At 38.2% G+C, this 72089-nt stretch overlaps 3 protein-coding genes across 4 annotated transcripts in view; 1 reads left to right on the forward strand and 2 right to left on the reverse strand.

The window, feature by feature from the left end:
* Positions 1 to 1100: 1100 nt before the first annotated feature.
* On the reverse strand, positions 1101 to 36230 carry ddah1 (dimethylarginine dimethylaminohydrolase 1). Its single transcript, XM_039651419.2, has 6 exons — positions 35803 to 36230; positions 8352 to 8451; positions 6953 to 7026; positions 4940 to 5059; positions 2498 to 2641; positions 1101 to 1453 (listed from the first exon to the last, which is right to left on the reverse strand). The coding sequence occupies exons 1-6, from the start codon at positions 36088 to 36090 to the stop codon at positions 1340 to 1342; spliced, it is 840 nt and encodes a 279-aa protein (XP_039507353.1). The 5' UTR covers positions 36091 to 36230; the 3' UTR covers positions 1101 to 1339.
* Positions 36231 to 45869: 9639 nt separating this feature from the next.
* On the forward strand, positions 45870 to 49144 carry ccn1 (cellular communication network factor 1). The gene is made up of 5 exons (XM_039651418.2): positions 45870 to 46028; positions 46492 to 46702; positions 46827 to 47168; positions 47638 to 47825; positions 48257 to 49144. Exons 1-5 carry the CDS (start codon positions 45981 to 45983, stop codon positions 48557 to 48559), a joined length of 1092 nt encoding a protein of 363 aa, XP_039507352.1. The 5' UTR covers positions 45870 to 45980; the 3' UTR covers positions 48560 to 49144.
* Positions 49145 to 55720: 6576 nt separating this feature from the next.
* Positions 55721 to 72089, reverse strand: part of znhit6 (zinc finger HIT-type containing 6) — a 28266-nt gene continuing 11897 nt past the window's right edge. Inside the window, exons 6-10 of one of the 2 annotated variants that reach the window (XM_039652755.2) lie at positions 68107 to 68172; positions 66817 to 66897; positions 63456 to 63536; positions 57982 to 58106; positions 55721 to 56382 (exon numbers count right to left, since the gene is read on the reverse strand). In XM_039652755.2, coding sequence (XP_039508689.2) covers positions 55865 to 56382; positions 57982 to 58106; positions 63456 to 63536; positions 66817 to 66897; positions 68107 to 68172 — 871 coding nt within the window. In that variant the 3' untranslated portion in view covers positions 55721 to 55864. Of the gene's footprint in view, positions 56398 to 57981; positions 58107 to 63455; positions 63537 to 66816; positions 66898 to 68106; positions 68173 to 72089 lie in introns of both variants that reach the window. The other variant, XM_039652754.2, reaches the window with a different exon arrangement.

Genomic DNA, 72089 nt, shown 5'->3' on the forward strand with positions numbered 1-72089 from the left:
CTGAAATTGGAGGATATTTAACGTTAATTTAATTCAAAATTACATTAAAGATGATTGAGAATATTGCAAATGTGTGTAAACTAAGCTATCAGGCTAATTGCTTATTGCTAGAAGCAGGCTAAGCTACAGACATAAATGGTCGTTATAATGTAGTCGAATCTATTTATCAAACAGGATTTTGGAGGAATTTAAATCAGGCGCTAAAAAGAGTACCTTAAAAGCAATTTTAACCTATTGCTTGGGGTCCGAAAAGAGACCCAATTTTGAGGGGGACCCAATTTGTCATTACACAGAAATTCAAACTCTAGAGTCAAGTACACATGAAACCTCATACATGAGCTAAATCAGACTAAACGCGAACAAAAATATGTTTTGCAAATGTTATAAACGTTTCACAAAGCGTTTAAAAAGGAATTCTTTCTTGCTAACGAATCGTTGCGCAAACATTCCGGTTTTATCATCCTTCAAACGGTACTTTCAAATGTTTTCTTAACGTTATGAAACAAATAGAAACATTTTTTAAAAAACGTTAGGCGAACATTCAAATAAATGTTTTTGTGCTAACATTTAGAGAACGTTATTAAAGACCAGATAACTTTGAACGAACGTTTTATTTGTTCATAACGTTGAGGAAACATTGCCAGAACACGTTGCCTGTTTACGTCTTGAAAACTAGTCTAATTCACGCAATTTCCATCCCGAATTGTTGATTAGAATTAGCGCCCCAAATCATAGTGCATGCTAGCTCCTTCCCCCTATATTACCCATAAGCCATTGCAGCGGAGCATGTTTACAGCTGAAGGAATGCAGCGAGGAAAAAACAATACTGTCTCCCACAATGCAATGCTTTTCTCTTGGGCCTCTATTTCTGTTCTTCAATGCCTCACTAAATGTCCTTGACAATGGCTTGCATCACATGTGCAGATTGTAAACGAACGCGCTGAGAATACAGTTCAAATGCTCATAAAACTATTTCTGACTCCATGTGTTGTCGTCTGTGGCGCTCGACGCACGTTACAGCAACACACACTTTCATTTTAGGCAGTTTACAGCTACACTTTGGGGTCTGAGGTTTCGATCAGAGGATTTTTTTCCAAAACTTTAGTAGTTTTAACTCACTGACCCGCGAGAGAGTTGCAAGGTAGAAAATATAAATGTAAAAATTGAACAGACAGGTCCTGAAAGTATGTTTTTATATGTTTTTATATTCCCTGTTGTTCAAAAAGCTGATATAAACCTAGATAACTCCAGTGAGTGTGTGTGTGTCTGTGTGGTTGTATGTAGTTGTGTGTGTGAGTGTGTGTGTGGCTGTATGTAGCTGTGTGTGCGTGTGTGTGTGTCAGGCGCTATTCTTGCACACGAGCACCGAGCAGCAGGTCAAAGCGCCGTCAACCTTCACTTTCTCATGATTGGACACTGGGATGAGCATGTGATCCTTCAGCTTCTCAAACACCTGCAGCGGGAAACACACACACACACACACATTATTACAGAATTAATTTTTTTCTGAGCACATCATGAAATCATATTTTATTTATATAATATATCATATATCATATATAATATATAAATATATCAGTTTCAAAATATAGAATTTATATACATATATTTGAAAAATAAATAAATATAAATTATAAATATTATTTCACAAATATTTATATACAAATATGATCTATGTAAATAATTTTTATATGAAATATTATACAGAAAATAGAATAAAATAAAAAAGGTTAAATTAAAATAGAAATTCAGATGATAAATATTCCAAACACATATAAATATAAATGTTAAATAAATTACTGAATAATATGTTATTTTATACACAAATATTATTAATATAAATAATACATTATATATTATAAGCAACAGAAAATAGAATTCAATAAACAGATTATTATATAAATATAAATATATATAATAGTATAATTTCACAAAAAATATTATTTATATAATATATTTATATGAAACATTACATTTAATAGAAAATATAATATAAATAAATAATAAATAAAAAAAAAGACAGTGAACTATTGATTTTCTAACTGTAAAATTGATTCAATTTGGTAATATTCAACACAATATTTAATTATCTGTTCATCTAATTAACCTATTTTTGCATTTTATTGGAAGTATAGATATTTGTAATATTCCTTAATAAACCCATTGGGATAGAAGTTAAAGTGCATTAAAACAGGAACGCGGTTGGTGTTGTAATTGTGTTCTGTGTGTGTGTGTGTGTGTGTTAAACTCCAAACGAGTGAGCAGAAACATTACAGCATCTCTAAGAGCCTCATAAAGAGATGTGTCATGTTATGGAGTGTTTCCAGAAGCTCAGGCCAGTTTTCCTACGAGTCTTCCAGCGATCGAGAGTCACCGACATCAGACGACCGACACAAGAGTTCAGTCACGCTCACAGAGGTCAGAGGTCGCTCAGATATTCTCCACAGATTCAAATCAATCATTTAGAAATGTAATATTTATTGTGTGTGTGTGTGACCTTGACGCTCTCAGGAAACTCCTCCGGTGTGCAGTGCAGAAGAACGTCTCCTTTCCCAGGAAGGTTCATATAGATGCAGTTCGCAGCCAGATCATCAGGAACCGTCAGTTTATCATATTTATGATCACTCATCTGCTGCATTATCTACAGAGAGATGATAGATAGATAGATAGATAGATAGATAGATAGATAGATAGATAGATAGATAGATAGATAGATAGATAGATAGATAGACAGACAGACAGATTAAACATACTGCATTAAACTTGATAAAATAAAATGATGGTCATCCAAAGGACTTCTCTACTAATACAGAAAAAATATCTAAAGCACTGAAAGTAAAGAGCAATATTATTAGAATATAGTAGAATATAATTTAATGTATTCAGAGATATAAATAATATAATAAACAAATGCCCATTTACCATGTGCACATCATGACATTCTGCCTTTTTTAAATCTCTGAATTATATTTTTAATATGAAAGAAAACAGATTAAAATAATCAAATGTTAAACTAAAAATGCAGAAACTTTCCTCATCTCAAGAGTTTGAGGTCAACGACATCACTGTGGGTTCGAGAGCGGAGGCTGTGATTGGTCGGTTTGTGTTCGCAGCGCTAAATCCTGCTGTTGGAATATTTCCTACATATAATAACTGATAGAACACACACACACACACACACACACTAGTGTTCATAAAACTGATGTCTGTTGAAAACCACACACTCACACTCACATTTCTCCGTCTAATTCGTCTGTAATTTTTAATAAGCGACTCTTTTAACGAGTTAATTAAATCTGAGCGTAATTACAGCGAGGGTGACGCGACACACACTGAAGCGTTTACAGCGAACTATTGTAATGTGTGTAAATGACGGCCCTAAAAGCTCTATATTTAGAGACAATGAAGCCGAACCGCAGAGAAAATCACCAGAGTTACCCAAAATAGCTGAACAGAGAGAGAAAGTGTGTGTGTGTGTGTGTGTGTGTGAGAGAGAGAGAGAAAGTGTGTGTGCATGAGTGAGTGTGTGTGTGCTCGAGCTGACGGGACTCCACCACTAGAGGGCGATGTTAAACTGAGTGTGTGATGAGTGAGGGAAGAAGATCGACATTAACACACACACACACACACACACACACACACACACACACACACACACACACACAGTGTTGGTTATTTCTGTCATCTACAGAACGGAGTAAGAGTCGTATGCTAGTGTTCAATTCAAACTCAGTCTTACACACTATCCATACTAGATGAATCGGTGATCATTAGCATGCCAGAGTCTGTCCCTTATCTGATGAAGTGTGTATCTGTACACACACTGCACAATCCCCATATCACATCAATATTTTAGATCCATGTGTGTATTCACATTCTCTACAGGTTTAGTGCACTTCAAATCTTGCATACTTGCTTCCAACACACTACACACACCATTGACACACCAAGTGTGTGAATCAGATGTAGATCAACATGTAGTCTCATACACCATCCTCTCTACACTCGTTTCTGAAGTATGCATCTCCTTTAAAAATATATAAATATATATATATTTGAGACCCAATTACCATCTCTTCATTTATCTCATTCACATATTCTACGGGTCATTCATGACGCTTGTTTTCTAACACATTTACACACAAAGTTGTAAATATACAATAGTCGGAATATGAGCGCTGTCACTTTAAGAGCAACACACACAGTCTCGCGCTCCAATGATTTACACTCATACTGAAAGCAATCGATACGAGGAATCGAAATATTTATTATATTACAAGTAGGGTTGGGTATCGTTTGAATTTGAACGATTCTGATTCCGATTCCTTGTTTCGATTCCGGTTCCTAACGATTCTCGATTGCGATTCTTTTAAGAGGCGGGTTCAAAAAAGTTTAGCTAACCTTGCTAACCAACGGCCTTTCTGAAGGAAATACTCCTTCTGTAAAAATACTCCTTTTGTCACAAATTTTGCCGAGATTTCGTTATTTTTAGAAAAGTGAAGCCACACTTTGGATCGCCGACGTAAGCTACTCATGTTCGACTCGCGCGGTTATGCCAACACTTCCGGTAGACGCTTCTTCGTTGGTGTTGTTCAGCGGTTTCTTCTTCCGCTCGGCGGACTGTGAATATCGAAACTAGGAATCGAAATTTTTACTTTTGAACGATTCCGGGAAAAACTAAGCGTTAGTCTCGGTTCCAATCGATACTCGATTCTCGATACCCAACCCTAATTACAAGTGTCCGATGCCAGAATTGGATTGGATTTTAGATTCTCAACTCTATTCAATGTTCAGTATGTTGTCAATTATTTAATTCTAATTTTGATAAGTGTGTTTTTAAGTCGAACTATTTTAATTCAATGTTTTGACGAAGCGTTTACAGTCATCCTCGCGTGAAAAGCGTGGTCTCGGGCACGTTCAGGTGTGTGTGTGTGTGTACCTTCAGGGCCTTCTGCGCGGCTTCGCTGGAGCCGATGGCGATGAGGTCTGGGCCGGCCATACTGCAGAAGCTCTTCAGGTGGAGATGGCCCTGCACTGGGACCGTGGACACGGCGTAGTCCTGCAACACACACACACACACACGTCAGCACTGGAGCACTCCGGCTCTGACTGGAGAAACATTTGCACATAAGCTCTGTTGGTAAACACAGTGGAAAAATGGACAAAGCCACTCCGGGAGGAGGAGAACATGCGGGATTGTCCAGGAGAGAACGAGGGAATGTTTCTGCCGAACGGATGAAGTATTCATAACTCTGCTGGACTGTGAGCATCTCTGTTTTCACTTTAGCCAGACGGGTGAGTGTGCAGAGACTTCTGGGTAAGAGTTTCCATAAACCATCAGCCTGAGAACGGCGAGGAGCTGCGGCATCGTCACGTCAAAAGCGTCAGCGACATTAGAAGAGAATGTTCTGTTCTTACAACCAACTTTTGATTTTCATTCAGAAAATAGAGTTTAACCGTTGACATGATTCATCGTTTGCAGAGAACAAAACATCCTCCACCCTAAACACTGAGAGTCTGAGATAGATAGATAGATAGATAGATAGATAGATAGATAGATAGATAGATAGATAGATAGATAGATAGATAGATAGATAGATAGATAGATAGATACATAGATAGATGGATATATAGATATATAGATAGATAGATTAAACATACTGCATTAAGATGGATGGATGAGTGGATGGATGAGTGGATGGATGGAGGGATGGATGGAGGGATGGATGGATGGGTGGGTGGATGGATGAAGGGATGGATGGATGGGTGGATGGATGGAGGGATGGATGGATGGATGGAGGGGTGGATGGATGGACTGATGAGTGGATGGATGGATGGATGGATGGATGGATGGATGGATGGATGGATGGATGGAGGGGTGGATGGGTGGACTGATGAGTGGATGGATGGATGGATGGATGGATGGATGGAGGGATGGATGGTGGGGTGGATGGGTGGATGGGTGGAGGGATGGATGGAGGGGTGGATGGATGGACTGATGAGTGGATGGATGGATGGATGGATGGATGGATGGATGGATGGATGGATGGATGGAGGGGTGGATGGTGGGGTGGATGGGTGGATGGGTGGAGGGATGGATGGAGGGGTGGATGGATGGACTGATGAGTGGATGGATGGATGGATGGATGGAGGGGTGGATGGGTGGGTGGATGGATGGACTGATGAGTGGATGGATGGATGGTGGGGTGGATGGGTGGAGGGATGGATGGATGGGTGGATGGATGGACTGATGAGTGGATGGATGGATGGATGGTGGGGTGGATGGGTGGAGGGATGGATGGATGGGTGGATGGATGGACTGATGAGTGGATGGATGGGTGGATGGATGGATGGATGAGTGGATGGATGGATGGGTGGATGGATGGACTGATGAGTGGATGGATGGATGGATGGATGGATGGATGGATGGACTAATGAGTGGATGGATGGGTGGATGGATGGATGGATGGTGGGGTGGATGGGTGGAGGGATGGATGGACTGATGAGTGGATGGATGGGTGGATGGATGGAGGGGTAGATGGATGGATGGATGGATGGGTGGATGGATGGATGGATGAGTGGATGGATGGATGGGTGGATGGATGGACTGATGAGTGGATGGATGGATGGATGGATGGATGGATGGTGGGGTGGATGGGTGGAGGGATGGATGGACTGATGAGTGGATGGATGGGTGGATGGACTGATGAGTGGATGGATGGGTGGATGGATGGATGGATGGTGGGGTGGATGGGTGGAGGGATGGATGGACTGATGAGTGGATGGATGGGTGGATGGATGGAGGGGTAGATGGATGGATGGATGGATGGGTGGATGGATGGATGGATGAGTGGATGGATGGATGGGTGGATGGATGGACTGATGAGTGGATGGATGGATGGATGGATGGATAGAAAGATGTATGGATGAGTGGATGGATGGATGGATTCACCTTGAATGCGTCGGCCAGGATCTCCGCTCCTCTCTGATTGGTCCTCTTGGATAATCCCACGAAGAACTCTTTCCCTGAACAGCAGAACACACACGTTTACTCCAGAAGATCTGCTCCAGATATCAACACTAACACTAGAAACCAGAAACGGGTCCAGAGAGAGTGACTCTACACCAGCGCCGCTGAACTGATCCGCACAAGGGCTTTATTACTCGTTTCCAGTCCAAATATGTAGAAATTCTTAAATCGAGATGCATTTACTAGATGAGTAAAATCACATAACATGTCCTGTTTTCTGAACGAAATTAATCAAAATTAAGTGAGTTGATTAAAACAGAATTCAAACAGAAACAACATTATTTTATGCTTATAATACCTACTCGTTATACATAATTATTTAATGAGCGTCACTTTACTCTGTGGATGTGATTCATACAAAATAAACAAACAGATTCATAATTATTTATCGTGATCCGTGACCCGAGTAACGTGACACTCGACTCCAGAACAGAAGCAACTGGACGTTTTGCACAGGACATTTTTGAGCCTCATGACGCCAGAAGGAAATGTTTCGGTCCGGGAACAAATCCAGACTCAATTAGGTGTGCGACTGCAGTTTTCCATTCACCGACAGATAAAGCGGAGCAACATCCATCACTTCAGCGTCTCGGTGAACTACAGACCCCATATCGCCCGGCTGGGAGAAACACACTTCTAGCCAGAATAACACTGAATGCGGTTACATGTTGTTTTGCCAATATAACTGGAGATGTGGGATATTCCAGTCAACAGTGATTACAAGGTGTTTGCTTACATTTTTTCCACTCATTTCATTTCTTTATCTAATTGATCAAGTCAATTATTTTATTCAATTTTCACTGACAGCCCAAATTTTGCCTTGTTTTAGCCTAGATCTGGGCTGTTTGCACAGTTATTAGACGTCTTTTAAAGGGATAGTTCAGCCAAAAATGAAATCTCGGACTAGCCCTCATGTTGTTCAACCCCATAAGACTTTCATTCATCTTCAGAACACAAATTAGATATTTGTGATTAAATCTCGCTTGATAAACTTAGCGTTGAGCCGCTGTCGTCACTCGGACTTTTTTAACGATGTCTTTAATAACTTTCTGTACCGGCCAGTTTCAATTACAATCAAAGCCAATGGAGGAGTGATCCAGCTCTCAGATTTAATCACAAATATCTTAATTTATGTTACGAAGATGAATGAAAGTCTTACAATATGAGGGCGAGTCATTACTGACAGAGTTTACAGTTTTGGGTGAACTATCCCTTTAAATGCAAAATTGCTTGCTGGGAATGTACATTTGCTCAGCGATCATCTGGGATTGGTTGTTTATCAGCACACACATGAATTTATGTTAAATTAAAAAAAAATTACCTGTGAACAGGACATCTCCTCCGTCCAGTGTGGCCGATTCATCGGTCATCTCAACGATATTCAGGCCGAGCTTCGTCAACGCATCTTTCATGGCCACCGTCTGAAACAGAAAGACATTTATAATTATCATTGAGCTGACACTTTCAAAAACACTAACAAACATTGAGCCCCATCTCAGAATAGCCCAGCAACTGCATAGCAACCACTCGAAATTTCAAAGTAACTGCACCGAAACTCCCTAGCAACCGAATAGCACATCCTAGCAACTGTATAGCAACAAAGTATTTCCCATTCAGAAAACCTTAAAGGGATACTTCACTTTTTTTTTGGAAATAGGCTCATTTTACAACTCCCCCAGGGTTAAACAGTCGAGTTTTACCGTTTTCGAATCCATTCAGCCGATTTTCTGATATTTAGAAGAATATCAGTAACCAGACAGTTTCTGGTCTCATTGACTTCCATAGTAGGAAAAAAATATATACTATGGATGTCAATGAGACCAGAAACTGTCTGGTTACTGATATTCTTCTAAATATCAGAAAATCGGCTGAATGGATTCGAAAACGGTAAAACTCGACTGTTTAACCGTGTGGGAGTTGTAAAATGAGCCTATTTCCAAAACAAGTGGAGTATCCCTTTAACACCCATATAGCAACACCCAAGAACAGCCTATCAACTGTATAGCAAGAAAAGTATATACAACTCAGAACACTTAGCAACAAACTAGAAACCATCTGGAACATCCTAGCAACTGTGTAAAAAAGGATTTACAACTCAGTAGCAACCATATAGCAACACCCTGGCAACTGCCTAGAATACTCTTTCAACTATATAGCAACCCCTTAGAAACTACCCAGAACACACTAGCCACTGTATACAGTAACAACTGTATAGCAAGAAAGTTAAGGTGTTCAGAATACCTTAGCAACCACATAAGTAACATCCTGGCAACTGCCCAGAACACTTATAGTAGAAACTATGCAGAACAGACTAGCCACTGTATAGCAACAAAGTATATACCGCTCAAAACACCTTAGCAACCATATAGCAACACCCTGGCAACTGCACAGGACACTCTTTCCCCTATATATATATATATATACTGTATATCAACGCCATATGACATCACCACTGAACCATATTCAAGTTTTTTTTTTAAGCCAATCAGACCGTAAGTGTGAGCCAAGAGCCTTCGGCAATCTGACACTTAATGGTAAAACATCATGATGCAATAATTAAATGTGTTTATAGTCACCTACGCCCCTGAAACACTGAGGATAAACGCAGAGAGAGAGGGGGAGAGAGGGGGTCTCTGAATAACAACACGCTCCCGATCCCGTCCAATATCCAGGGTCAGAATTAACCAGGATTTGAGCGGGAAAACGCCATTTAAAGTAACACAATTGTTCCAGGTGGGCAAACGAGATCATATTTTTCTTATAAAATGCATCAATTCTCCAAAGACACGTGTCATCAACACAATTCGGTTAAGAATATGAACAACAACAAAATGAGATTTACAGTCAAACCCTAATTTATTCAGATATTTTTCAACATTTCTCATATTATCTTTTTTTTTGTGCTATAAAATGGTCTGGTTTTGTCCTTCTGTTGGACTCTGACACATGAATTATGTTGAATATCTGTTAAATTTAACTACACAATTAGATAATAGCAGTTTAGCTGTGAGGGCAGTCTGTGTGTGTGTGTGTGTGTGTGTGTGTGTGTGTTAGATTTTTCAAATAAGTTTTGACTGACAGCTCTCCGGTCCTCATGTTGAGTGAAATGTGAGGAAAAGTAACACGTCTAATTACTTTACATAAAAAGTAACTAATTTACACTATTAGTTACATTTTTAGGGAGAAACAATGTTGTAAAACATTACTCTTAAACTGAAATGAACGTGAAATAAGAATCTGAGTTGCTTCCCTTATCTAATAGTAAAAAAAAAAGGATTTCTTCAACATAAACCATCATAGTGGTGTAATAATCTTTCCTCATAAAAGTAAAAACTGCAGCTGTAAATCCGAGTCAGTCGGACCGTAACGACACCGTTATTTCGGACAGTGCCAGAACCCGTCGATGACATCATCAGAAGGGGCCAGGGGTGATGATGTCATGCTGAAGGAAACATGTAAAACCTTTTATGAGGAGAAAAGATGGAGAGGAAGTGACACCCGTCAGCGGACAGTGTGTGTGTGTGTGTGTGTGTGGTTTACAGGCTGTTTAAGCAGCTCTCAAGGGTCTGTTTTTCTAAAGGATGAATCAGTGTTTCCACGGCGATATCTAGCGATGAGGTCACCAGTTCGCTTCCCCTCATCGCTGTCGCCAAGCATGAGGTCATCCAGGTATGTCGCCACGGCAACCATAACCCCGCTTTAACCTCATTAAATGATGAACACACACATCAAACACAGCGCAAATGTACAATAACAAGATTTTTTGGTTTTGTTGCGTCACTATAAGTGTGTTTTGGTCCAACATAAATGCGTGTAACTCCTTTTATTGATGATTTTCAACACGAGAGAGAAAAAAAGACAGATGTTAACAGATTCCAGGATGAGCTGTATTTCTCCCTCTCTGAATCCTCTCTCTGTATACAGATGTAAGAATAATAATAATAATAATCATAAATAAATAAATATGAATGTATACAAAAGGCTGCTTTAAACAAATCCCTGTTCTAATGATCCTTTGTTATTTTCCCAAACACACATCATCGCCATGGCAACATCCCCTCACATTTGAGAGAATTTGTAAAGAAAACAAAAGGGTCAGAGGTCACAGGTCACACTGTGTTTGTCTTCACATGTCAACACGACACGCTTTAAATGTGGAAATTAACGTGAACTAACAGTGGAAAATACTTCTAAAGCATGTTTTAATCTTAGTTAATGTTTACTAATTGCACTAATTAATGTTGAATAATTCTCATCGCTCCGCAGAATTATAGCTGCAATAATTAAAAATATAATATTAATCAGTAAACTGTCTGATTATTTGCCAACATTATTACTGTGATTGAATGTAAAACATCACTAACTTATTTCTTAATTGATTTGTTTTGAGCCGGGTCAGAAATAAACGAGGGATTGGGTCAAAAAATTTGAGATTGACCACAGATTAAGATGGAAATGTAATTTTCAGGTCTCAAAAAGTGAATAAATGGATTATAAATACAGCGTAAATATAAATTAGTGCCATATGTAGTACATTAATTGTGTGTGACGAGCGGCACTCTGTCGTTTACTCTGTCCCGACACACTCGATCGGTCCCGCATGGACCAGCGCCGGCCCTCGACTCCACCGGGATGAGATCCGACACATTCCTGCCATTCCAGACGCTGGGATCTCGGGCTCTAATGTGCGGAGAACAGGCTCTCAGCGGATCCGGTGTCTCGAGGACAAGCCGACAGAACCGGCGAGAACATCAGGTCCCGAACACTGGGACTCTCAGATACGCTTTATCAGATCAACTGGATCTGACGTCACACACACACACACACAGCTCAGGACTATAGAGAAAATATCACACTAATAAATCTATATAATAAATAAATAAATAAATAATTTAAATGAAAAGAATGAAATAATTATTTATTAAACAAATTAAATGAAAAGTCAAAAATAAACTCCATAAACTCCAAAAATCTATAAACATCAAAAGAAGTAAAAAGCAGACTCTGAAGAAAGAATCATAATATAATCAAATTAAAATCAAATAAAAAATATATAAAAATATTAAGATAAAATCAAACAGATTAAGCAAAAAATATATATAAAATACAAAATATTAAAAATAAAAAAATATTTTATTAAAATTATATTAAAAAAATAATAGTAAAAATAAGAAAATTTCACACCAAAGTTGGTAAAAAAGAATAAAATGAACAAAATAAAGATTTTTTTTTAAAATGCTAATGCTACTGTGTAAAATACAAAATAAAACAATGTATAATGCGCAAATTATATATAAAAATTATATAAAAATAATAAGATAAAAACACCCAACCAAAAGATGATCAAAAAGAATTTAAAAAATAAAGAAAAAAAAAACACACATATAAAATAGTAAAAGTTTTGTAATAATAAAATGAATCCAGTAAAACACCCTCACACAGCCTGACACACACACACACACACAGCTTCTGTAAAGTGAGGAATGCAAGAGTGAAACGGATCCAGTGTTCCTGAACTCATCCCTGGAGCTCCAGAAAAACACGGAGCTGGAGTTCTCCAGGGAGTTCTGAAAGCAAACGGACCCCCCAGGCTGAATCCCTCATTCCCAGCCAGAGTCGGGATCAGTTCTCCCGGATCGGTGTCCGCAGGGAAGCTTTGTTCGCCTTCACCGGCTCAGAGGAATGAGCTTCATTACACACCCTCGCATTCCTGCGGTAAAGAGACACTCGCATGTGCTACTATCTCTCCTCCTTTACCGGAATCAGCAGCACAAAGAGACAAAAGCCTGGACAGACACATGAACCGTGAAAGCCCGAGATCACACAATATAAGGTGTTTTAGAGACTCTCACAGGACACTTACTGCGCTTTACATGTCAATGAGCTGAAGATGTGTGTGTGTGTGTGTGTGTGTGTGTGTGTGTGTGTGTGTGTGTAACTACAGCACAAGCGCTTTAACTGCCAACAACGTCTAAATCTCAGAAACAGGACGGGAGACTGTGTGCTGAACGCTTTACAGGTGTCAATCAAAGTCTATAGATTTTCCCGCCAAATTAGCTCAGGAATCAAATTCAAATGTAATCAGCGGAATCAAACAAGGTTCTGTTGCCATAGATACAGACAGAGCTGTTACATTCCGTTTCCCAGAGTTCCAAACAATGTGTAAACCGCTAAACTGCTGTAACACAACTGAGAAATCCACACACACACACACACACTCACTCTCTCTCACACACACACAGACTCACAGAAATATATTCCGATCAGGAATTCATAACCCCAGAATAACACAAAGCTCCGTCCTGATTGGCCGCCGGCACTGATGAGATTATAAGACCTTGTAGAAACACACACACATATGAAACAACAACATTGTTCCCAGACACTCACACACACCAGCGCGACCCACGGCGAGTGTGTGTGTGTGTGTGAGTGAGCGATTAGCCATAAATATGAACAAGGTCTCGCAGGAATGCATTTTCAACCACGGAGACTCAACAAACACACCGCTGGACAGGGGTTCGATCCAGCTCACGTCCTGTGTGTGTGTGTGTGTGTGTGTGTGTGTGTGTGATGGTTTGGGTCATTCAATCGCACCTCACCATCTCACTGACGCAGACAGAGGAAATGAAGCGCTTTAAACACACACACACACACACACACCTGATAAATAAACGCAGGGATCCAGGACTTCTGCCTGACGACACACTGATGAACGGAGCGTTTCGAGGCTGGGAGTCGGGGTCAAAGGTCATGAAAACAGGCAAAATGTCAATTCCGTCCTCGTTTACTCATTCCGTACCGGCACTCGTCCATACAGGAGCTTAAAGGGTCCAGAAATACAACGGTTTAGGGTTCCCATTATTCTATCGATTGACATGTTCTCCGAGTTTCTCTAATAACGTAATCAATAATTTTACATCAAAAAACATCTTAATTTACGGAATTTCTCCACAGAACTTATAAACTGTGAGCTACGAGGTCGTGAACCCAGAGTATTTGCTTGTGTTGAATCCGTCGGCTCACACTAGTTCAACTTAGTTTTTACACAACCGTGATTAACTGCAGGATTCACGGTGAAAAACTACATTACCCATAATGCTGTAGCGCATTAAAAATGCATCTATCCATCATCAAAGTGACTATATCCATTGATTGGATGATTGGATGGATGCAGTTTTATGATGAACGTAAATCCCCACCAACATCCGATTTTTGAACTTATCGTATCGAGATGAAAAATGTAAGTTTTAGTCGCATAATATTAGCTCATGGAAACGCAGTCATTTTGCGATAGTTTTTAATCGACATCTAGAAAAAAAATCGCTAAAGTTTTCCAGTAACACCTCATTGCAGTACACGAGATCCAGGGGGCGGAGACGAATCCAGATCTGAGGGGTGGAGCTGGGTAGGTTTAGGGGTGGGGTTAGGGATTAGGGGGTGGAGTTGAGTAGGTATAGGGGTGGGGTTAGGGATCAGGGGGTGGGGCTGGGTAGGTTTAGGGGTGGGGTTAGGGATTAGGGGGTGGAGTTGAGTAGGTGTAGGGGTGGGGTTAGGGATCAGGGGGAGGAGCTGGGTAGGTTTAGGGGTGGGGTTAGGGATCAGGGGGTGGAGCTGGTAGGTTTAGGGGTGGGGTTAGGGATCAGGGGGTGGGGCTGAGTAGGTTTAGGGGTGGGGTTAGGGATGAGGGGGTGGAGCTGAGTAGGTATAGGGGTGGGGTTAGGGATTAGGGGGTGGAGTTGTGTAGGTGTAGGGGTGGGTTTAGGGATTAGGGGGTGGAGTTGAGTAGGTGTAGGGGTGGGGTTAGGGATCAGGGGGTGGAGCTGAGTAGGTTTAGGGGTGGGGTTGGGGATCAGGGGGTGGAGCTGAGTAGGTTTAGGGGTGGGGTTAGGGATTAGCGGGTGGAGCTGAGTAGGTTTAGGGATCAGGGGGTGGAGCTGAGTAGGTTTAGGGGTGGGGTTAGGGATCAGGGGGTGGAGCTGAGTAGGTTTAGGGGTGGGGTTAGGGATCAGGGGGTGGAGCTGGGTAGGTTTAGGGGTGGGGTTAGGGATCAGGGGGTGGAGCTGAGTAGGTTTAGGTATATGTAAGGTGGGAGGAGTTAGATCCTCCTCGAGGATTTCATGTTCTGCTTCGAGGACCATCTCAAGTTTTGTGCAAATCTGTGATGGAAACGCGGATTGAAGCTCAGTTTCTCCAGTCACAAATCTGAGAAATGTTCATAATCGACAGCAAACGAACCGTCTGAGACAGACGAAACATGACAACTCGTCTCGTCCGTGTCTCGGGTTTCAGGAACACAACACTCATTGTGTGTGTGGAGCGGAACCGGCCCGGGAACCGATGTTTTCCGAAGAATGTTCTGGCTCCCGTCCTGGAGGGGAGCCTCCAACCAAATATGAAAAGCCTGTGTGAAGAAAAATGAACAGACCAAAGAAAACGTGGAATGTGTGTGTGTGTGTGTGTGTGAGAGATATGAGAAAGGAAAAATTGCCATGAAGTTTCCCATAAACACTAAAAAGGGGTTTCCCAGAAACACGTTTTCTTTTCCACTCGATTTTTGGGATGCTCTTTGATGAACACAGCCGGCAGAGCTCTCCACTCCTGCTCATATCGAGTCTTACACTCCGTCTTAAGTCTAATTTTAGAGTCGACCTGTCGGACACGAGCCTTATATGCTCAGTGTTTCCTCCAGATGTGTTTGATCTCGCGATTCTGTGTGCATTAGTTGAATCGTTCTGTGGAATCGGTTCATTTAAACGACTCAGTTGAACTGATTCTCGAAGGCTCTGATCAAGCATAATACAGTATATGACTCATTTCAGAATGAGAGTAACAGTGAGGATGATCATAATAACAGGGTTAGTGTGTGTGTGTGTGTGTGTACATATACATTACATTTCCATTTCACAGGACAGTAATAATATTACAACTCTAATATCTCCATATAATTATGATTTACTTTATTACTATTATTATTAATAATAATACAGTTTGAAATGTTGGTATACAGGATAATTTTTTTAATGTGGAGCTGCAAAAAAAAAAAACATTCTGGACAAACCACACACACACACACACACACACACGCCCACACAGACACGTGCACGCACACATGCATGCACGTATGCACTCACACACACACAAACAAAAACACAAACATGCGCGCACACACACACGTGCACACACACACGCAGACATGTGCACACACACACACACGGATGTGTGTGTTCCACATGTTTCATCAGGAGCTGCTCCACATGAGGCTTTTCCTGCAGATCCAGACACACTCCGTCATGGAAACACTGATTCCAGACACTGATGGGAAAAGCTCTGGCATCCCTCTGCTAATGTCCCGTTCACACACACACACACACACACACACACCTCTGTTAGGACGTTCACCTTCGACCCAAGCCAGCCATGTGGAACGGGACGGAGGAGAAAACAGATGACGAGACCAAGAGAGTGTGTGTGTGTGTGTGTGTGTGTGTCCAGCGTCAGCTTCACACACACTCAGAGACAGAGACTTCAACCAGCAACACACTCGTTCAGGAGAGATGATCAAACACAAACTGCAAAAATACTCACACAATAACAGATGGAATGAAACCAATGGAATGATTTCTGCACGACACACATTACAAATAAAGCATTGCATAAAAATTCAAGCAATGCCATTGTTTTGATTTAATGTTGTTATAAAAAATTTTTTTAATATAAATTATAATAATTAATAAAGTATTTAAAACACAAAGTGATATGGAGGAAAAATTACTACAAATTAATTAATTAAAAACATTTTTAAATATTTAAATAAATGACTAAATACATAATTAAACAATTATTATATATTAACTATACAGACAATGTGTATAAATACTGTAAAAATACTGTATTTGCTATAATCAGTTTATTTAAAAAGTAAAAATAAATATATATGGAATACATTTGTCATAACAGCAAATTAACCATAACATACAAACTATTTAAAAAAAAAAGGAAAAAATGAAAGCATGCATGCATTTCAATAAAAATAATTTATATATATATATATATATATATATATATATATATAATTAAAAACCAATTATACTTTAAAACGTTTCTTAAAAAATTTTAAAAATTCTTTTAAAATTAAAATATTTAATTAAGACCATATACTGTATATATGTGCCAAGGTTTCTATTCAATATGTTGATAAACTTTGTTTACTTTTAATAAATGAGTGTTGACTGCTGGGATGTTGGTCATGTGACACGTCGACATCACTACAAAGACTGACCACTCAATGACTAATTTTAAACATTATTTACAACTGGACACACACACACACACACACACCTGGATCACATCACATACCTCAGATACTTGATATTCTTCAGATAATAACACACAGACACTGAGTTTCCTTTATCAGTTCCATGTGCTGCACATTCCCTCGCTTACTAACCTCACTCACACACACACACACACACACACACACACTCACATACACACACACACAAATAAATAAACTAAAAATAACTTTATTAATTCAACTTTTTTATATAATATTTTCAAGTTTAGTTTGAAGCTGAAAATTTCATTTTAATTTTAGTATGCTCAAAAAATGAATGAATATATAAACTACAAATGTAATATAAACCTAAAACTAGTTTAGAATAGGGCTAACCCTAAAATTATAAAATATTAAATTAAAAAAAAAACATTATCAAAATAAAATATAGTAAATTTATTTAATTTAAAACTTTCGGATATTCTGGCAGCAGAAGTGCTACAACCAAAACAAAATTAAACTTAATACAAACTATATACCCTTTAAAAAAAAACTTTTAAAATGACAAAAACAAACATTACAAAACCTAACCTTTGCTTAAACACACATTTGTTTCACTGTGATAATAACCCACATGTCTCTACAGGATATATTTTAAACCTGTCTGAGAAATATGCTGATGAATGAGGTCAGAGTGGATCCTTCACACACACGCACAGTCGCTTAATGCCTGAGTCGCGACATGAATAACATCACACACATTCCCGAATAACCTGTGTTCACGATGGTCACATGACCCTACAAGGACAACAGGCGGTTAATGAGTAGAGATGCCAGCGGACAGCTGACGACTGGTGTGTGTGTGTGTGTGTGTGTGTGTGTGTGTGTGTGTGTGTGACGACATCAGATGGTTCCCGAGCATCAGATCCTCATATAAGAGTGATTTCTGAAGGATCATGTGACTTTGAAGACTGGAGTAATGATGGTGAAATGATCACAGGAATAAATTACACTTTATATATTCACATAGAGAACATCATACTGTTACATTTATATGTATCATTTATTTTGTCTTTGGTGATCAGCTAGTTTACAGGCATTCAAATATATTATATTAAAACTGAACTGTACTAAATAAATGACAAGTGTCATTACAAGTAATGATTATTAACTACTATTAAATACAAAATAATTGTACATAATATAATAACAATTATTATTATTAAAATTAAATGCTAAAATAATGATACACTATAAAATCACCATTTTTTTACACAATAATAATAGTTTATTCATTTAAAATTATAAAATAATCCTACACAGAAAATAATAACAATTTATTAATAATTAAATTACAAAATGTTTATCGCAAAATAGTAATAATTTATATAAATGAAATTATAAAATAATTCTACATAGAAAAGAATAATTTATTAACGATTAAATTACGAAATGTATGTGTAATCATTTATTCAAATGAAATTAAAAAACAATTCTACATTGTAAAATAATAATAACAATTTAATTTATTAATAATTAAATTAGCAATTTTGCACAGTGAAAATAGTAGTAATTTATTAAAATGAAATGATTAAATGATTCCACATTGTGAAATAATAATAATTTAAGTTATTAATATTTATGTGACCAATTTTACACAGTAATACTAATTTACTAAAATGAAAACAAAATAATTAGACATAATAATTAAATGTATTTTAAATATTAAAATTTTTACATTTTAATTTATTAATAATTAAAATGCCAATATTAATAATCTATTTAAATAAAATAATAAAATAATTCTACACTATAAAATAAGGGTCCATTTATTAACGTGAGCAATAAATAAAATGTCTACAGCATTTATTAATCTCAGTTCATTTTAATTTCAACATTTTCTAATACATTAATAGATCGGTTGCATCTGTTAATATTATTTAATGCAGTTGCACAATCATGAACCAACAATGAACAGCTGTGTGTTGTGTTAACTAACATAAACAACGATTAATAAACACTGTAAGACATTATTGCTCATGGTTAGTTAATGATGAACTAACAGAACGGGAGTGTAAAGTGTCACTGAAACACTAATATTGAATGTGAGAACGAAGTGAGTTTCAGACGCTTATGCAACAAGATCTGCATCTGTGAGGCGAAGATCCAGTGTGTGTGTGTGTGTGTGTGTGTGTGTGTGTGTGTGTATCTCCTTCAAACACAGACGTGTCCTCACAGTAACGGCATGCAGAGGTGCATCATGGGACAGGTCAGCACAGGTGCATGCTGGGACACTGGAAGGAGACGCAGACGTGCGTAAAGAAGAGAAGAATCAGTGTGTGTTTTTCCAGCGGGAATGTTTCTGTCATTATCATTCCTGAAGCGGCTGGTGTTTGAGGTAGCGGTGTGAGCGTACACACACACACACACACACACTTGTGATGGAGAAAACAGCTGGAACCACAGAAGATCGAACAACTCGTACAATAACGGCTTCACAAACAACACACTTCTCTCGTTCTCCTTATCAGTGGATCTTTACATATAAAATAATACAATAAATAACAACAGAACTATATTAATAATAATGATTAGATTTAAATTAAAATAAATCATGATTTTTTACATAAAACAATGAAAATAATAATAATGTATGATTAAAATGCTAAATGATGAATAATAATAATAAAGATATGATTTTATAAATCAAGTTTACATCATAACAAATATTAATTTATAATTACATTATAAAACAATCAAATATTAATCTATAATTAAAACTAAAATTACATATTTTTATACTATAAAACAATAAAAATATAAATAACAATGTATGATTAAAATTCTAAATGATTAATAATAATAATAAAGATAATATTTTTTAAACAATTTTACATTATAAAAAATAATCATTTATAATTATTATAAAACAATAAAATATAAATAATAACTTATAATTAAAAATAAAATAAAATAATTTCTAGATTATAAAACAAAACAATAAATAAATTGCATTACTATTATTATTATTATTATTAAGAATTATGATACGATTTTATAAATTATTTGTACACCATAACAAATATTCAGATATAATTCAAATTCAATCAAAATAATGTTCACATTATAAAACAATAAAATAGTAATAATAACTCATGATTAAAATAACATTTAAATAATTTTGCATTCTTAATAATAATAGTAATAATAATAATTCATTGTTTAAAATAAATGAGAGAATAAGTGGTGAAAATAAGACAAATAAGTGTAAATAGGTTTCAAAATAATAATATTTTTATTAAGTTAAATAATAAAATAAAATATAAAAAATTTATTAAATCATTTAAAACATAAAATAATAATAAACAGTTATTACCGAATTATAAATTATTATTAAATTATTGTCATATATTATTATTACAATGTATGGTTAAAATAATTTAATGGTAAAACAATAATAATATATTATAATTAATATGAATAATTAAAACAATCCAATCAGTTCTGTGATGTCTATAGGGGGCGCTGGTATTGGTGGAAATCTCCTGATCAGGAAGTGAGAGGGCGACACACACACACACACACACACACACTAAAGTGAAATATGATAAACACGTTTAAAATAAGCATCCAACATATGACACACACACACACTTCACCTTTAAGAGCGTAGCGTGCGAGTTACAGGTGATGTCATCGACCCCGTCCACAAAGGTCACCGGAGACACGGTGACGTCTGCTGATGATCTGAGGACTCGCGCGCACGCACACGCACACACACACACACACACACACACACACACACACACACACACACACACACACACACACACACACACACACACACACACACACACACACACACACACACATGCCAGAGGGAACATGTGTGTTCTGTTTATGGACGCTGATGAACCGGTGATGTCATGCACAGGCCATGTGCTGCAGTCATAACTCAGAGCCGCTTAACAGACTCTCTCACACACTCACACACACACACACGTTTGTTTCACTATATTTTATAACAGGTTCATGATATTCGCTTAACGAACACAAGCGCAACCATTACAGAAACACAATCCAATAAAATATGTTTTGAATTTGATTTAGAAGCCTTTTAAACTAGTGAGGACCACACACACACACACAAACACTCTCTCTCTCTCACACACACACACACACTCACACACACACTCTCACACACACACACACACACACCTCACTCACTCTCACGCACACTCTCTCTCTCTCTGTCACACACACACCGAACTCTCTCTTACACACACACCACACTCTCACACACACTCACTCTCTCTCTTACACGCATTCTCACTCTCACTCATTCTCACACACTCTCTCACACACTCACAAATTCTCACTCTCACACACACACACACACACACACCTAGCAACTCTCTCACACTCACACACACACTCTCTCTCTTACACACACACTCTCTCACATTCTCACACTTTCAACAAAAACACTCTCACACACACACTCACGCACACACTTACACTCACTCACTCACACACACATGATTTGGTTATCCGAGTGCAGTGGGGATGTAACTGAGGGAGGCACGTGTCGTGGGTTTGGATGTAACGGAGTGTGTGTCCATCAGCGGAGGAGAAAAATAACATGTATTCACAGTATGAGGGAGAAACACACACGTGTTGTGTCAATCAAACTACTCTTTTCCTGCACTGAAGCCTAATCCAGCCTTCTGTGTGTGTGTGTGTGTGTGTGTGTGTGTGCGTGTGTGTGCGTGAGGCCACGTGAGTGTGTGCGGTGAGATTTACCTCATATCATACATCAACCACAGAGTGTGTGAATCATACACTGACCTTCGCTGCTAACTAACTACACAACGTCTAGTCCAGTACACACACACACACACACACACACTTTTAGTATAAACACTGAAACACAAGGTTAGACAACTGAGAGGACGCTTGTGCAAGTGTGAATCCTCAGGTGTGTGTGTGTGCTCTGTGCAGTTGTTATAGTGCACGTGTGTGTGTGTGTGTGTGTATAATCATATGTAATAGTGTGTTTTCCTCTTTAAAAGTAGTGTTACATCAACAAATAATTCAATTGACATTTATTTGCACAGCACTTTTCTCAATGCACATCGTTTCAAAGCAGCTTTATAGAAAGACATGTAGGTAAGCACTGCAGTGCATGCTGGGAGCTGACACACATCTGCAACAACGGCTATGATTAAGCTTATGTAAACACTGACTGACATGATTCGGTGATTATAATCAAGATTATAAATGTAATATGTGTTTTAAAATTAAGTGAATAGCGATAGAGTTGCAGAAAAACAACCACATCAGCAAATAATCAAAATTATAAACGTCTTAATCGGAGTTATTCCTTTATTATCGCCAAACTAGTGATGTTCAGTAAAGTATGGGGTTGTTTAGACTCTGAAATAATATTGACTTACCGTTTGCTTTTATGTAGATTTAAATTAATGTTTTAATATCTGTGAGTGTGAGCGAAAAACTCTGCAGACTGGATCAGATGTAGCTGACTTTCACACTGAAAGAGTTTCTCACACTCACAACTGAGAAATTCTTCATGTGTTGGTGTGAGACGGAAGGACTTGGCCTTGGTGAGAGCACACACACGCACACACACACACACACACACAGAAGTCACAACATGCAAACTTTGACCCGACATCTCTGAACATTCAAACACTCACTCCCTACAAAAACCCTAGTGTGCATCAGACCACACACACACACACACACACACACACACACACACACACACACACACACACACACAGCTGAGCACACACACATATACATATACAAACACACATACACACACACGAAGCTAAGCGCGCAAACACACAGCTGAGCACACACTCACACACAGATGGCAGAACTACTGTACTGTCTACTTCAAATCTAGAGCAACATCTCAGAGATTTAAGCTAAATTACATGAAATTTTAAAATCACTTTAAATAAAAGTAATCATAAAAATCATAATGTATTCAAAATCATCTAAAACAGTTGTATTTCTGGTAGATTATAAAATGAGTAAAAGATTACAATACAAGCATTTGCAATATGTCAACCCTTTAAACAGTTTAAATATAGCCCGATTCCACAGGACGACTTGGCAACCGGGGCTCATTAGCATTTTAATGATTCTCGTTACACCATTCTTACTAACAATCCCTTCCTTCAGCTGAGAGACAATGTAATGCAGTGATGTGTGTCCAAATTAACTGGTGTTCAAATGAGTGTGTTCGTGAGTTACAGTGCAAAAACTGAACACTGTTGTTTCACTAATCATTACATTTTCTAATGTGCTGGACGATAAAACATGTGGAAAAAATCCCAAAGGGACCAAAGCTATATCTAAAGAACAGAGGATCACGGAGACCAGAGTGTGAAATTACTCCAAAAAACACAACAGAAACCACCTAGCAACACCCTAGAAACCAACTAACAACATCTTAGAAACTACCAAGCAACACCCTAGAAACCAACTAAAAAGATCTTAGAAACTACCAAGCAACACCCTAGAAACCAACTAACAAGATCTTAGAAACTACCTAGCAACACCCTAGAAACCAAATAACAAGATCTTAGAAACTACATAGCAACACCATAGAAACCAACTAACAAGATCTTAGAAACTACCTAGCAAAACCTTAGAAACCAACTAACAAGATCTTAGAAACTACCTAGCAACACCATAGAAACCAACTAACAACATCTTAGAAACTACCAAGCAACACCCTAGAAACAAACTAACAAGATCTTAGAAACTAGCTACCAACATCCTAGAAACCAACTAACAAGATTTTAGAAACTACCTAGCAACACCATAGAAACCAACTAACAAGATCTTAGAAACTACATAGCAACACCATAGAAACCAACTAACAAGATCTTAGAAACTACCTAGCAAAACCTTAGAAACCAACTAACAAGATCTTAGAAACTACCTAGCAACACCATAGAAACCAACTAACAACATCTTAGAAACTACCAAGCAACACCCTAGAAACCAACTAACAAGATCTTAGAAACTACATAGCAACACCATAGAAACCAACTAACAAGATCTTAGAAACTACCTAGCAAAACCTTAGAAACCAACTAACAAGATCTTAGAAACTACCTAGCAACACCATAGAAACCAACTAACAACATCTTAGAAACTACCAAGCAACACCCTAGAAACAAACTAACAAGATCTTAGAAACTAGCTACCAACATCCTAGAAACCAACTAACAAGATCTTAGAAACTACCTAGCAACACCATAGAAACCAACTAACAAGATCTTAGAAACTACCTAGCAACACCCTAGAAACCACTAACAAGTTCTTAGAAACTACCTAGCAACACCCTAGAAACCAACTAACCAGATCTTAGAAACTACCTAGCAACACCCTAGAAACCAACTAACAAGATCTTAGAAACTACCTAGCAACACCCTAGAAACAAATTAACAAGTTCTTAGAAACTACCTAGCAACACCCTAGAAACCACTAACAAGTTCTTAGAAACTACCTAGCAACACCCTAAAAACCACTAACAAAATCTTAGAAACTACCTAGCAACACCCTAGAAACCAACTAACAAGATCTTAGAAACTACCTAGCAACACCCTAGAAACCAACTAACAAGATCTTAGAAACTACCTAGCAACACCCAAGAAACCAACTAACAAGATCTTAGAAACTACCTAGCAACACCCTAGAAACAAACTAACAAGATCTTAGAAACTACCTAGCAACACCCTAGAAACCAACTAACAAGATCTTAGAAACTACATAGCAACACCATAGAAACCAACTAACAACATCTTAGAAACTACCAAGCAACACCCTAGAAACAAACTAACAAGATCTTAGAAACTAGCTACCAACATCCTAGAAACCAACTAACAAGATCTTAGAAACTACCTAGCAACACCCTAGAAACAAATTAACAAGTTCTTAGAAACTACCTAGCAACACCCTAGAAACAAATTAACAAGTTCTTAGAAACTACCTAGCAACACCCTAGAAACAAATTAACAAGTTCTTAGAAACTACCTAGCAACACCCTAGAAACCAACTAACAAGATCTTAGAAACTACATAGCAACACCATAGAAACCAACTAACAACATCTTAGAAACTACCTAGCAACACCCTAGAAACAAATTAACAAGTTCTTAGAAACTACCTAGCAACACCCTAGAAACAAATTAACAAGTTCTTAGAAACTACCTAGCAACACCCTAGAAACCAACTAACAAGATCTTAGAAACTACATAGCAACACCATAGAAACCAACTAACAACATCTTAGAAACTACCTAGCAACACCCTAGAAACCAACTAACAAGATCTTAGAAACTACCTAGCAACACCCTAGAAACAAATTAACAAGTTCTTAGAAACTACCTAGCAACACCCTAGAAACAAATTAACAAGTTCTTAGAAACTACCTAGCAACACCCTAGAAAAAAATTAACAAGTTCTTAGAAACTACCTAGCAACACCCTAGAAACCAACTAACAAGATCTTAGAAACTACCTGGCAACACCCTAGAAACCAACTAACAAGATCTTAGAAACTACATAGCAACACCATAGAAACCAACTAACAAGCAACTAGTTACATCCAGTCCAGAGTCCTCAGTGTTCCCCTTTGACCTCACATTTGGGTACATTAATATATATGAAATATCTGTTGTACATTTGTTTACGTCATTAGACTCTATTTAATATTATTTAATATGAATATATTTATTATTATTCAAGAGAATTGTGTGTGTGTGTGTGAAGGATTAATAACATGCTTGTCATAAGTTCAGCATGAGCTAGACAAAGAAGTGTGTCATTTTAATCCACGTATGTTTGAGATGTAATTCCCCAAGAGGCGAGTGAGGGCGTCTGTTCATTAATGGAGGAAATCAAACTCTTTCCTTCAGTGCCGAACGTTCCCACAAACCAGGAAAACACAGGAATGTCGCAGGAGGAACGGGAACGCTAGGAATGTCAGACTGACCCGGGAACGGCCAACCTGGATGACACGGGCAGTTTCACACACACACACACACACACACACACAGAAGTGGTACAGACGGAAACTGGGTCACTTCTGAACCAGACAAACAGAAGGAGAGAGAGTGTGTGTGTGTGAGAGAGAGCGAGAGCTTCTGTGTGTGTGTGAGCACTGTCTAGTCTAAACACAGAGAGGCAGTGTGTGGTTCACATTAACGTTCTCAGACACTTGTGTAGGACACATGACACTTCCAGAGATCCTGTTGTCGCTCGCTCACTCTCTCTCTCACACACACACACCTGTGCCGCTGTCCTGCGTGTGTTTATCATGCTACTGTGAGGAAGGCCGTTTCTTATTGAACCAAGATATTGCTGATGTGTTTCTTCACACACTAACACACATGTTTATTCATATATTAGTAGATGTTGTGAGGTATACGCTGTTCCTGTCTATGAAACACTTCTGACTGCGTAACAATGACAATAAAGTTCAATCGAATCTAATCTAATCACATCTTTATTGTGCCTCTTTCCACAGAAACACACACCTCGAGTTCTGCAGAACTGCAACCTATAAACCGATGCCGGAAAACATTTCAGGAGCATCACTCATCACGTTACGGAGAAGCACCCGCGGTTTAAAGGAGTAGTTCACTTTTAAAAAGCTTTTGCTGATAATTTACTCGCCCCCATGTCATCCGAGATGTCCACGTCTTTCTTTCTTCAGTCGAAAAGAAATAAAGGTTTTTGATGAAAACATTCCAGGATTTTCTAGATATAATGGACTTCAATGGGGTCCAAACGGTTCAAGGTCCTTCAGTGCAAACTGTTCAAAGGGCTTTAAACGACTCGAGCGAAACGATCGCTCATTTAATAAATAAATAAATAACAAAGTTTAAGTTTTTTTCGTGTCATTTGGTTCATTCAATGAACAAAATGAATGAGTTGACTCGAAAAAAGATTTGTTCATTTTGATGAACGAGTTCGAACACGAACGTGCGTCAGAACAGAGCAAGGCGAGCATTTGAGCTTATAAAACTTAAACTTTGCTATTTATTTATTAAACGAGCGATCGTTTCGCTTGATAAGAGCCTTATTCATCATCTGGTGTCGTTTAAAGCCCTTTGAACAGTTTGCACTGAAACTGTCTTTTGGACCTTGAGCAGTTTGGTTCCCATTGAAGTCCATTATATGGAGAAAATCCTGGAATGTTTTCATCAAAAACCTTAATTTCTTTTCGACTGAAGAAAGAAAGACATGGACATCTTGGTGAGCAAATTATCAGCCCTCTGGACCACCAATCAGAGCTCAAAGATTTAGAAAAATAACATTAGAACTGATGACTTTATTTTAAAAGTTTTTACTTTTTAAGTTTGTAAATACTTTTTTTTTTTTTTACAATAGTTCAGGGTAAGACATTACAACACGTTTCATTTTATTAAAACACAACGCAACAAATGACAATGTAAACTCTGAATAGCCTAGATGAACAACAGTGATGATGGTACACTGTGAAGAACAAAACATGCTACATTCATTCATAATTCTGTTTACATGAATGAAAGTTATCACTAGAGAGAGAGAGTTATCACTTTATTTGCCACAACCAAGACTTCTAAAGTATTTGTAACACGCATAAATGTTTCACATTGTTGGCAAATGTTTCAACTACGCAACAAGATATTTTTCCACATCTGAAGTTTTCTAAATAAATCCACACATTTGATCCGAGTTCCTCCCATTGTGCTTTTCCACATCGAAACTTCATTAAACTTTCAAATCAGAAACTTCACGCCAACTTAGAATAAAAACGCAGTCACAACGGCATCTCTCGCGGCAGAACAAGAACAAACACGGCTTTCATTAAACGAAACGTCAGAAGGCCGAACAACTTCTTTTTTCCATTTGATTGGTCAGAATCCAGAGTTGATCTGAAGGCCTTGACCTTCAACTTCATTCAGATGCACATTCTGTTCTAAAGACAATTTAGATCTGAACGTTTATTGAGCAGAACAGCAAGGTCGAGAAGATTACATTCATTATATAATCTCAAGACATCAAAACAGATGAATATTAATAATATTCATGCCCCAGTGTATTGTGATTGGTCTACTCTGCTCTGATTGGTCAGATGACCCAGTCTGTTGCCGATTGCTTCTCGACATGAACGAACAACACGAACCAAACTCTCCCAGTCTCAGATACAATATTATACAATACAGAGGGCGGAGCTAAGAGACGCTGTTCAGCCAATCAAGACAAGAGGCGGGGATTACGCAAATTTATCATAAAGCTACGAAAATTAAGCAGAAAGCAAGTCTGTAATTACTGACGACTAGAGCCAGACCGATATATCGGCAGACCGATATTATCGGCCGATATTAGGCATTTTTCAAACTATCGGTATCGGCAGTTATAATGGCCGATAAATGAATATTTCAAAAATAAAATAAAAACGGACGAAACACGCTTGAACCATGTCATGAGTGTTGGAGTTGTATAGTTTGTCCACCAGAGGGCGCTCTACACCGTTCCTGTTGGCAACACTCGTTGAGTTGGTCACGATACATACATTGCTTGAATAACAATTAAAAGATCATCCCCATCAGTTCCCTGAACTCAAATAAGCAGGACAAAATTTGTGACAATCATGTCCAGTTTCAAATAAATAAATAAAATATCGGCCGATATATCGGATTTTAAAACCCAAAAATATTTGTATCGGTATCGGCCGACTGACGACATACTGACGACTTCTTTCTTTTAGGAGACAAAAACTCAATTTATCCACTTTGATCTTTGAAACTTCATTCACAGACACAAACACGATAGGGAATATACCAAAATGCATATTAGGGGCACTTTAAATGCAATTCTAAAGAAATAGTCAAACTTTTCTGCATCAGACGATTGCATTGCAAATTAATTTTCAACATTGTCATTTAAGACTTGGACAAAAGTACTTCCTCATACAAAAGCAAATCTACTAATGTGTGGCTGAGTGAATGAACTCAACAAATTAATTCTATTGTATATTGTAAATCTAAAATAAGGTTACAATAATAAATATATAATCATATTTAGAAGATATATTCATTAATATTTCAGTAGCGTGGGCCACTTCAAAGTTAAGTGCAATTTATCGATCCATCCGTCACTAAACATCAGTCACGCAACAGTGAACAACAAGTGTGTGTGTGTGTGTGTTTAGACCAATCAATACCCATGAAAGCTTTTACACACACGCTCTGTAGCAGATGCTGAATTATATTTGGCTGCGACTGCGATATGAAGCATGTTATGACCCACTGCTTATGCATTTTTGCAAACGCATTTTTTTCCACAAGATGAAGATTAACAAAGCAAGGTTAATATCTAACCAGTAACACACACTCCAAAGGCCAAAGACCAGCAGTGTGTTACGAGCTTTTGTGCTGGCAAGAGTTTTATATCTGAAACCCTTTCTTTCATTGGCAGAATCAGGGCAACGGCGACAGCTTTATGAACGCCAGACTGTGTGTTTCGCTTAGCTACGGCATGTGGACGCTAAAAAATGTTCTTAAAGCAACGGCTCCAAGATTTAAGATAAGCTAAACTGCTCCTGAGAGAACGAGCCCGTCCACACAACCCTCGGCAAAAGGTGCCCTCAAACGCCAGGACATAAATACCGCGATCCAAGTGCCTTTCACAGCGACACAATGCGTGCCTCAGGAGATGTTGAGCGTTGAGCGCACTGGGTTTATTCACAGACGCCACAGGCCATGATCTATCATGGGAGCTGACAGTAAAATAGCTCAAACCGCTTATTACGTAATTTGCCGTTTTCTATGAATCGAGCATTTAAAATGGCATCAGTTTGAGTTTGACCTAAATTCCTCAGTGATGCAACAATCCCTGGATTTTTCCAAACGTTACTGCTAAACAAGTCAGGGTTCACCTGGGGTGAACAGCCAATAAGCACACATACAGTAGATGCCCATGCTAAAGCTTTTTAAAGTGGAATCAAACTCGCCTTGATCCTTTGGCATATCAAAGGTCTTTGTAGCATTAAAACGTCCTCGTTATAAACAAAGCATTTCATTAACCCTTATGCTGCATTAGGGACATTTTTGGTCTTTTGCAGTTTAATTTCTTTGACCATTTTGGCTGTTTTAATGCAAATGGTATGAAATTTGGCAAAATTGTGACTTTTTGGATACATGTAAAAAATGTGATCCCATTTTGCAAAATATGTATAACACACACTGTGTAGATCAAATAGTAACACTCAGCACCATAAAGACCAAAAATGGCCCATTGAAACCCATTAAAACGTTGTTTAAATCTGAGGCTGTCAGTAATACATGAAACATGATTTTTGAACAAACATCCTTTCATTTTGAAGCAAAAGCATTATATTTGCATTATATAGTGTATTCCACCAGATGACGTCACTACATATTTATTCCCTATGGGTGGAAATGCACCTTATTTTAGGCAATAGGCAATGTTTAATAGGTGGCCATTTTTGGTCTCTAACGCGCTAAGTGGGATTTTTTGCAAAGTGGGACTGTGATAATCCAAATCTAAAGTTTTCTCTTTGCATTTAGTTTATTGAAAATAATTGAATTTTTGTGTTTTTTCCTCTTATACAAATCGATGGTTTCGCAAACAAAACTGGTAATTAAAGGGTTAAAATCCTGAAATTGAATACATTTTTGGTAGTTATGATGAGGACTGATGCTGGTTAAAAGATTTAACTTGGTAAAAGTGGAAAATAATAATAATATATAATATTTTAGGCAATGTTTAATATATGGCCATTTTTGGTCCTTAATGCACTCAACGGTGTTAAAAATCTAATGCAGCACAAGGGTTAATCAAGCTCCAAAAACAGCAGGATCTGACTGGGACATCACACATTTGCATATGCCCGCCTCCAGAGTAGGGATGGGCAACGATTAATCGCGATTAATCGCATCCAAAATAAAAAAGTTTGTGTTTACGTAATATATGTGTGTGTGGTGTGTATAATTATTTTGTATATATAAATACTAACACATGCATGTGTATATTTAAGAAATATTTGCATGTAAATACTTTATTTCTACATAATTAATATTATGTATAAATATAAATATTTGATATATTAAGAACACATTTTTCTTAAATATATACATGCATGTGTTAGTATTTATATATACAAAATAATTATACACACCACACACACATATATCATGTAAACACAAACTTTTATTTTGGATGCGATTAATCGCGATTAATCGTTGCCCATCCCTACTCCAGAGCGACCAATAGTTGACCAATAGAGAGCATAAGTCCCGCCCCTCCGCTTCCGGCTCATGGGAGCTTATTTCGTAAAAAATATGAATGGTAGTCAATGGCGAGAGACAACTTATCTTTTTATTCCGTCTGAACTGCGCCCTCGATTACACATATGATGTTCGTCAATTTAAAAGATAATTCTGAAAGTCAAAAACGTCGCAGTTTGTCATAAAACAGAAGAGTATAATTTAGTTTTATGTGAAAATCGCTCTGTGAACTACATCTCCCAGGAAGCGAAACAACGAGTGAGATCCGCTGCTCGTGTGTGTGTGCATTCTGGTACAAAACACTCGTAACGTTACGATTATAACGTAAGACTATAGAAACAACGACAGACATTAGCCTCAGTAAAGTTCGCTTCATTCACTGAGAGAAAATGTGCACCTTTGGGGTTTGTAGTCTTTGTAATTAAGTATTTTGTAATTACGGTTTTACATCAAACTGCGACTTTCTTTACTTTAAAACGTATCTTTTAATTTGACAAACATCATAATTCAGGGCACAATTCAAACCAGATCAAAATATTTGTTGTCTCTCGCCATTAACTACCATTCGATATTTTTCCGAAAAAAGTTCCCATGGTGGTCGACCAGAAGGGGAGGGGCTTAGGCTCTCTACAGTTACAGCTCATCACACCATAGGCTCCGCCCACTGGTCTCTTAAATAAAAGCATGGATGAGCTCTAACTAAAGCCCCTTTCACACAGCGCGTTGATCCCGATGCCGGATTGGGGATCTATAACAAAATGTGAACAAAAAAAAAATGTATAACAAAAAGTGCAAGTTTATGATCAAATCAGAGAAAGAAATGCACAATCGTGGATTCTCCAGAGAGAAGTCGCAGCTCTGAAACATGTCACATCAATGTCACGTGACTTTACGGGATTGTCACGGGATGTGTGTGAACACACTCTCTGATTCCGGAAAATCACTGGCAGTGTGAATGAACCAAAGTCAAACGAACCCGGTTCAAATGGAAAAGAAATTAAAGTTTTTGATGAAAACATTCCAGGATTTTCTCCATATAATGGACTTTAATGGGAACCAAACGGTTCAAGGTCCAAAAGACAGTTTCAGTGCAAACTGTTCAAAGGGCTTTAAACGACACTAGACGATGAATAAGGGTCTTATCAAGCGAAACGATCGCTCATTTAATAAATAAATAACAAAGTTTAAGTTTTATAAGCTCAAATGCTCGCCTTGCTCTGTTCCGTGATGCGAGTTCGTGACTCTCCTGTTCATCAAAACGAACAAATCTTTTTCCGAGTCATTTGGTTCACTCAACGAATCAAAAACCTTAATTTCTTTTCGACTGAAGAAAGAAAGACGTGGACATCTTGGATGACAGCATGGGGGTCAGTAAATTATCAGCAAAAGTGTTTTGAAAAGTGAACTTGCTTCCCTAAACTAACTAACGGCAGCAGTAACGAGTCTAACGACAGACAGACTTCTGCAAATGCTTTAATGACGGCTGGGAGATCTGCCCGAGCAGCTCTCAGAGACTCTCCTCCGAGAAGAAGCCCAGCCGGAGGATCTCAGACACACTTCCCAGAGAATCCCAGCCGGAGCAATACAACAGTCTTTAGTTTAGAGAATATGGGTATGGAAAAATAACATGATGTGACATCATTTACCTGGTTCTTCATATGCAAACTCTTCTGGTACCAGGAAAGAGTAAACTCTTGTGTTAATGATTACTTCATTGTTAATCACAAGGTTCTAACGAGTCATCGGTCTAGTTTCATTTCCCATGTTATTTATACACTCAACAGGAGTTTGGCTACAGGCCTACAACAGTGCAAAGCACAGAACAGATCATGTTAGGACATGGTGATTCAAAGTGTTATGTTAAATAAGGTTAGAGTTTTATACGGTTTTTTAATCTCACACTATGCAGTGACGTCATCAGCCAATCATAACAGTGGGCGTTTACTGAAGCCTTAAAGGGGCCGCGCATTAAAAACTGACCATTTCAGACAGAGTTGAAAAACAAATTATCGTTTTTCAGCATATTATTCGGGTTTTTTTCTTGTGCAACTTTAGTCACATTATTAGTGAACCTAACGGAACATTTTGAAAAGCATGTTTGCTGCAGGACGAGGCACACGATGATCTTTTAAACTTATTATTAGAGGTTTGTAATGGGATTCTTGACTTTGCAAACATCATTAATGAACATTTAGGCAATCAGTCAAGTGGAGCAGTCTTAAAGCTCAATCTCACCCCCTTACTAGCAAACACACAAGACTAATTAAGCAAAACCATTAGGGTGACGTCTCAAACACAGACGTTTAGTCTTTCAGCAGGAAGGATGTCTAAATGGGTTCAAATTACAGTGAATATTTCGTAAATATGGTAAATATACAACGTATATGTGCAAAGCTGTTTTCCAAAAAAGAGTAATAAATGTAAAAATGACGTAACAATACATCTACATTTGATTCATACTCAACCAAATTCATTTTTGATGCTAATCAATCTTAGGGATGGGCAATGATTAATCGCGATTAATCGCATCCAAAATAAAAGTTTGTGTTTACATAATAGATGTGTGTGTAGTGTGTATAATTAATATGCATATATAAATACCCACACATGCATGTATATATTTAAGAAATATGTGCATGTATATATATATATTCACAATTAATATTACATATAAATATAAATATTTGATATATTAATAACACATTTTTCTTAAATATATACATGCATGTGTGGGTTTTTATACACACTACACACACATATATTATGTAAACACAAACTTTTATTTTGGATGCGATTAATCGTTGCCCATCCCTAGTCCTCATACAGTGGAAATTTGTGGAAAGACACATCAATGTTTTACTGGCCGAACGTAACTACAGCGGACTTTCATGAATTACCAAGCAAATAATCTCACCGTTTTATTTAAAAAGTGCATAATTTACATTAAAGCATCTTCAATAATCAGAAGAATTACCCAAGGGATCTCAAAAATGCCTTTGATGGCTAAACAACCCCATTCCCGACTGACATATAGATCAATCTAAACTATATTTCCTACAATCCCTCACTTAAAGAGCAAAAACTAAACAGCAACTTCAATACAGAAGAAATGACAAAACTAAACCAATGACATTCTCCCTCAGTGACCCAACGGCCTCAACACAATCATGCTGAGTCCATTAGCATTAAAACTACGTCATATTGATGAGATGCAAAGTCGAAAGTAAACACTAAGTCATATTGGTGATTAAAAGTCAAAAATATGGCATACTAAGTCATAATTATTAGATGAACAGTCTTTCATATTATAACTTAAAAAGGCAATTGACAAAAAGTCATAATTATGACATAAAAAGTAATAAGTTTGACTTCTAAACCAATAACATTCTCACTCAGTTGATGAAAAAAATAGCCATAAACAAAATTCCTGGATTCACCTCAAAGAAGATGAAATTATCCGTTTCAAATGCATTAGAAACTACCTAGCAACCCAAACATCACATTAGCAACTACCTAGCAACCCCTAACAACAAAGTGAAAACTACCTATACCTTAATTGCATTCAATTCATTCAACGGTTTTCATATTACAAACTAATCTCAAATCTATATTTAACAGCAAAACTGGTTTCATTTTTGCAAACAAAAAAACATCCAGTAGCTTTAACTAAAGGAAACTAAATGCATTTTAACAAATGAATGATACAACTGTAGAATGGATTGCACTATTGAAAAGTGGGATACACATGCATGCAACAGATGAAACTCGCTGCGTTTAGTGATGCTGACGAATGAAATCTTTCAATGCCAATCAATAGTTCGCTTGATGAGGACAACACTGATTCAGTATGTTTGGTTTTCGCCGGTCCATCTCAGCATAAGCTGCTCGTGCTTTTATGCCAGTAAAGTTGCACAACTTGCATGAACAGTTTTCACAAAAACTTCTGTCAACTCAATATCTGCTTACTAAAGGAGAACGCTCAGAATGACCCTTGACCTCAAGCCTAAGGAAAACTGAAACTTGACACATCGCAGTTGAAAATGCACAACAAAACAACATGAAAACAACGCACGCGCATTCTCAAACCCCTCTCGGTCGCGCGCCTGAATCAAGTGCATGAACCCCATGTTCCAGATATCGTGTTCTCTGATCCGTACCTCGTTCCTCCTGCTCTCGGCCCCGGGTCTCGTGATGAGCGCCGTGTCTCCGCACACCACCGCCGCGTCCTCCACGAACACGCAGTCCGGCAACGCCTCGTCCGCGGGCAGCTCCAGCACCTCCAGCCCGAGCCGCTGCTTCAGGACCGACACGTACAGCTCGTGCTCCTGCTGGGCTCTCGGCAGGTCCAGCTCGCCCAGACTCTCGGTGCGGAGCGCTTCTGTGGCCAGAGACCGCGGGACCGCGCGGACCACGGCGTGCGTAAAGCGCCCGAACGTGGACATCATCACAGACTCGCCGGGCTCAAGTTTCCGGATGCGAGATGCGCGTGTGTGTTGTTGTTTTTTTTTTAGGTGTTGTTGTTGTTGCCTGTTGTGGTTCACACACAAACACACACACTGCTCGAGGTCTGAAAGGGCGAGTACAAACAGCGCGCTGATGACGTCACCGACGCTCCCGAAGGGCCGCGAACCAATAAAAACTATAGGCTGAAAGACTCTAGTATTGTTGTATTATGTTGTGACAATGATCATTGTTTTAAATGTTTTTTTTTTCCCTCTCGTTTCTTTTCTTCGAGCATTTAATAAATAAATAAAAATTAATTAATCATAAAAAAACAACAACAACTAGAATGCATAATATGGGCGGAGGGGTGAACAGAACAAGTCTAGGCTAGATGCGATTCCGCCTTAAAAACAGATTTTAAAGTTCACGCCTGAACGAAACATTTCTAATGATTCACGTCATCCAAAATGTTCATGTGTTTCTTTCTTCAGTCGAAAAAAGAATCATTCCAGGATTGTAGTGCCTTCAATGGGGTCCAACGGTCGAAGGTCTAAATTATATTATTAAATAAGTTCATTTACATTTCTTCATTTAGCTGACGCTTTTCTCCAAAACAACTTACAGTTGTAATATATTGTCAGAGGTTGCACGTCTCTGGAGCAACTAGGGGTTAAGTGTCTTGCTCAGGGACACATTGGTGTCTCACAGTGGATTCAAACCCGGGTCTTATTCACTACGCCACCACCACCCCCAATGTGTATTTAGTGACCTTAGAAAGGACTCAACTTTATGGATGCGTGATATGTGTTGTTGTTGTTGACTTGTGGTTCTCCACACGCACACACACAGAGCGCTGATGACGTCATTTTTTTGAGGAAAATATATTTTTTTTCTCCATATAATGACTTCAATGGTCCATAGTCAATTCTGACTTTATTTCTCGCAATTCTGACTTTATTTCTCGCAATTCTGACTTTATTTCTCACAATTCTGACTATATTTTGCGCAATTCTGACTTCATTTCTCGCAATTCTGAATTTATTTCCTCGCAATTCTGACTTTATTTCTCGCAATTCTGACGTTATTTCTCGCAATTCTGACTTTGTTTTGCACAATTCTGACTTTATTTCTCGCAATTCTGACTTTATTTCTCAAAATTCTAACTTTATTTCTCACAATTCTGACTTTATTTCTCACAATTCTGACTTTATTTTGCGCAATTCTGACTTTATTTCTCACAATTCTGACTTTATTTCTCGAAATTCTAACTATTTGCACAATTCTGACTTTATTTCTCGCAATTCTGACTTTATTTCTCGAAATTCTAACTTTATTTCTCGCAATTCTGACTTTATTTCTCGAAATTCTAACTTTATTTCTTCGCAATTCTGACTTTATTTCTCGCAATTCTGACGTTATTTCTCGCAATTCTGACTTTATTTCTTCGCAATTCTGACTTTATTTCTCACAATTCTGACTTTATTTCTCGCAATTCTGACTTTATTTCTTCGCAATTCTGACTTTATTTCTCACAATTCTGACTTTATTTCTCGCAATTCTGACTTTATTTCTCGAAATTCTAACTTTATTTCTCACAATTCTGACTTTATTTCCTCGCAATTCTGACTTTATTTCTCACAATTCTGACTTTATATCAAGCAATTCTGACTTTATATCTCACAATTCTGACTTTATATCTCACAATTCTGACTTTATTTCTTCGCAATTCTGACTTTATTTCCTCACAATTCTGACTATTTGCGCAATTCTGACTTTATTTTTCGCAATTCTGACTTTATTTCTCGAAATTCTAACTTTATTTCTCGCAATTCTGACTTTATTTCTCGAAATTCTAACTTTATATCTCGCAATTCTGACTTTATTTCTCGCAATTCTGACTTTATTTCTCGCAATTATGACTTTATTTCTCACAATTCTGAGTTTATTTCTCGCAATTCTGACTTTATTTCTCACAATTCTGACTATATTTCCTCGCAATTCTGACTTTATTTCGCGCAATTCTGACTTTATTGTTACTGTGTGAAATTACTGTGTGAATTTTTAATTTTTATTTCCAGAGTTTTAGTGTCAGTACTGCAATAGACTCCTACTGTATATAATGTTGAATATAATGTAATGCACTGGGGGAATATTTGGCTCCTGATATCTGATATTAAAAAAAGTGTCCTACATTATTTTAAATACATTCAGTCAGAGAGCAAGCATATTTGTCTAAATAATCCTGTATTTTCAGCTTCAGAATCATGAATATTGTTATTATGATGTCACTATTGTCCTGTGCTTCGGGTTTCAGCACCAAGTCCAGTGTGATATCGAATTATCTGGACGTACTATATTCGCCATGATGTCATTATCATGTGTGTGAGTGTCTGTGTGCATGTGTGTCTGTCTGTTTGTTAGTGTTTGTGTGTGTCTCTTTGTGAGTGTGTGCGAGTGTGTGTGTCTCTTTGTGAGTATGTTTGTGTGTCTCTGAGTGTGTGCGTGTGTATGTGTGAGAGAGAGTGTGTGTGTCTCTGTTAGTATGTGTTTGTGTCTCTTTGTGAGTATATGTGTGTGTGTCTTTGTGTGTGTGTGTGCGTCTGTGTGTGTCTAAGTGTGTGTGCACGGCTGGAATTCCTCTTCTATGGACATTCCTCAGTGTCTCCATCTTTCCGTCAGCTCGGCCGGATCGTTCTCCAGACTTCCTCCTGCATTCCTCAGACCCCGGGAACAAAGTTTGTCTTTTCTTGTTCCAAATCCACTCAATTATCCAGACCGGTCTAAACATTCCCGGAGCCCCACATTCCATCCTCTCATTCCCTTCCCTCTTTCCCTGCGTTTTTCCATTCCTCCGGCTTCCCCTTCGGAGAGGACATATGTGTGTTGTGGAGTTCGCAGCTTGGAGGGCCGTAAAAGATGAATGTACTTTGAGCTTCAAAGGCTTTTTGGAGCTGGTTTTTGGGGCCTAAACACACTCTATAACGGCACTCTCTGCGTGAACATCATATAACATCCGCTTACACACATCTAGAGCTTCTTAGTGTTCCAGAACCTGCTGAGTGTGTGTGTGTGTGTGTGTGTGTGTGCATCTCAAACATCTCAGAAAATTAGCTTTTCCCTCAGTGTTTCTGGCTTGTTTTCCAAACTAACAAAAAATTTACCGAAAAATGAATTAATACATTTTTTACTTCATCAAAATGGTACCAAACGTGGTAACGTTTCTTTCACTTGCTGTGTGAACACACACACAAATCATGGATGTGATTGGAAAAGGTTAGATGGTCCTGAAATAAATCGTCACACTTGTGTTTCTCGCGGTCAGACATGAGTGATGAGTTTCCTCTAGTGGAAGCGTTTGGTACTGCAGCCGAACACACTCATCTACTGAACGCTTACTTTCACTTTTTTAAAACGAGTTTGACAAAATCAAACTTCAGTCTGCGCTCTAAAGTGTTCGAGATTTACCACAGATGAAGGTCTTAAGGTCTATGCTCAAAAAGTGAATAAATGGATTATAAATACTGCGTAAATATAATTTAGTGCCAAAATCCCCTAAAAATACTGAATATGAAATAAAAACATTATCAAACTAAAATTTTTTATGTCATTTTTGAAGAAACCAGAGGGTTAAATCAGGCTCACTAGGTTTCATTACTGTGCTAAAGATTTACCATCTATAGTTTACATTTGAACAACACCGTTATCTACGTTTATTGTTGTTACCATTGTAAAACCAGGGTGAGAAGCTTCATAATCTTCCTGCTATTCAGCGTATTTTCCATTTCAACTCTGCGGCTTTATTAGGAGTTGTGTGATTTCATGATCTCATTCTGTTTCTAAGCAACTTTTCCGAACAAAACTCATTCAGAATCCAGACTGTAAACGGCTCCGATCTCACCGGATCGTCTGTGGAATGTCATCAGGATAAACACTTTCTCCTTACAGTCGGAGGAAGCACATGTCATGGCTAAAGTATGTATCTGATCCAGTGTAAACGGCCAAAGCTCATCATCAGGGGAAAATTCCATTCGGTTAAACACAGATTATTAGTGGCAAGCATCAGTAATACTATTGTTTGTTCTTAAGCATTATCATTAAGCTGGCTGTTTATGCTATACATGAATACTTGAGGACAGGAGAGCTTTTCCTGAACACCCTTTCACCCCACCATATAGCAACACCCTGACAACCATTCAGAGCCCCTTAGCAACCACATAGAAATGGTTCAATAACCACACAGAACACTCTAGCATCACAGCAGTTAGTTTTGTGGGCTTTCAGAACCCGTTAGCAAAACTTAGCAATGGCCTACAAACCAGCCAGACCACCCTAGCAACAACCTAGTAACCAGCCAGAACACCCTAGTATCATAACAGTTAGTTTTCTGGGCTTTTAGGAACCCTTAGCAACCATCTAGCAACGGTCAAGTAGCCACCCAGACTAATCTATTCTTGCAATGGCCTAGTGACCATCCAGACCACCCTACACTCTTAGAAGAAAAGGTTCTATATAAAACCTTAAAAGGTTCTATCAGCGCTACATATTTGGAACCCCTAACAGGTTCTATACACTCTTAAAAAAGGGTTCCTCTGGGTTCTATATAGAACCCTGGGGTTCCATACTTGGCCAATTGAACCTTTTACCAAAAAAATGGTTCTATATAGAACCGTTTTGGAGTTCCATATATGAAGCGGGGGATGGAACCATTTCTGGTTCTAAATAGAAACATTTCTTCTAAGAGTGTAGCAATGACCTAGTAACCACCCAGAACACCCTAGTATCAAAGCAGTTAGTTTTATGGGCTTTTAGAACCCCTTAGCAACCACCTAGCAATGGACAGTATAGCCACCCAGACTACCTTACTCTAGCAACTCTAGCAATTACCCACCCATATCATCCTAGCAACGATCAAGTTACCATCCAGAACACCCTAGTAACATTGTAGCTATTTTGTTGCCTTTCAGAATCCCCTAGCAACCATCTAACAACAGCCTAGTTGACACAACTTTAGCAATGACCAAGTAACCAGCCAGAACACCCTAGCAACGACCCAGTATCAACCCAAAACACTCTTGTATCATAGCAGTTGGTTTTCTAGGCTTTTAGAAGCACTTAGCAACCACCTAGCAACAGCCTAGTAACCACCCAGTACAAAAAAACACCATAATGACATGATCATGTTTTTAACCACGCCTCAATTTATGAATTAATCCTACAGTCCTACAGATGTTAAAGGGACAGGTGACCCAAAACCAGAAAATATGATGAACTGTCCTTTTAAATTAGTGGCTTAGCCACAATAAAAGAAGCCCACATCAGCAAAAAAAAAACAGCCTATACATCAAAGTACTGAAGGACATTCGGATTGTTTTGCCACTGAAACGACAGCGCTGGTCCTGGGAGAGTCGAGTGTGATTTTAGTTGCAGTCCACACACAGGAAATGACATCGCATGGTCTCAGTGAGCTATGAGAGGAAAAGCCACAGAGCAAACAAGGGCCGAAAACCTGGATAACATCTCTCTGATCCGAGACAACTTCCACACCGGAGGTAAAATCAACATAACACGTTACGTAATGTAGAAATGTGGAGGGGTTTGAGTCATGCGTTCGTAATCAATCGCACTTCCAAGAGCCCTGGAAGAAAGTGGAAAATATTATGTTTGCCATTACAACATGGCGGCGGCGGCGGACACAAATGAAAAACGCTCTTGTAATGGTTCCTGGATGTGTAATTCCAGAATAGAAAAATGAGAACACAATGACAGCACTGTTTCCTAAAGCCCCGCGCCCGAACAGATGTCAACCCTTCATGAGCTCACGTTCTCACTGGACACTTCATTTGACCTCAAACACTGAGAGGAAACACAACGCAGTGACAAAATAACAACCCAGATCACTTATACGTATAGTAGCACCAAAAAGTAAGCCCTTAGCAACAGCCTAGCAACAGCCAAGTACTTTCCTAGAACATTCCAGCATCATAACAGTTATTTTCCCAGTCTTTCAGAACCCCTTAGCAACAGCTTAGTCACCACTCAGAACACACAAGCATCATATAGTTAGATTTTCTTTCATAACCTCTTAGCAACCACCTAGCAACAGATAAGTAACCACTCAGAACACGCTAGAATCTTACAGTTATTTTTCTGGGCTTTCATAACCTCTTAGCAACTACCTAGCAACAGCCTAGTAACCACCCAGAATACCCTTGCATCATAGCAGTTCATTTCATTTAGTCTTTCGGAATCCCTTAGCAACCACATAGCAACAGTTTAGTAAGTGCCCGGAACATCCCAGCACCGCCTAGTAACCACTCAGAACACCATAGCAACACCTAGTAACCATCCAAAATACCCTAGCAATGCCTAGTAACCACCCATAACATTCTATCAATGCCTAGTAACCACCAGAACATCATAGAAACACCTAGCAACACCTAGTAACCACCCAGAACATCCTAGCACTGCCTATTAGACATTCAAAACTTACTAGCAATGCCTAGTAACCACCCAGAACATCTTATCAATGCCTAGTAACCTGCTTAAAATACCCAGGCAAAACCTAGTAACTATCTAGAACACCCTAGCAACGCCTAGTAAACCACCCAAAACATCCTAGCAACCACAACAACTAGTAAACACCCAGAACATCCTAGCAACGCCTATTAACCACTCAGAACGCCCTAGCAACACCTAGTAACCACCCAGAACATCCTAGCAACGCCTAGTAACCACTCAGAATGCCCTAGCAATACCTAGTAACCAACCAGAACATCCTAGAAACGCCTAGTAACCCACTCAGAATGCCCTAGCAACACCTAATAACCACCCAGAACATACTAGCAATGCCTAGTAACCACTCAGAACACCATAGCAACAGACAACACCTTGTAACCACCCAGAACATACTAGCAACGCCTAGTAACCACCCAGAACATACTAGCAATGTTTAGTAACCACTCAGAATATACTAGCAACGCATAGTAACCACCTAGATCCATATTGGGAAATGATGACACATATCACCTGACATACAGTGGCCTTAAAAAGTATTTTAACCCCTAAAATCACACAAATAAAAAATAAAAAAATCAGTGAAGCAGCTTACCTTTCATTACCATTTAGCAAGTGGCATATCAAACAAAGAAGTCTGGTTTCAAAGGATAAACAATGGTGATAAAACCGATAGCTTAAACTAATAAACCAAGCGTTTTGGGTTTTTAAAGCCATTGGACTGTATAAAGATCATCTTTAGTCACTGAGAGTCGTTTAAAAGCATTCACGTAATAGTCAATAGTAAAAGCCAATCAGCATTACCATGATGTCATTTTCCAGCATTTACAGCTCAGGTGATTGGCTGAGAAATGGACATGCTCTTCGACACTCTTCCCAGGCCTCATGCGTCAACTGTTGGGCTGGTAACAGTGTTTGAAACATGGCCGGTCATTAAAAAATAAAACATAACACCATGTTTCATTCAAAACAGCTTGACCAGCTTCAGATGCTGTGCTTCTGGTCCAAGACGAACTAAAGCCAATGCAAGTTCTAATAAAAGTGCTATCATGTTCTTAAAACTGGATTTTCCAGCAGAGGTATATATCCACTTGCATGTTTTAAAATGCGATTTTACCCAGTCATGGTAACCAGCAGTGCTGGGGGAAACGCACTACAAGTAATGCAACGTAACTTTACAAGTTATGTAATCAATAACTATTTCAAGTAACTAGTAAAGCAGCGCATTACCTTTGAAATTTACAACAAAATATCTCAGTTAGTTTTCAAAGTAAAGCAAGTTGACAGCTCTCGTCTTCATGTTGAGAAAAACGTGTGTGTGAACATGATGGTTATTGTAGTTCAAGACTATAAATGTGAGCGTGCATTTACTCATCTCACTTGCTCAAAAAATATTCAATATTCCTTAAAATGAATAAAATCAGTCAAATGCAAAATCATGCTACGCAAACAAACAAAACAAATATTTGCATGCATTTAATCTCACTTTATTGACCAATCTCCTTTATATTGACTACTAAAAATGACTTTTTAAATTTGCATTGGATTTAGCACTTCATTGAGCCTGAAGATTAATCATTTCACCTTTGGTGTGTAATTTGCCCAAAAATAGCACTTATTGTTATCAGCCCAGGGGAGAAAAAGTAACGCAAAAGTAATGTAACGTATTACATTTCTGAAAAAGCTACTACATAACGCAATATTGTAGTGCATTCATTTTCAAAGTAGCTTAACCAGAACATACGATTGTGTCAAACACTCATCTTTACTACAATGACACAGGACATCACCATCTAGTGTCGCAATCTGGGAAAAATCCACTAAAACCAGTTTAACCACAGGGATCTCAATCACAACACACACATGCAAGAACACCAGCTACACACACACAGCCCATGAAGACGTTAGAGTAAACCATACCTGAGATATGAGCAGGATCTGATTCCAGGTGCCAAGCGTTCTCCATCAGGACGCCTCGGTGTCCACACACTTGTGCTGTCCGAGAGCCTGTGGATAGAGCTATATTGTGCATTCGCTTGCTCTCACACTTCTAATCTCTTGATTTTCGGTGGAATACTGCCACTTATTTGGAATCTCAGACAAAAACAGTGCACTTTTCTTTTTTTATTTGAACATCTTATGTGGAAAACTGGATGCACTTTTTCTTTCACTTTGTGATGGACAGACTGCATGCATATTAAATTATCCGGAGGAATTTCCTCCACGGAGAGCATATGCAGGGACCCTTTAAGCTGTCAGGAATGCTTTGTGGTTGGATAACTCCAGCAGAAATGTTAATAATGCAAGCTACTGCCCAGACCAAATATGGTAATATTGTTACGTCTGGAATCAGGCTCCACATCTGGAAGCACTTCGAGCTGTTGAGTCAAGAGAGAGGAGCGAGCTGAGCCAAAAATAGAAGCCGTAAAGTTTGACTTCGGATCGTCTCAAACGCGCACAGAATCGGGCGCATGATGGCACAGATGAGTTTTTAAGCATTTGTCTTTCTAAAAAGGATGTTTTAGGATTGATACAACTCCCCAAAGCGCGTGGCTGATCTGAACAAGGGAACGCGCGCGCGCGCCGAGCATTCATTTATGGTTGACGCGCGCGCGTAACGCCAATAATAGACCCCTGGGGGAGACCAAATATTTCTGTGCCGAGTAATAAGGCTAATAACTTTTACATGACGTTAGCCAAAATACACGAGGTTAGTAAGATGATGCTGGTTAAATAATACTTAAAATTAACCCCCCAAACACACACACACACACTTTAGGTTACCACACACGTTGCTTTAATGGGAGAATGAGTTAAATTATTGATTTAATGAGTTACCAATATAATGGTAAGATAAAAGACATTTTGAACCTCAATATGAATACAATATAATTCGCACACTTACTACAGCATGTCAGTCTCCTTAAAATGCTAAACACAATATCTTCTGTACACATTTGAGTATCAGAACGCTTTATTATATGGATTCAAGTCTTTAGGCATTAACTTTACGCAAACCCAAAAGGAAGCGTGAAGGGCAGCGAGAGAGAGAAGGGGGAAGAGAAATATAGGTGGGGGAAACAGTAAAAAAAATGTGTTCAGTGAGAGGGGAAAATTCATTTAAGTGAGAGAGAGAAAAAAAGAAGAAAGTTAGACAGGGTGGTGCTTAGCTCGGATGGAAAACGCGCCAAGAATTCCTCGCATTCCTTCGGAACAGTTCAGCGATGGTGACGTCAGGCTCCACTGGTGCATAAAAGAGGAGTCGCGCGCGTCTTCAGCCTCAGAGCGCGAACGCCTTCAGACGCACGAGCACTAACCGAGAACGAGGACTTTAACTGTTCGTTTGATACACCACTCGTCAGCACACAGAGAAGCGAAGATGTTTGCTTGGGCTGTTATCGTCATCCTTATTGGGCACTTTAATGTGGTAAGTTACTTTCATTCTACTCGTTTGCTTGCTTATTAGAGAAGTTATATGATATACACATGAGTGTTAACCCATTCATTGGAGAGTACTGTTTTTTTTGTAATCCCTTTGCCTTAAAATTGTGAAGTAAATAAACTCAGAGCTCACTTGAAAAAATTAAGTTATGCGAACTTTATACTTTATAGTTATTTGACGTTTATTTACTTCACAATTTTAAGGCAATGAGTTTTAAGTAAATAAACGTAATGATAATGCCACACTAGTTGATTTTTTTTTTCGATTAGGCATGACGTTTATTTACTTAAAAACAATTGACGAAACCCATTGCCTTAAAATTATTAAGTCAAGTCAACTGATCACTTTTTCCATCATAGACATTGAAAGGGCATTTTTAGCTTTTTTTCTCATCAGTGGGTTTTCCATACTTGAAAGTCACTAAAGTGTCCTGTTTTTTTCCGCTCAGGCTTTCTCCAGCTGCCCAGCATGTTCATGCCCACAGGAGCTTCCCAAATGCGCTCCTGGAGTCAGTCTGGTCTCGGATGGCTGTGGTTGTTGTAAAGTCTGTGCCAGACAACTGAACGAAGACTGCAGCAAGACCGAGCCATGCGACCACACCAAGGGTCTCGAGTGCAACTTCGGGGCCAGCCACGGGGCCACCAGAGGCATCTGCCGAGGTATGTTTCTCATTATGCTTGCTAAAAGACACTGAATGGAAAGCATGTGTGGATGGGAGGGGGGAGTTCTGCATGTGGAATGTGAGCATTAGATTTAAAATCTACCTTTTGCTTTCTCTCACAGCCAAATCTGAGGGAAGACCGTGCGAGTACAACAGCAGGATCTACCAGAACGGAGAGAGCTTCCAGCCTAACTGCAAACACCAGTGCACTTGCATTGACGGGGCGGTGGGATGCATCCCGCTTTGCCCGCAAGAGCTTTCCCTTCCCACGTTGGGATGCGCCAATCCCAGGCTGGTCAAAGTGCCGGGGCAATGCTGCGAGGAGTGGGTCTGCGACGACGGGAAGCATCGGGAGTCCACCGACAAGTTTGGCAACGATCCAGTGGTTGACGACTCCGAGAGTGACCTCACCAACAAGAACGAGCTCATCTCCAACGTGAAGCCTGGACTCAAATCTCTAGCTGGTAAGATCTCTAACACTCGTCCTTCCCTCGGGTCATTGTGACCCGGAATTTATTTTGGGAAAAATAAAGTGTTCACGACCCTATGACTCTTCTCGCACAAAGTAATCGATTCAAAGAGTTTTGCGTTTGAAATTCAACAAAGTAACACATCGGGTCAAGTTGACCCCCATAGGAATGACTGGAATGCCTCAGTGCACATAGAAAACCTAAAAATGCTCTAAATGTAAACAAAAAAATGCGAATGTGAATCTGAACTGACTTTAGGAGTCACGAAAGATCATGTTATATTATTTATTTTCCACATGAGCTCGTCAAAAATATTTAGAGCTGGTTATGGATGAAATTTTTGGGGAACGAAGTATAATTGTAGGGCTTCGAGGGAAGGATTTGTTGCAAAACGCGTGCATTGAATTGGCGTTAGCGACGTGCGTGTGACTCGAGTTTTAAACGGCACTTTGTTTATTCGCAGCATTCCGATCTCAGCTGGAATCCCAGAAGTGCATAGTTCAGACCACACCCTGGTCCCAATGCTCCAAGACCTGCGGCACGGGAGTCTCCACCAGAATAACCAACGACAACGGCGACTGCAAACTGGTGAAGGAAACCCGGATCTGCGAAGTCCGTCCATGCAGCCAATCACCATACACCAGCCTCAAGGTGAGCAACGTCCCTCCGACAAACACAAACGCATTGCATCGTGTGCATTTTTGCATTGGATCGATTCCAATATTTTCCGAACGAATCGATTCGGAGGCTAGCCTAGATGGCGCTCTAGGCTAGTTTTAACCGCATGCTCAAATAATGCTAATGTACTCGCACCTTGTAATTCGCTTCAACCATTTCAAACTTTATGAACGATTATTTTATAGAAGGTCCAAGTGGTGTAAGTAAGGCATTGGAGTACGGAAGCTCAGAATCGATGCATTCGGAAAATCTCACAATCGATCCGGAATCAATTCTCGATTCACGATGCATAGATTGATATTGTCCCAGTCCTATTGACTAATCTTTGCAATTGAAGTGAATCATATAACTCAATAACTCAAGCTGTATAAATGAAGGAGACTAATCCTTGCGTCCTCCAACAGAAGGGCAAGAAATGCAACCGGACCAAGAAGTCGATGCAGCCGGTGAAGTTCTCTTACGCCGGATGCTCCAGCCTGAAGAAGTATCGGCCCAGATACTGTGGCTCGTGTGTGGACGGCCGGTGTTGTAGCCCACAGCAAACCCGAACCATCCGAGTCAAGTTTCGCTGCGACGACGGCGAGACCTTCAACAAGAACGTCATGATGATCGAGTCCTGCAAGTGCACCTATAACTGCGCCCAAGGCAACGACGCGTCCTACCCCTTCTACAGACTCTTCAACGACATCCACAAGTTCAGAGACTGAGCGGGCCAGGAACCCGAAAGGGGGGGGGGGGGGCGTGTCCGCCGGCCAATCGACTCCTGATGTAACGAGATTCCCACGGAATTACGGATTTACATTACGGGGACTTTGAAGTGCACTGTTTGCTGAGGCCTGTCGCACTGCAAAAAACACTTTTCGTACTCCGTATTTTGGCCTCGTTTCCAGTCCACATATGAAACGTTTCTTAAATCAAGATGCATTTACTAAAGCAATAAAACCACATTAGATGTTAAGTCTTGTTTTATGGGGAAATACAAATTAACGGTTCGAATTTGAATCTGTTGACACTTCATTGATTAATTCCCCAGAAAACAGGACCTAACATCTTGTGTCATTTTACTCATCTAGAAAATGCATCCTGCATTGAAGAATTTTTTGATATTTGGCCTGGAAACGAGACAAAAACACAGCGTTTTTTGCAGTGCGGCGTTTTTGGAAAAGACTCGCTTCACACTGGAGCGCTACGTTTTATAGCTTCGTTACGGAGCAACCTGTAAAAGATGTAAATATTACAATTCCTGATGTATATCTTGATGTCTAAATAACAAAACATGAACCAAAACTGTAGACTTGTGTGTGCGTGTGTGTGTGTATTGCCAATTGTAGATATGCACATGCTTAAACGTACAACTGGTAGACTATGAACCTGGCGAAGGTTGAGTTTGTCCGCAGTAACGCTCCCTCCTGACGTGGGCGAACGCATCCTCAGTGTTTGGCAGCTAATGGAATCCAACTCCACGACACGATCAAATAAGGTTGAATGAATGTTTTATTGTTGTTATTAATATTATTTATCACAAATGTAGCTCTTTTATTTGAACATTGTCATACTGGAATAAAGTGTAAAATGATCTAATTTTATATGTTACAAATAAAAGATTTATTTATGAACTGAACACCTCGAGTCGAGTCGTTGAATGCTCATGGAATGGGAATTGGGAAACAATCTTTGATTGAATGAAGGGATGGTTATATAACAACTCTCGCTCTTTATCTCTGTTGAATGGAATGCTATTGGGGAACTCACGTCCCACAATAAAACCTGAGACTCGTTCATTAAGAGACCCAGCAATAGCAGAAAACATGGAGCTACGCCCAGAATCTTGAGTGCTTTTCCAAATGGAGCTCCAGTCTGTGTTTACAGGAGCTTTCGGGACTAAAACATCACATGGAAGAGGTGGTCTTAATGCTTTAACTTTTATATAACTCCTCAACACGCCATTCATGCACTTGTTGTTTAGACATCGCACATGGGTTAAATGAATATCGATCTTATCTTCGATCTGAGACTTTCATAACGCCGTAATCATGCATTAAGTAGGCCAGATCTTGGAGGGCATCTGTCCATCTTCCCTGCACGGCAAAAAAAATGCTTTTGGAAACCAGACAAAAATACTAAACCCGCATCATCTGGAGAGTGATATATTTCCAGTGAGGTTTGATCCAGCTGAGGAATGCAGATGGTCGGCAGATGTTGGAAAATATTTGGAAGCAGCTTGCTCAGTTTGGGCCTTTCTGCTAAAAATATGCCACTTCTGAAAGAACAGAGATCCTGTCCTCGAGCAAGCTGGGTTTCATGACATCCCAACGGACACCGGGAACACAAACGGATGGTTATGTCACACCATGGAGGCCTTTAAGCGGTTTTTATCTGAGGAGGACAGAGCTCCAGACGTTTCCTTGAGATATGACTAAAAAAAGGACTAAAATGACAAACACAAATAAGACTGATAAGAAAGAAGTCAAGTGGAATGAAAACAGTCGTTTTAATGGTGTGTTTATGAAACAGCTTCGACAAACGTGCACGCACTTTATGATGAGTCCATTCAGAGGAGGTTCAAATGCATAATCAAGTCCTCGTCAAATGGGTCCCTTATTGGGGTTTAACTGTCCGTCATTTCAATGATGACCCCTAGTGGAGAAATAAAGAGCTGCCGAATGTTTTAAAGGGACAGTCCAGCCAAAAATAAAAATTCGGCCATTATTTACCAATCATGTGGTTTCATGCATTTCTGTATGCAAGACATTTTGAAGAACGTTGAGGTCCAACAACATTGCACGGCTTCTTTAAGGTTTTGATCAACATGCACTTAAAAAAAGGTTCCAAAAGTGGGATTTCGCCGCAGATTGAATTTCCCAAATGACGTTTTGGTGAAAAACTCTTAAAAGACCTAGTAGTGCAAACAATTATTTCAATCTTAAAAACTTTTTTTCCAATATAAAGAGCCTTTTGTGCATTGGAAAAGTGCCATGGATGTTAAAGGTTCTTCATCGATGCCAATAAAGAACCTTTATATTTAAGGACCAGTCCAGCCAAAAATGTTAATTCTGTCATTATTTACCAATCATGTGGTTCCTGTACCTGAGGTCCAACAACATTGGAGCCCATTGACTTTCATTGCACGGCTGATCAACAAACACTTAAAAATAAAGTGGGTTTTCACAATACCACCAGTTTGAGTTTCCCAGAGAACCTTCTGGTTAAAAGCAACTTGTGCAAAGAATATTTCAATCTTAAGAACCTTTTTCACTACACATTTTGTGCAATGGAAAAGTTCCAATGGATGTTAAAGGTACCATCGATTCCCATTAAAGAGTGCAAGGATTAAAATAAATAACAAAATGTTCATTTTTGGGGGTCAAAATGGTGCATCTGATCACTAAAAGTAACAGAACATCTCACACATTTGGAAAATTGCATATCCATGTGTCTTGAGAACATGCTGGAGAGAGTCTGTGTGCGATGATGAATAGCTCGAGTGAGACTAAACGGGTGTGTGAGACACGCTGCCAAAGACAGAGTTTGGGGAATAGTCACTATTAGAGGGCTTAACTAGCCTTGACACACACCTCATCTCACACAGGCGCTGGATGTAAGCAATGACGACATGCCGCAGACAGCGTTACATAAGCGGTAATGATGAACTGAATGAAAATTAGCCTGTGCTCCAGAGAAGGCGTCAGCGGAGAGGCAAACACGTCTGTTTATCTGCTCAAACAAAGCGCTCTTTGATGGGGAAATGAAGCGTTAGTGCTGCTGTCTGTGGAAAAGGGTTCGAGAGCCAGGCCCACAACCGCAAAAAATGCTTTTCTTACTCCGTATTTTTGTCTTGTTTCCAGTCCAAATATGTAGAAATTCTTAAATCAAGATGCATTTACTAGATGAGTAAAAGACATTAGCTATCATGTCTCGTTTTCCAGACGAATTAATCAAAATGAAGTGAGTTGATGCTTAAAAAAAGCTCAATTATCTGCCAATGGAGCGAGAAAAATAATCTTAATTCAAACAGAAACATCATTTCTCTCACACCATTGGCAGATCATTTTTCTTGTTTTAAGCATCAACTCACTTCATTTGTATTTATTTCCCCAGAAAACAAGTTTTTTTTTACTGCTTTAGTAAATGCATGTTGAATTAAGAAATGTTTGATATTTGGACTGGAAACGAGACAGAAACACTGAGTAAGAAAAGCAGTTTTTTGCAGAAGGTCAAAACAAACAGACACTATATGCTTTATATGAAGGGCAGCAGCTGCACAGATCATGTTCATATTGGGCAAGAACACACGCTTATTATTATTGAACAACAGTCGAGTCCAAGAACGATGATCTGCAGCGCAGACAATGACTTTTAGAGTAACTTATGCAAGCGAAACATCTGGCCTAACAGCTACACGAGTATAATAATAACACTTGAAATGAAGTACAGTAATATACAAAGACCACTAATAAGACAAACTCTTCTGAAGACATTCCCAGCATGCATCTGATTTTCTAAAGCAATGGGAGTCAGCAAATGCAATTTCTAAGGACGCACGATATATCGGCACAGTATCGGCCGATATTAGGGATGGGCAACGATTAATCACGATTAATCGCATCCAAAATAAAAGTTTGGGTTTACATAATATATGTGTGTGTAGTGTGTATAATTAATTTGTATATATAAATACCCACACATGCATGTACTGTATATATTTGAGAAATATGTGCATGTATATATTATATATATATATATATTTATTCACAATTAATATTATATATAAATATAAATATTTGATATATTAATAATAACCCATTTTTCTTAAATATATACATGCATGTGTGGGTTTTTATATTAAACAAATTAATTATACAGACTACACACACATATATCATGTAAACACAAACTTTTATTTTGGATGCGATTAATCGCGATTAACCGTTGCCCGTCCCTAGCCGATATACGTCAGTTTAAAATGTTATCGGTATCGAAAATGTGTCCGATATATTAAAGCCGATAAATAATGTATTATTTCCTCCAGCTGAGACGCTGCGGATGCACGCTGTTCAACATGATGGCTTTAAATTGATTGAAATATGATTGGAATCACTTCAAATAAGGAAAATACAGTTACGTGCCGTGATATCGGCTTTATAAAATTAGATTGGCTTTTACTGGTGAAACTTTTTTTGCAATCAGGCTCTAAAAAAGTACATATAAATTTGGATTTAGATTTATCGGACAATATATCGGTTATCGGCTTTCAAATATAGCGAATTATCGGTCAAAATGTTCATATCGGTGCGATCCCTAGCAATTACACACGACACGAAGCCCAAGCCACATATTTGAGAAACTGAATTACAAGTTGAAATATTTAAACAAAAATGTTTCCACAAGAAAGACCTTCAAACAATCTGTTCATGTATCATTCTGCTGGCAAACAAACAAAGTTTGTACTGAGACAACAGATTATCTCTGGGCCAAATTAATGCTTACAGGACCCAATGTACTAAAACACAGCTTGTCCTGTCTGAGACTGACGGTGCGGTTCATCTAAACCAGATCTAACTGCAGCTCATCTATTAGCCAGCCTGTTTTACTGTGGGTTTCTCTGTCTGTTCTGGATAACGCTCGTTCGGGCGTGATGATGGAGATCGTTTCAGCGTAAAACAGCTTAATCTCACCCGTGATGGGCAGAACACACTCTCATCGCTCTACAAACACACATCCGGTGGAAACACACATTGTTCTGGAGTCCATAGATAGAAAACATCACGGCTCATGCCCTCAGATACACCAGTAAACACATTTCAGTCAACCTGAAGTCTAAAAGGACACTACTTCATGTTCTGGTCTTATTTAAAAAGATTCGTCAATGTACGTTATCCATATGGGGAAACAAATCATAATGAAACGACTCTCCTTTTTTAGCTGACATCATCAATTCCTCTTATATTTCAGGGAGTTTTGTAGTTTCATCATATGATCAAAATCAACTGTTATCCTGAAATAAAACTAAAACTAGAGATGCACGCTGACGCTAAAAATTGTGATTTTCTCTAGGCGAGACATACAGGCAAAAAACTATTTCTCATGCATCATTTCACTGAGTTTTTGGGCTATTTGGCATTTCATAGTGTTGTTTTAAACTAGTAATAAATACCGTTAAGTGTTGCTTTTATTGAACTTTCTATTTGTGTATGTAGATTTCAATTACGATGCATAACTTTAAAGGCTGTATGATTATAAAAAAGAGTTTTCCTCCACTTCTGCTGCAGTTATAAACACCAAAACTTAGAGATTTATTCCTGTCTATATTCTGAAGGTTTTTACTGAAGGGTTTGTTCATATATCAATCGCCAGGTTTTATACAACAATTTATTCCTAAAAATGGTGAAAATTAATTTTTTTGACAGTGTTGACAGTATTTTCTGATTTATGCAGTGAGAAAAAGAGAAATCCAAAATCCCATCAGTAAAAACCTTTAACTGTAATATGTCAACAAAAAAAAACAATACTTGTGTATTAAGCTTTATCCAATGTTCAGATTTTTTTTCTGGAATTATATGTATATTAATGCATATTTAAATAGATAATGCCTCAGTTGCATATTTCAACATAACATCTCTAAGCAATTCTTAAAACTAATCAATCAACTGGGAAAGTATATAATGATATCTATTAGTTAGACGTTGATGCAATGTGCAAAACAACAACAACAACAACAAAACAGATTATGTATATTCAAAATAGCAATTTTAAAACTAGGGTGCGTGGAAATGTTTAGAGAAAATTTACTCTTATTCTAATTATTCAAGTAAAAAAGATTTAACTAAATTATATATATATATATATATACACACACACACATCATATGATTAGAATAGATTTTGATTTAAATAAACATAATTTATTATAAACAAATAATAAACAAAAACAATAATAAAATAGAATAACTGTACAGTAATTTAAAAAAATAGTGAATGTGTTTCTTGTTGAAAAAATAACAATGGTTTACACCGAGACGACAACGGTATTGCTTTAAAAAAATGTTTATTTTCAGGCCCTCAAAACGCTGTTGGTGTGTAAATGAACGATGAAAACGTTTTCTCTTTTAGTTAACAACGGTGAAGACTCAAATCTGGCAACATTCACAAACAGATGCAGAAGTTTATTAGAGGCACTTGGCATAGAAATATTTCTATATAATTACACAAATGTTTGCCCAAAAAAAGTATGTCGAAAAAAAAAAATGCGTGTATATCTGAAGTGTAACAATCTTGAGATAGCGGTTATGTTTTCTGATCTCCAAATAAGAAGGCAGGCTAACAAATTTTGTTATATTTGTAACTGCTGATTTAACATTATTTCCTATTTCCATTAGTTCTGCAAAATTAGATCGTTTGTGTGTTTGTCCATCTCTATGAACACAACGCCGTGTGATAGCACTTATCAGCGATTAAAATGTATAACATATCAGCGCTTAAACAGACAAAACAGAAACAGTTCTGCTGTTATCTTAATCTGGAGTCATATCCGAAGCCTTATCATCTACGGTCTGGATATCAGGATCGTTCTGTGACCCGCAGCACTATAAACACTGCAAACATGCTCTTCTTACTCAGTGTTTCTGTCTCGTTTCCAGTCCAAATATCTAAAAATACTTCAAATACTTCAATCAAGATGCATTTACTAGATGAGTAAAATTACATGAGATATTATGTCCTGTTTTCTTGGAGAATTAATTAAAATGAAGTGAGTTGATGCTTAAAAAAAAGCTAAAATTATGTGGCAATGGGGAGAGAAAAATATAAAAATTATTTTTCTCACCCCATTGGCAGATTATTTTGCTTGTTTTATGCAAAAACTAAATTTTTATTAATTTCCCCAGAAAACAGGACTTAATATCTTGTGTCATTTTATTACTTTTTTGATATTTTTATTAATTTTTTGATATATGGACTGGAAACAAGACAAAAATATGAAGTATGAATGTTTTTTTGCATGAGTGTGTTGGGCGCCTACACTAGTGTAACATCGGCACAAATGTGACTTTCATTGGAATAAATGTTACTTGCATTGTGCGTGTTTTCCTGTCCTCCAGTTTCGCCTGCGTCACATGATGAACTGGGACTTTCGTGGACGTGTGTCTCACGCTGAGCAACACTATCTCCATTTCTGTTTTCGTCAGGAAGTCCAGGGACGTTTTGTGAAACGGAAGACTCATTGTCTATATCAGTGCAGTCCTGACCATCATCATCATCACCACACACCTTCATCGTTTCATGGTTGGTTTTAGCCTCCAGAACACTGCTGTGAAGCTCTTCCTCTTCACCGTCATCATCTTCATGATGTGTTACAGGCACTTTACTCTCAGTTTCAGGAAGATTACCCTCGTCATCTTCAGCGCCGTCTTCCTCCTGGTCACTTCGAAGCTCTCCGTCCTCCAGCTCTTCATCCTCTGGCACGACTGTCGGCCTCTTGGACACTTCTGAATGCGGTTTAACCGGGGAACTGGAGACACTCGCACCGGAGCGCTCTGGAACCAAAAGCGCTGTTAGACAAAAAACATTTTTTTCCAGTCCAAATATCAAACATTTCTTAAATCAAGATGCATTTACTAAAGTAGTGAAATTACATGATAATAAGTCTTGTTTTCTAAGACTAGCAGAATTATCTGCTGATGGGGAGAGAAAATAATGTTTTATAATATTTATAACTCGCCAAGCACTTTTTCTTTCTCCCTCGACATTTTCAGGAACACTTGAGTTACGCAACGGCAAGTAGCACACATGTTCTGCATACAAGTGTGACTCCATAAACATCTTTATGGTGAGATAACACTATAAACAAATCAAGCCGAGGTTATTGAGCATCTCTCCCGTATCTACAGCCTTCATTAGTCTTTATCAGAGGCTGATGAACGAGTCACGCAACACACGCAGAGAGAGGCTTTCTGGAAGAGTCAGTAGGACAAACTTATCTCACAGATGCAGGAACTGACCTTTTAATTACAATTCAATGAGAATATGGGGCAAACGTTCATTTATTTCAGTAATTCAACTTAAAAGGTGAAACTAATATGCTATATAGACTCATTACATGCAAAAGTGAGACATTTCAAGCCTTTATTTGTTATAATTGTGGATTACAACTTATGAAAACCTTTTCACAATATTCTAATTTTATGAGTTTCACCTGTTTACTAAAAAGTTAAATTGCTGAAATTATTTAAAGTATTAAACTTAAAAAGTAAAATAAGGGGTAAATAATGCTGTATGAATACGCAAAAAAGTGTTGAATTCTTCTCAAAATTATTTTAGAAACCTAAAAATGTTCCTTAAGTCCCAAAATATAATGAAAACTATAATTTATCATGAATAATATATGATTATTTTTACAGATCTTATGTTAAAAAAAATACTGAACATTTTTAATAATTGCTAAAATTAAAGTATTATTAATTAAAAAAAAAATAATGAATGGTTAAATAATGCTCTATAAAAATTCTATATATATATATATATATATATATAAAATTGATACAAGAACCTCATTATAATTAGTAATATAGTTTATTATTGATTAATTTAGGAATTGCTAGAATTATTTAAAATATTAAGCTTAACAAAAAAAGTGAAATAAGAGGTAAATCATCCTCTATAAATATGCAAAAGTTGTAATGAAATAAACCTAAAAATATTGTATATGCTATTTATATGCTATTACTAATACAATATTGTGTTAAATGCATTTAACATTGAATAAATACATAAAATTAGCAATTACTACAATTTTAGTAAAATAAGAATGGGGTTAAATAGGCTTAAATGCCAAGCAAATCATTCCTAAATTATTTCAAAACTTGTGCAAAATAGTATAATAATAATGCCATTTATAATTGATAAGGTTATTTTTTAATAAATCTAACATAGAATGAATGAAATAAAAATTATCAATAAAAAAACTTTTATCAGCAAAGTAGTTAAAAGTAAAAAAGTATTGCTCAAAATCCTTTAAAAACCTCAGAAAATTCCATATGCAAAATAATGGATAATGGATGAATAAAGCATGTTTTCTGCTTCTGTGATGTATGATACACTCCACGTGTATGTGTGCTGTATGAGTGTGTTCGTACCCGGTGTGTGAGCGAGGAACTCCTGACTGTGGCGTTTCAGAACCACAAAGACTTCTGGGTATTCCACGATAGTCTTATGCATCAGGTTTTCCCGCAGAGTTTTCTTCAGGTCAAGCTCGAGGAACCTGCCGAGAACACCAGTCACATTACACAACACACACACACACACACACACACACACACACAACAATATCTGGATACTTCAATCGGCCTTTTGAATGATATTTGAATGTTTCCAACATTGATAATTGAAAAATTTCTCACAATTATTTAGGAACCTAAAAATATTCCTCATGCTAAATATAATTAACAATAGAATTTATCATTAATAATATTTGATTATTTGAACACATCTAATGTTAATTAAATACTGAAAATGTTTAGAAATTTGAGCAAACGATTTTTTCCCCTTTCTTAAATGTGTATATTATATTATATTCATGTGTATTATCTTGTGTGTGATCATTTAGATGTTTTGAACAGCACTTTAGTCAGTCTTGTGCCTGTTTTTAATGTGCTTTATAAAATAATTAAACTTGATTTCTGAAGGGTCATGTGACACTGAAGACTGGAGTAATGATGATAAATTCAACTTTGATCACAGGAATAAATTACACTTTACTGGATATTCACATAGAAAACAGATGATTTACTCTGGAATGATATTTCATCATTTTCACAGTATTTTTGATCAAATAAACGCAGCTTTGGTGAGCAGAAGAGACGCTACCAGCACTGATTAATCATGAATTATAACTATATTAGTTGTAATATTAATGCATCTGTGTTGACGTTCTCCTCTTCCCATGACATCATGTTTGGAGGAACGACAGGAATCTCCATAAACATCAACCGGAGGCTAAGACTCTGGAAAGTAGTCCAACATGAATCAGGAACAGCTTTAACACACACTTTTCACTTTCTCTCATGACATCATGAATCAAGAACCAATTTAACACACACCGAGGCCTTTCACTCTCTCTCTCATGACATCAGCGTATCCGTCAGGAGTCCAGAGCCTCGTAAATCAGGGATTCGGGATCCGTGAAGAACACAGAAGCTTTCAGATGCTGTTGGTGAACATGCAGGCAACAGATCCTCACACACTCCTTCTGTTTTACAGATCCTCACACACTCCTTCTGTTTTACAGATCCTCACACACTCCTTCTGTTTTACAGATCCTCACACACTCCTTCTGTTTTACAGGCAAAAACTCACCGCAAAGGAAAACAAGCCGGACCGAGCCAAACCTTAACTGAGGAACTCAACTTTCAAAAGTCGACCCTCATCAGTACTCACCAACTCTCATCAGTACTCATCAACTCTCATCAGTACTCATCAACCCTCATCAGTACTCATCAACCCTCATCAGTACTCATCAACCCTCATCAGTACTCATCAGTACTCATCAACCCTCATCAGTACTCATCAACCCTCATCAGTACTCATCAACCCTCATCAGTACTCATCAACCCTCATCAGTACTCATCAACCCTCATCAGTACTCATCAACCCTCATCAACTCTCATCAGTACTCATCAACCCTCATCAGTACTCATCAACTCTCATCAGTACTCGTCAACTCTCATCAGTACTCATCAACCCTCATCAGTACTCATCAACTCTCATCAGTACTCATCAACTCTCATCAGTACTCATCAACTCTCATCAGTACTCATAAACCCTCATCAGTACTCATAAACCCTCATCAGTACTCATCAACCCTCATCAGTACTCATCAGTACTCATCAACCCTCATCAGTACTCATCAGTACTCATCAACTCTCATCAGTACTCATCAACCCTCATCAGTACTCATAAACCCTCATCAGTACTCATCAACCCTCATCAGTACTCATCAGTACTCATCAACCCTCATCAGTACTCATCAACCCTCATCAGTACTCATCAACTCTCATCAGTACTCATCAACCCTCATCAACCCTCATCAACTCTCATCAGTACTCATCAACTCTCATCAGTACTCATCAACCCTCATCAACCCTCATCAGTACTCATCAACCCTCATCAGTACTCATCAACCCTCATCAGTACTCATCAACCCTCATCAGTACTCATCAACCCTCATCAGTACTCATCAACCCTCATCAGTACTCATCAGTACTCATCAACCCTCATCAGTACTCATCAACCCTCATCAGTACTCATCAACTCTCATCAGTACTCATCAACCCTCATCAGTACTCATCAACCCTCATCAGTACTCATCAACCCTCATCAGTACTCATCAACCCTCATCAGTACTCATCAACTCTCATCAGTACTCATCAACCCTCATCAGTACTCATCAACCCTCATCAGTACTCATCAACCCTCATCAGTACTCATCAACCCTCATCAGTACTCATCAACTCTCATCAGTACTCATCAACCCTCATCAGTACTCATCAACTCTCATCAGTACTCATCAACCCTCATCAGTACTCATCAGTACTCATCAGTACTCATCAACCCTCATCAGTACTCATCAACCCTCATCAGTACTCATCAACCCTCATCAGTACTCATCAGTACTCATCAACCCTCATCAGTACTCATCAACTCTCATCAGTACTCATCAACTCTCATCAGTACTCATCAACCCTCATCAGTACTCATCAACTCTCATCAGTACTCATCAACCCTCATCAGTACTCATCAACTCTCATCAGTACTCATCAACCCTCATCAGTACTCATCAACCCTCAATTGTACTCGTGATGGAGCAGTAGTGAACATCCGCTCCACACTCCATTCAAAAATCACTCCACTCCAATACTCTGCTTAGTTAACCATTAAACACCAAACAACAGATGCAATGAGAGTGAGTGTGTGTGTGTGTGAGAGAGAGTTGTCACAATATTTTTTTTTAGGTCTTAAAGTTCATTAGAAAGGGTGGTCCTCATTATGTAGCATTTCTGACAGGTGACCCCCACAATGCATAAAAACAAGTATGTGTGAGTGTGTGTGTGTGTGTGTGTTGGAGCACATAAGAGACTCTCGACCACAAGTATGTTCACAGCATTCACGGAAACATCTTTTAAGTGGAAAACAGTAATTTTATCCGAGCAACTCCATAATCTGATCTATTTTAATCTCGTGGGTTTTTTTGCACAAACATTCAATCATACAAACTAGCTAGGTGTCAGAAAATTCAGTTACAGATGTGAGTGTGTATGACTATATAAATATAAATATATATAAATAATGTGTTATATATTCTAATAATTTATTTATAAACAACTATTAAGAATAATTGAAATGATATATAATAAATAATTATGTATATAATTGTGCATTTATATATTTAAATATTTTAAAAAGTGTGTGCATATAAATATTATTAATATTATATATAATGAGAAATATATATAATTATATTTATTTGCAAAAACATCTACATACAGTATATATATATATATATATATATATATATGAAGAGTTCAGATGCAAAAGCCTCTAAATGCCATTTGAAATTTTCTTCTTCAATGATGATTTTTATCAAACTTGTATATTTAAGTTCAGTAATTTCACTTCAATAACAATTAATAGGTAATTATCATTGCCATTTAAGTGAAATTACTGAACTTAAATATACAAGTTTGATAAAAATCATCATTAAAGAAGAAAATTTCAAATGGCATTTAGAGGCTTTTGCATCTGAACTCTTCATATATATATATATATAATTACACACATGCACACCAATTTTATTAAATAACAAAATTAAATATAAATTGATAAGTCCTTAATAAAGCTAAAATAAAAAATATCCGAGGATTACGATTAGTCAGTATGATGATAATAAATATATTTTATATTATATATAAATATACAATTTTTAATTCATATTCATGCAATCTCTGAGCAGCATACATTTGTTTTGTAATGTCTATCCCATGCTTTTCTCAAACAATTGACAGGGTAAAAAATTTATGCTCAATCAATTTGTGATTGATTTGAAAATGAAGCGACTGATCCAGAATCAGTTCAGACTCAAACACTGAGATTTACGAATCTCTGACAGGAAAACAAAATCATCTCTGACGAGTCCCAAAGCGATTAAACTGCGTAACTCCGGGGGAATTTATGAGCAGTGATGTCATTCCCATAAAGCATTTTGTGCCGATTTCATACAAGGAGGAATAAATCAAGGAGAGGGTTTCAGCCAATCGAAAGCCTCCGTTCTCTCGGGATATGTTTAAGTTCTTACCAAAGACACTATAAAACACACACACACCACTCAAGTGGCATTTACAAGGACAGGAAGCCGAAAACACGTCACATGCTGAGATTAGTGATGAGAACATCAACAGAAACAGGTTTACACGCATCCAAGGTCAAAAACACTTTATTTTTCTCATTACACCCATCGCACATTAACTCCTTCCTCTCAGTGTCTGAAACGCTTTGATCAAAGGTTCAGTCTCTCTAAGCTCCGCCTCTCTGAGAGCTGCTCTGCTGTGATTGGTCAGAAAGCAAACGCTCATTATCATATCTGAATCTCAGCTCTTGAAACAGTGAAAACGAACAGTAAGGATGGCGTGGATGGGTGGATAGATGGATGAGTGGATGGATGAGTGGATGGATGGATGAGTGGATGGATGGATGGGTGGATGGATGGATAGATTTATGGACAAGTGGATTGATGGATGGATGGGTGGGTGGATGGATGGATAGATGCGTGGATGAGTGGATGGATGGATAGATTTAGATGGATGGATGGATGGACAAGTGGATTGATGGGTGGGTGGGTGGATGGATGGATGGATGGATGGGTGGGTGGATGGATGGATAGATGCGTGGATGAGTGGATGGATGGATAGATTTAGATGGATGGATGGATGGACAAGTGGATTGATGGGTGGGTGGGTGGATGGATGGATGGGTGGGTGGGTGGGTGGATGGATAGATGGATGGATGGATGGATGGGTGGATGGATGGATGGGTGGGTGGATGGATGGATGGATGGGTGGATGGGTGGGTGGGTGGATGAATGGATGGATGGATGGATGGATGGATGGGTGGGTGGATGAATGGATGGATGGATGGGTGGATGGGTGGGTGGATGGATAGATGGATAGATGCGTGGATGAGTGGATGGATAGATAGATTTATGGACAAGTGGATTGATGGGTGGGTGGGTGGATGGATAGATGGGTGGATGAATGGGTGGGTGGATGAATGGGTGGGTGGATGGATGGATAGATAGATTTATGGACAAGTGGATTGATGGATGGATGGATGGATGGGTGGGTGGATGATGGACAAGTGGATTGATGGGTGGGTGGGTGGGTGGGTGGGTGGATGGATAGATGGGTGGATGAATGGATGGATCGATGGATGGATGAATGGATGGATGGGTGGATGGATGAATGGGTGGGTGGATGGATGGATGGATGGATGGGTGGATGAGTGGATGGATGGGTGGATGGATGGGTGGATGGATGGATAGATGGGTGGATGGTCTTGCCTGAGAGAGTTGTGTAGTCTCTGCTCTGCCTTCAGGAACACACATATGTCCTCACGAGGGCTGTGGACGTAGATCTGTAACCTAGAACACAACATGCGTGAGGTCAGACACAGAGTGCACATCCTGCAACATCCTCTTTTCTTACTATATTTATTAATAAATAATGGATTATTGATTCTTTTTCTGTTTTAATGGTTATACTAAAGTTTCATAATAAATTGCAATCATGACACACATATAATAATAATTCTATTTCTCAATTATATACAACAATTTATTTCATTTAAGAATCAAAAAGCATGAAAAACACTTTATTTATTTAAAAGTTTTTTAAAAATATTACTATTTTATACAATAATAGGGCCCAATGAAATGTTATAATCTTTCAGAAAATTATATTGGAATTTTTCAGGATTTTATGCAAACATAAATTTAAATATAAATCACACATTTTCTGGATTTATGATTTGAATAATTCCCAGACTTCATTAGCATTATTTAAGAGTTTCCATCACAGCACTATTACTCTAATGTGGAAAATAGTCGGAATAAAGAATACGAATATGCATCCAAACACTTGACCACACACACACACACACAGTGTCCGGCGGCTCAACCCGCAGTGACGCCTCTCCATTGTGTTCCTGAAGCTGATGGTTATCTTGATAAAACCCATCATTCATCTCAACTCATTATCACAGCCGAATCCCACAGTGTTCATCAGACTCCAAAGCACACACACACACACACACACACACACACACACACACACACACACACACACACACACACACACACACACACTCGTGTGGAAGCGTGGAACATGTCCTGACAGCCGATGCCTGATATCAGAACAATGCCTGGGTTGCGTAACACACACACACACAAACACACACACTGTGAGGAGACGCTGGGGAGGAAGGGACGTGATGCCGAATCACTCTCATCTATTTCCTCACACACACACACCACCGTCTCATTTACAAAACACATTTTTCACATTTTATATTCATTATACAGAATTTATTTTCGCAAAATACACAAATCCAAATCCATGGAAAACAGTTCACCAATACACCAGTGTGTGTGTGTGCACATTTCTACAAATAAACGGATTGTTGTGCGAAGTTCACGGCAACGTTCTTGATTTAATAATATACGAGAAGCACGGCGATCTGTTATCATAGGGACTTCGACTTAACATGTTCACGGACTGTGATTGGGCGGCTCTTGGCCAATGAAAGCTGCGATGGAGTCACATGGCTATGCAAGACTGCCAGCTAACTATGGAGTTTATGGTCAGTGAATGTCTTTTCTGAGGTAAACGTAATGTGACGTCGTCCTCAAGCTGTTTTACTGCCGTCTTCCCTGATTGGTGGATTACATGAGTCGTGACTGACTCCAGGAAGTTGTTCTGAATCTTTCGACATTCCTTCTGATGTTCATCATGTGGTGACGAGTAGTGAAGATGAAGAGGTGATCGGCGATCTGTCAAAGCAGTATTTATCATTATAAAGTTGACACTGTCAATTATGATTTACTGGACGAGAGGCGCTACAAAGTTTTGTCCATTTATACTGGTAAAATCTCGAAAAAACGAGAATATGGTGCATTTATTTCAGTAATTCAACTTAAAAAGTGAAACTAATATATTATATAGACTCATTACATGTAAAGTGAGATATTTCAAGCCTTTATTTGTTATAATTGTGATGATTATGGATTACAGATATGAAAACCCCAAATTCAAAATTAAAATAATGTGAAAAGTTCACATATGAAGAGTTCAGATGCAAAAGCCTCTAAATGCCATTTGAAATTTTCTTTTTAATGATGATTTTTATCAAACTTGTATATTTAAGTTCAGTAATTTCACTTAAATAACAATTAATAGGTAATTATCATTGCCATTTAAGTGAAATCACTGAACTTAAATATACAAGTTTGATAAAAATCATCATTAAAGAAGAAAATTTCAAATGGCATTTAGAGGATTTTGCATCTGAACTCTTCATATGTAAGCCATAATCATCACAATTATAACAAATAAAGGCTTGAAATATCTCACTGTGCATGTAATGAGTCTATATAATACATTAGTTTCACCTTTTAAGCTGAATTACTGAAATAAATGGACCATATTTTTCGAGTTTCACCTGTATTCTGAAAGTGGCTTTCACAGTTTACAAAACGATCAAACCCTCCCTGAAAGATGCCTTGAATCAGGAGCAAGTCATCCAAAAGACGTCCAGCTGTATTCTAGTGTTGATTTAGTGGCCTATTATCACCGTGTAAAGAGTTTATTTCCAGCTTGAGTTCTGCATCTACGCTCCAGCTGAATAAAAGGGCGGACGTCATAATAAGAATAATAATATTAAAGTGCTGACCCAAATGGCTCTAAACCCGTTCCATGAATAAACCATGGCCACTTTCATCATCATGTGGAGACGTTAAGAACATTAATCTGTCCCACTTCTCCCTGGCAGTCCGTCATCAATAAACTCGAGGACTGACGGAAAGAGCCAGACGCAATCTCACTGACTGACAATCCTGCGCTCACGCCACATCGAGATCACAAACGAGACGCAGGCGTCGAGAAACGTGAAAATGCCAGATGTCAACTTGAGACCTGTGTGTTTTAAAGCGGCACCCGTCCACCCAGATCAACGTCAAACCACTGCTGGAGATCGTCGTCCAGCACACGGCTCACAGGCAGCTCCAGCTCTACTTTTGGGTTTTCAAGGACTATAATCAAACAGCTCATTTATCAATCAATATCTTTATTATCTTTCATAGACAAACACAAATGAACTAATTAAACAAGTGCAAAACAAAACAAACTTTAACCACTGAAAGGATTCTATGATAAAGATATGAATGAAAGTCATATACTTGAATATTAATGAGCATTATCACACTCACAGCCATCAGACGGGTTGCAGCGTTAATATTGCGTGAAAAGATTGCTTTAGAAATAAAATTAAACACTAATTTCACTGTCACATAATAAAAAAGTAGTTTTTCATAAAGATCAACATTTTAAAGGGATTTCTAGGATTTAAAAAAGTAAAATTCAAGTACTTTAAGCACATTGGACGAACACTGTTAATATTATTAATTTCAGTGCGCATGTCGAGTGAAAGCGTCAACAAACCTGCAATAATTCAATATGTTAAATAACACAAATATACTCCATCTCACTTTGTTAACCACTGTTTTTGCTGCTGACCTGATTTGAATAAGCAAATGATTATTCTTAATTAACCGATTTTTAAGATTAAATTAAGTGTGCAGGTTCATAGTGTTGCACCAATGACGGTAACGTCAGATAAACGTGGCATTGATGGGATGGGTGACGTACTTTTGTCGTTTGACCGGATCTGATTGTGAAGGATGAATGTATTCGTTGAGGATCTGATCGAGCTGTTGGTCATCAGGAAACCTGAGGAAAGGGAAGACAAATAAAACTGACAATTCAAAGAAATGGCAAATTCTGTCGATATTCACACACCCTGACCCTCAGGATTCTGACGGCTCGTCCAAGTGGACAAAACACTGTTTTCTGGATCGTGACATCAATTGAAACGCTCTCGTTTCATGGATTTGGAAACATGAAATGGTCATTCTGATGGTCCGTGAATACTTTCTAGACCATCAGAATGACTATTTTATGTTTTACACATACTGTATACACAGAGACTTAAGCAAAATAGGCTCCTCCCACAATGTTTATTTTACACCCCCTAGTGATCGTGAATCGAAAATTCAACCTTTTTTCGACAATTATTGATTGTCAGACTCCAGAACCAAACCAATGAAAAAATGTTCTCTGATCGGTGAAAAACCTAGGACTACTTCTAAATATATATAAAAATATATATATATATATATATATAATTAAAAAATATATATATAAAAAAATATATAAAAAAATAAAAAAAATATATAAAAAAAATATTAAATATATTTTTGGCTTACCTATGCCTTTAATAATGCTACTCATAACTATTGGCTTCAAAATGCATGTCTAATAAATTACGAAACCAATGCAATTTAAAAAATCATTACAAAACCAATATATATATATATATATATATATATATATATATAAACTTTTTTTAAACACATTTTTGGAACCCTATAAAATCCATTTTTATTTCACAAATTCTGTTTTATTTTCCCCCAATTCTCTGTTTTCCGTGTTAAAATTCTGGGTTTCGTTCTAATGGTTTAAATATGTTAATAATCAAAAACCACGTCCAATCAATTAAATTCACAGAACAATTGAATAGTTTCATAAATTTTGTTCCAGTAATACGCCCTATGAGAAATGATGTTATTTGTTGTCTGTATACATTATTAAATTTTTCTGGATTTATGATATAATTCAAATTTATTATCAGAAAACGGGGTAATTAAATGAAGTTATAAAACAATTAACAATTTAATGAATCATTTAAAATCTAAAAAAAAAAAAAAAAAGAACAACCCATTTAACAATTTGATTATAGGTACAGCCCTACTTTTTCCAAATCCGGAGACATTATATCGTACATTACATTTGTATGACTGTATTCTCCAACGTCATCAACCAAACCCCCACCTAAATACTTTACAAAAGAGCACAACAGAAGAGAAGGGCGTTTCATACCTCTGTGAATAAACCGCATCGCTCTGAGGAAAGTGGATCTTCATATGCCAGTGGAATCGTCCTTCCCTGCGGGATTAAAACCAGACAGATATTGCACAACTGAGTTATGGTTCTCAAACACCATCTAAACCCCATAATGCAATATACAACCAAACCCAATGCATTCCCACACCTTCAACATCTCCCACATTATTCGCTATAGTTTAGAAAACGTTATTAAAAGATGAGCAGAACTCGATAATACGATAATATTTGACTGGTTTTGTCCTTCTGTTGGACTCTCACAACATGAATTAGGTTGAATATCTTATAAATTTAACTACACAATTAGATAATACCAGTTTAGCTCACAGAAAACACACATCATCAGCTCAAAGTGTCCAAATCATGGTCCCAAATGTGTATAAACGGTAGTCGCTGTATGAACAATATTTGGATGTAATATGTCACAGTTTACTTTATTTTGCTCTCATCACTTACACAAATGAACTATAGTGTCCTGATCACACTAGTGAAAAACAAACCATATGTGGTGTCTGAATAACTTTTGGTTCAAGTGTTCGTCATCATCGTCATTTAAAAATCAGATCAATGTGAAGCACTCGACTCACGGTCTCGATGTTCTCACAGAAAGAAAGTTACGTGAAGGCCAACGGCAAAGGTTTTCCAGTAATCAAACTCTTTGACGAAGCTGGACAGTCCAGACAGCATCACTGTGTACAACAATAAAGCAGTTCACATGATTCAGACCGCACATGTGTTGATCCAGGCCTGTCTGGCATCATGGTTAGTGTTTACTGGAACAACATGCTGGAGTGTCGCCAGTGTTGCTAATGCAATCGAGAAGGTGTGCGTTTGGAGGGAACGAATCAATGCTGGGCATCTTGGTTATGATGACGATAACTCAGTTGGCTGAAACCCCATGTTGAGTGGCAGAACTGGAGTACAGACAATAAAACCAAAGACTTCTTTACAAGAGCATGAAACACCGGCGCGGACCACTTCCACAGCTGCCGCTCAGAGTTTACACTCAACAACTCTTAATGCCACATGCACAAACCAGAAAACTTGGCTCTGCCAGCCCGATCCTGGCAATATGAGCACGAATACAAACCAAATCCAACCCCTGCGAGGCCTGTAATGAGCCGGGTAGGAGCCCACGCTCGCTGGTGGAGGGCACGAGGATGCCAAGAGCAAACTGCTGAAGATGTCACACTGAGATCGATCCAGTTCAGGATGAAGCTATTAGCCTCAAGTTAAGGTTGCCAAACAACTTCACATCAATCCATCCATACAATTTTGGTACAAATATAAAGAGTTTTAAGATGGACGGATGGATGAGTGGGTGGGTGGATGAGTGAATGGATAAGTGGTTGGATGAGTGAATGAATGGATAAGTGGTTGGATGAGTTAGTGGGTGGATGGACGAGTGGATGGATGGATGGACGTCTGTGATGGTGGGTTAGTTAGTGGGTGGATAATGTCTGGGATTGATGGATGAGTGGATGGATGGATGGATTGATGGATGAGTGAATGAATGGATAAGTGTTGGATAAGTTAGTGGGTGGGTGGGTGGATGGATGTCTGGGATGAGTGAATGGATAAGTGGTTGGATGAATGGATGGATGGATGGATGAGTGAATAAATGGATAAGTGGTTGGATGAGTTAGTAGGTGGGAGGATGGACGAGTGGATGGATGGATGGATGGACGTCTGGGATGGTGGGTTAGTTAGTGGGTGAATAATGTCTGGGATTGATGGATGAGTGGATGGACGAGTGGATGGATGGATTGATGGATGAGTGAATGAATGAATCGATAAGTGTTGGATAAGTTAGTGGGTGGGTGGATGGATGTCTGGGATGAGTGAATGGATAAGTGGTTGGATGAGTGGATGGATGGATGGATGAGTGAATGAATGGATAAGTGGTTGGATGAGTTAGTAGGTGGGTGGATGGACGAGTGGATGGATGGACGTCTGGGATGGTGGGTTAGTTAGTGGGTGGATAATGTCTGGGATTGATGGATGAGTGGATGGACGAGTGGATGGACGAGTGGATTGATGGATTGATGGATAAGTGGATGGATGATTTAATGTATTTTTTTTTAAATTGAGAAAACTTTGGAAATCTAAAATCAAGATAATTTGATCAATATTCTTAAGTGTATAAAAGCCCCGACTTGGATTTATTTTATGACGCCTTTATGAACCTCACTAATTTTTGAGTGAATAGACTACAATGGACAGAAACCTTTCAGTTTGCATTTCAACTTTCTCAATCTGTGTTTCGATGACGAACAAAGGTCTCAAGTGTTTGGAACGACAAAATGGAAGACAACAATTTTTGGCTTAACAGGACAAAGTTTCTCCCGTTTAACTTTGCATGAGTCAAAATAGGCCAAAAGTGAACCAAACACTCAGCACGGACTTATTTGCTATTCGTCCTGAACCACATGACTAGAAGAAGAAGAATCTTTGATATGCCCATCATACACTGACTAATCCGTTTCCACAGAACCCTGCGTGCCAATCCCAAAAAAGTCTCCGCCAAGACTTGAGTGCGCACACTCACACACCAGATCCAGATGGCACTGTTACACAACCAGCCCCTCCAAAACACACACACTTCAGACACGAGATCAGATATCAAGGTTCTGGCAGAAGAGTTTGGACAGGAACGGTGGTGGTTTTCCAGCCTGGGGTGGGCAGCAGGTCAGGGCGAAGGATTGGGGTTTGGAGGAGAGCAGGGTTTACTTTCACAGGTGTAAAGATGTTCTGCCGCCCTCCAGGCAAAGGTATTTATGAGTTTGCACAGGCTTGGCGTCCCGCTAGAGATCAGGGAGGAAGGCGTGGTGGAAAAGTCCTGGAATACCAGGTGCGAAGGCATTGTTACGCCTACAACAGCCAATGGAAACTTTTTTTCCACTAATGGAAAAAGCTCAACATCTTCCTCAACATGTTTTGGCTTCTTTTCCAGTAGAAATATCGAAACATTCTGCAATAAAGAGACTAGAGACAGATAACCGGTAATTATTTATATATTTGAAAGCCGATAATAACCGATATCTTGGCCGATTAATCTAAATCCAAATTCTTATATCATTTTTGTGTGCCTGATTACAAAAACAAGAGTCTCACTATTAAAATCCATGTCCATTGCACATAAACATTCTGGAATAAAGACACTAGATACAGATAACCGATAATTATTTATATATTTGAAAACCGATAATAACCGATAAGTCGGCCGATTAATCTAAATCCAAATTCTTATATCATTTTTGTGTGCCTGATTACAAAAACAAGAGTCTCACCATTGAAATACATGTCCATTACACATAAAAATTCAGGAATAAAGACACTAAATACAGATAACCGATAATTATTTATATATTTGAAAACCGATAAATCGGCCGATTAATCTAAATCCAAGTTCTTAAATCATTTTTGAGTGTCTGATTACAAAAACAAGAGTCTCACCATTAAAATCCATGTCCATTGCACATAAACATTCTGCAATAAAGAGACTAGATACAGATAACCAATAATTATTTATATATTTGAAAACCGATAATAACCGATATATAGGCCGATTAATCTAAATCCAAATTCTTATGTCATTTTTGAGTGTCTGATTACAAAAACAAGAGTCTCACCATTAAAATCCATGTCCATTACACATAAACATTCTGCAATAAAGAGACTAGATACAGATAACCGATAATTATTTATATATTTGAAAACCGATAATAACCGATAAGTCGGCCGATTAATCTAAATCCAAGTTCTTAAATCATTTTTGAGTGCCTGATTATAAAAACAAGAGTCTCACTATTAAAATCCATGTCCATTACACATAAACATTCTGGAATAAAGACACTAGATACAGATAACCGATAATTATTTATATATTTGAAAGCCGATAATAACCGATATGTAGGCCGATTAATCTAAATCCAAATTCTTATATCATTTTTGAGTGC

Source organism: Pimephales promelas, chromosome 20 (assembly GCF_988280905.1).
Source record: "Pimephales promelas chromosome 20, fPimPro1.hap1.1, whole genome shotgun sequence".
Classification (NCBI taxonomy): Eukaryota; Metazoa; Chordata; class Actinopteri; order Cypriniformes; family Leuciscidae; genus Pimephales; species Pimephales promelas.

Coding starts and splice junctions, on each gene's coding strand:
- ddah1 (XM_039651419.2), bottom strand. CDS start 36,090: ATGATGTCCACGTTCGGGCGCTTTACGCACGCCGTGGTCCGCGCGGTC. Junction 8,452..35,802: donor CCGAGAGCAGGAGGAACGAG/GTACGGATCAGA, acceptor TTTCTGTTTCAG/ACGGTGGCCATGAAAGATGC. Junction 7,027..8,351: donor AGGAGATGTCCTGTTCACAG/GTAATTTTTTTT, acceptor TCTGCTGTTCAG/GGAAAGAGTTCTTCGTGGGA.
- ccn1 (XM_039651418.2), top strand. CDS start 45,981: ATGTTTGCTTGGGCTGTTATCGTCATCCTTATTGGGCACTTTAATGTG. Junction 46,703..46,826: donor CACCAGAGGCATCTGCCGAG/GTATGTTTCTCA, acceptor TTTCTCTCACAG/CCAAATCTGAGGGAAGACCG. Junction 47,169..47,637: donor TGGACTCAAATCTCTAGCTG/GTAAGATCTCTA, acceptor GTTTATTCGCAG/CATTCCGATCTCAGCTGGAA.